Source organism: Ipomoea nil, unplaced genomic scaffold, assembly GCF_001879475.1.
Source record: "Ipomoea nil cultivar Tokyo-kokei standard unplaced genomic scaffold, Asagao_1.1 scaffold1334, whole genome shotgun sequence".
Classification (NCBI taxonomy): domain Eukaryota; kingdom Viridiplantae; phylum Streptophyta; class Magnoliopsida; order Solanales; family Convolvulaceae; genus Ipomoea; species Ipomoea nil.
The window spans coordinates 2042734-2114822 of record NW_017617762.1 but is presented as its reverse complement, the minus strand read 5'-3'; the positions used below and the strand labels follow the sequence as shown (position 1 = coordinate 2114822).

The window sequence follows — 72089 nt, the reverse complement described above, 5'->3', positions numbered from 1 at the left end:
ACGAAGTGTTTTTCCTATTTATTTTTGTTTCGCCAAATGTGCTGTACGAAACACATTAAAACATAAATATTTATTTTGTCTTGTTGTTGTGCTAAGCATTGGACAGTTGGCCATAAAGTAATTAGGAAAATAAAATTAAGAAATTAGGCTCAAAACTTACTATTAACTAAATATTATTATAAAATACTTATTTAACTAATTAATTAATTAAATTCTAAGATGAAATAATTATTAAATATTTATAAATAACTAATGTAAAAATATTATAAAAATATACATAAAATAGGAGTGTAAAATATGCTTATCAGATTGATGAATTAATGAACAACCAATGGATATAAAGAATTTTATTACCACGCAGGAGGTGAATACTAGAAAGTGATAAAATTCATGACGCCAGGTCTCAAACTTATGCACCTTTAAATGTCGAACTTATGCGCCTTAAGGTTCAAACTGATGTACCTTAAGTTTCAAACTTATGCACTTTAAGTGTCAAATTGTGAACCTTAAGTTTCAAACTGATGCACCACATGCATAAGTGTCGAACTTATGCACCTTAAATTCTAAGTTATGCAACTTTAGTTTCGAACTTATGCACCTTATTTGAATTGATGCACCTTAAGTGTCCAACTTATGCAAGAGTGCAAGAGAGCAAAACAAATAAGCAAGAAAATCAAATGAGAGAAAATGGGGTATGGATTGACCTTCCATTGTAAAGTGCTTCTAGTCTCTAAGCTATGAATTGTGTGGTTCTGATTATTGGATTCCAAGTGATGCTTCTACCATTACCATAGCCATTTTAGATCTTTATTGTAACACCCCCATTTTTCAAAACCAAAATATTTCATAAAAAGGAAATTTTTTTGATTAAAAGATGAAATTCGAATGTGAAAGCAAAAAACATCATTTTAGAACACACAGGGTGCTACCGCCACGTTTGGACTACCAACTAGACCCAAAGGCACATGCTAAAAGGGTTCCATCTATCTATAATATTTCTATACAATCCAAAGAGAAAATCTACAATTCTATAACATTAAACAACTTCAGGAATTCTAATCCACTACAAGGTATTAGGTATACAACCCAAATGAGTTATTCTATTACCATCCATGAGGTGTTACGCCTCTACAATGCGCTCTCAAACTAGCCACAATTCCCGTCCTGAAAACAATAGGATTTGGAGAACAAAAAACAATAACAATAGCATAAAAATGCTTAGTAAGATTTATTCCGCCTTGTAAAATATTTATACTTTCAGTACTGAAAATAGATATACTCTGCAAATAGATTCGGTATTCAAATGACCCACATTTAGAAAACATTTAGTCAAAGCTTTCAAAGAACATTAAAAAAAATAAAAATAAAATAAAATAAAATAAAATAAAGCTCATAAAGTATTTTTAGACAACATCTCAACAAGTAAGAAAACTTCCAGAGTAAGGGTTTTCAAAATAAGGGGGGAGATTCAATAAGTTTAATGAAAATTTAGAACGATTCAAATTGATGAAATTTAAAAAAAAAAAAAAAAAAAAAAAAAAAAAAAAAACGTGTCTAGAAGGAAGAAGCACAAGCAAAAAGTGACATACCTTAAGCACAGAACCCACGTACCTAAAGAAGGAACACGACGCATCTTAAGAAGAAAAAACCACGCACCTTAAGTTTCAACAACTACTCACATTAAACACACAACACACGCACCTTAAGCACATCTCTACAACATTCCTTAACAGAATTAAGTTGTGTTGAACTAGTTTTCAGCCTGAATTTAATATGGGTGGCTATCATTTATTATTGAATTTCTGGTCAGCATATTTGAGGGAAATTGGTGACACTCTTCTAAGTATAAAAATGATGGTTTTTTTTATCTTCATATTCACGGATTTTCTAAGCTATATTTCGAAGGACTATCTCCCTATATTAATAAGTTTATATGAGGTTATTAACATGTATTAAAGTGGTGATATCATCGTGACAATCTGCCTGAAGCAGGCTCAGCGTAAGTTGAAGCATGAAGAAGTAGTTCGGCATGCACGTCCTTCTCCAGCAATAGATGTTGTGAAGATTAAATCGGTTTATGTGGCTAAGGCCTTTTTTATTCAAACCCCTTGTAATTTTTGTGAACATCTAGTGGATTGGGCTGACATGAGTTGCCCCGCAGACGTAAGAGTTTAGCTCCGAACTGCGTAAACAATTGTTGTTTCCCTGGTTCTACTTTCTTATCCTTTTAATTTGTTTCTTTTATTTGAAAAATAACTTAATTAATGATAAGTTAATTTGCTAATTAAAACCAAGTAGAACATTAGGTTTCAACTTGCATTCAAGACTCACGGATCAATTTCAATTGATATCAGAGCATGGAGACTTAAATTGTTAGTCTATCGATCTGGCTATCCCGTGTTTCTTGAACTCAAGTTTTCAGCGTGTTTAGTGATTTTTTTGCTTTTATTGCTTTGTTCGATCTCACCGTGTGCTAAGTGTTTCAGGATGAAACGCCATAGGCCCCCTCCCCAATTAACAGGTGATAACTATGCCTACTGGAAGGCACGCACAAGAATACATCTTAAAGCACAAGGAGAACGTGTTTGGCGTGTTTTTCTAACTGGATGGACACATCCTACCAATGCTAGAGCAACTACAGACGATCTCCCAGTAACAAAGCCTGAAGTAAAATGGAGTGAAGCTGAAATAATCGAGGCTGGATATAATGACAAGGCTCTTGACACCATATACTCACTAATGGATGAAAGACAATTTACTTTGGTTACATGTATTGATTCAGCAAAGGCTGCGTGGAAAATTCTTGAAACCACTTACGAAGGCACGAGTTCAGTAAAGTAATCAAAACTGCAACTTGTTCAGTCTGAATTTAAAGAACTTCGTACAAATGAAGATGAAACCATTCTAAGTTTTTATGAACGTTTCCAAGAGCTTGTCAATCGTGCAACCATCCTTGGGGGACCTTTCTCTCAACTGAAGCTGGTCAAGAAAATCCTAAGGTCATTACCACCCCGATTCAAGATGAAGGTAACTGCTATTCAAGAACATGAAGGTTGGGAAAATAAATCAGTCGCTCTATTAATGGAAAACCTACAAACTTATGAAATTGAAATTCTATCTGATCATACCAAAAAGCAAAAGACCGTCGCATTTACTTGTTGTGGCCGCGTGAATTGTTGAAAATATTTTAGAATTAGTTATATTAATTAATTTATTAATTAATTAGGATGATTATCTTTAAGCTATTTTAGATTTAGTTTGTTAGAATTATATTATTATTTAAGTTTATCTTAGTTTGTTGGTTAGGATTAGTTTATTATATTTTTAATAATTATCTCATTTATGATTTGTGTGGTTGTAATATGTTTGTTAATGGCTATTTAAGGCCATTGCATGCCAAATAAAATGTAGAGTTTGAGAATTTTTGAATTAGAAAACTAAGGGTCCGTTTACTAACAGAAAACAGTTCTCGTTTCCTATTTTCTAATTTTTCAGTTTTCATTCTCTTTTTTTCATTCTCTGTTTTCTGTTTAAAAAACTTGTTTACTAACAAAAATTGTTCTCTGTTTTTTGTTTTCTAATTTTTCAGTTTTCACCTAAAATTTAGTTTAGATAATATTAATATTTTTCGAGCTAATATTTAAAGTATTTTTTTTTTTGGATATATTCATTTGAATGGTCTAATATATGTGATATTTCAATATCCAATATCTGGGCCGAATTTGTATTATGATGTAACATAATTAAAAATATTCGAACTAATAATCTATTGAGTTCAATCAAGATCTAAAACATTATATAGACTTTAATTCTTAATTTTGATAATGTAAGTAATGTATAACTTTAAAGTGTAAGCAAATAAATTATGTTTAAATAAGTAAAGTAAGTAGAAAAGATAGAAGATAGTGATAAGTAAAATAAGATGATAATGAATGTAATCATAGTAATGTGGTTATAGTGACATATAACTAAATAGATGATAGATGATTCTGTTTTCCATTTTGAAAATAGTTTTTAAGTGTGTTCCAGTTTTCCAGAAATTATTTTCAGAAAACTGTGTTGGTAAACATGTTTTCTGTTTTCTATTTTCCAGTTTCCGAAAATTTCCAGAAATTTCCAGTTAGTAAACGACCCCTTAAGTGTTTTCTGGAACTCGGAAGAGTTCGACCATGATCAAGTCATGGTGATCCTGACTTATCAAGTGTGAAACCTCACTTGTGGCGTCATCCCAAATCCTACGTATCACCGTATAACCCGGTGTGGCCGAGGACTTATCAAAAACCACAAAAACAAACCCTTATACCCAGCCTAAGTTAAACCTTTTAATCAGATTTCACCTAACCTAATAAACTGTTCTAAAATATTATTTTAGTCAGAGTGTGAAGAGAAGATCGGGTCAACCAGGTTCGCATCATTTGGTATCAGAGCCCACGGTTGTCTCTTCACGAAGACTCATGGAGCTTCAACGGTGCGTGGAACGTCGATTCGAGGATGAATCCCTCTAAAGAGAGAGGGAATGTTGTGGCCACGTGAATTGTTGAAAATATTTTAGAATTAGTTATATTAATTAATTTATTAATTAATTAGGATGATTATCTTTAAACTATTTTGGACTTAGTTTGTTAGAATTATATTATTATTTAAGTTTATCTTAGTTTGTTGGTTAGGATTAGTTTATTATATTTTTAATAATTATCTCATTTATGATTTGTGTGGTTGTAATATGTTTGTTAATGGCTATTTAAGGCCATTGCAGGCCAAATAAAATGTAGAGTTTGAGAATTTTTGAATTAGAAAACTAAGTGTTTTCTGGAACTCGGGAGAGTTCGACCATGACCAAGTCATGGTGATCCTGACTTATCAAGTGTGAAACCTCACTTGTGGCGTCATCCCAAATCCTACGTATCACCGTATAACCCGGTGTGGCCGAGGACTTATCAAAAACCACAAAAACAAACCCTTACACCCAGCCTAAGTTAAACCTTTTAATCAGATTTCACATAACCTAATAAACTGTTCTAAAATATTATTTTAGTCAGAGTGTGAAGAGAAGATCGGGTCAACCAAGTTCGCATCATTACCGCTGAAGAACAGGATGATGCATCTGATCTAGAGGAACCGGGTGATGATCCAGTTGTATTTTTTACTAAACAATTTTCTATGATTTTGAAACAGGTATCTCAAAAGAGCAATTCACGCAACCGCAAGTTTCAAAACCAGAAAGGATCAAGCTCAAAGACATTAAGGAATGGCTCAAACCTGGTTCGTCAAACTACAAGTCTTCTGCCTCACGTCCAGCTCAATCAAAAGACAAATCAAATGGCAAAGGTATTCGTTGTTACGAATGTGAAGGGTATGGCCACGTTCAAATTGAGTATCCCACTTACCTAAGACAGAAAAAGTCCATGACAGCTGTAACCTGGAGTAATGATGAACCTGAGTCAGAAGTCGTTGGATCTGATGCAGAGGAAATATTTGAAAATTTCAATTTGTAGCATTCACTGCAAGAACTGAAGTTCTTCCAGAACCTAAAGATGTCATTGATTCAGAATGAGGTGAATATACCTTAGTTGAAGATTTCGAATTACCAGCACTTTCTTATTATGAAGTAGAATATAAAAATTGTACTCCAAATGGAAGGTTTTACTTAAAGCTAATCGTTCTTTGTCTAGTGAGGTTGGAATATTAGATAATGCTAGAAAAGTGTACAAGGGTCAGGTAGCTGATAGAGATGTATTCTTTAAGGTTGCACTCGATCGAGAATAAAAGCTGAAATAAGAGGTAAAAGATCTCAAGCAGGAGTTGAACACCCTCAAAAAGCAAATTTTGATGATGGACACCACCTCTATACTCGATAAAATTCTTGATTCGCGAAGGCAATCAACTACCAAGTTTGGCTTAAGCTTCATTGGTGGCAACAACAAAGATAAAACCATCTTTGTCAAGGCATTTGGAACAGATGCAAAAGACATCCCTGAATCAAGCTCAGCTCGACAAAGTCATGGTAAAGTATGGCAAAACAAACGTGTTTACAAAACCATATAACCCGATCTTTCATTATTGTAGGATTCACAACCACATCAGACCTGAATGCTTTTACTTCTACAAAGATCAAAGGGCTGAAAAATATAAACATAAGTACATTACACCATTTTCTAAACAGATTTGGGTTAAGAAAACTGACTATATTTGCCATGTCTCTTTTCATGCCAGAAATACAGGTAGAGAAGAGAAGTGGTACTTTGACAGCGGTTGTTCACGCCATAGGACCAGAAATGAAAAATATCTTAATGATATCAGAGAAAGAAAAGGGGAAGTAACCTTTGGTGATGGTGTCAAAGGGAAGGTCACTGGAGCTGACACTTTAAATAATGTTGTTGGCCTACCCAAGCTGAAAAAGGTGTTGCTTGTAAATGGTTTTCACGCCAACCTCATAAGCATTAGCCAACTCTACGATCAAAACTGGAATGTATGTTTCACCAAAGACAGTTGCAGTTGCAGTGTTGTACATATAATAGTTATACATATACAAGAATAAGAGTTGGGCTAAATGATTCAAATCTTAAATAAATAGATATATAGAACAAGGGAAAAGTCCATAATACTAGGAATTAAAATTTCTTAGAATATATATATGGAATAGTACAAAGAATTGGGCTCTTGATTTAGAAATATTCTAGGAAGTGTTCTTAATTCAAAAATTGGGCTTCATATCATATAAAATAAATTTCATTCTAGAAAATAATTTTCGGAGTAAATTTTTACGGGGTGTCACAAAAATATCCTAAAACATAGCATCTTTGGCACTTATCAGTTGCACAAATGAGTAGTAGATATGTCAAGGGAACCTTACAAAGCACATTGCACTTAAATTCTTTTACCCGCTTGAACTTCAAAAGAGTGGTAAAATACTCGTTCAAAAGATTTGTTCCAGTGACAATCTAACATATTTGTTCACTAAGTCCCTACCTGCATCTACTTTTAAGAAATATATATGTTCATAAAATTGGTATGTGTAAGTTAGGAAGATTCTTATCTTTAGCGGGAGCAACAACATCTACGTGCAATTGATTTATTGGTCTAGAAGATCAAATACTCTTGTGATCCTAAATATATATTGAACCTTGAAGGTTTACGGTTGTACTCTTTTTCCCTTAACTGAGTTCTTTTCCCACAGGGTTTTCTTAGGGTAAGGTTTTTAATGAGACAACTGAAAAACAACACATTCATTACCCATATATCGTGTACTATTTTCTCGATAAAGTTTTTTCCACAAGGTTTTTCTAACGAGGTATGATTATGGTAAGATAATGTACAAGGAGGTGTGTTATAAATATTATTAATTGTAGACATTATGAGTTGATTGTGTAACGGTCATATTTATGTCGAGTTAATACCTCCAACGATCCTCCAAGTATTAGGGTATTACCAGGTGTGGTTTCCCAATTTTAAAATGACTAGTACACGTCTTACTAATTTTTTTAGTGATCCTCCGTTAGGTGCGCTGTCAAAGGTGTATTAGAGCATCCACTATAGAGAGGAATGAGGAGTTATTTCACAACTTTTGAGGTACAAATGCCATGTTGGAGGAGAGAGGTGAAGAGAGAGAGTGTTTTTCTATTATTTCTCTTCCCAAGGAAGAGAACGCGTGCGCACCCGGTTCGCTCCGAGATGCACAAAAACTGGCCCAAAGGGAATCGAACCCGGGTTATTCAGCTCATTTGTCACTTGAGCTACCCTGTTGGGTTCACATTCTCTTTCCTAATCACTCTGACATTCTCCCCCAAATCTCCCCAACTGATGTGGATGCTCTTAAGGGGGTGTTTGGCAATCAGCTGATAGCTGATAGCTGATAACTGATTGGGTTAGCTGATAACTAATAGCTGATTCTATTAACTGGTTTGACTAGCTGATTGTATTAACTAGTTACAGAAAAGTGTTTGGTAAATTAGTTGATAGCTGATGGTATGTAAAATGACCTTTAAGGACATTGTGCTAATTTCTTAATTCTTTAGTTAATTTTACAATTTATTTTTTTAATTACTTTTACAATTTTATTATTATTATTATTATTATTATTATTATTATTATTATTATTATTATTATTATTATTATTATTATTATTATTAATTATTATTATTATTATTATTATCAATAAAATGTTAACTATTAAATTATTTGTTTGATTATTAATAATGTTACAATTATAGAGGAATACTCCGTAGTTAATAATAGTTAAACATATAAAACATCAATTCAAATAAGCATAAGTTAGTAATAATAATTCAACATAATAGTTTTTTTTTTTTTAGAATACAAAAAGGGGGGAAGACCCCAGGCTGAGGGACAAAAAAATAAGATCAACCTACACCGTCTCACGAAGTACATACACCAAAAAATTACAGCCATCTTCACTAAGTAATAATACTCTAGGAATGATGCCTAGCTGCAATCAAACTAGATGTAATGTTATCGCGAATAATTGTCATTTTCCGGGTTCTGCAAAAAACGTTAGGCGCCCCCTAGGCGGCAAGGGGGAGGCGCCTAGGCGCCGATTTTTTTATTTTTTATTTTATTTTTCATTTTATTTTTTTAATTAAAAATAAAATTAAAAATTAAAAAATTTCAAAATTTAGTAATAAAACATAAGGTTTGCATAGTTATTTCTTAGAAACTATATACGAAAGTGGTTGTAAAATTGTTCAAAAGATTGTTTAAAACATCTAAATACATTAAAAACAAAAAAAAAAAACAAAAAAAACAAAAAAAAAAAACAAAAAAAAAAAAACTAAAATTAAGAGCAAAAGAAGCATTTTTTGAGAAATTAGTGGACCAGAGTCAAAAGTTATCCAAATCGGACATATCTCGAAAAAAAATGGTTTGCGGTGGTGGATAGATCTCAAAAAAATACGCGATTTGAAAAAAAATTGTCCAAATTGGACAACCGAGTCAAAAGTTATTCCTTCCGAAACTTTTCCCACATTTTCAACAAAAAATAAAAATAAAATAAAATTCGTCGAACCGGCCAGCCGCGGAGGAGGCCGCCGAGGCCTTTCCTCGCGGCGGCCTCCCACCGCCTAGCGCTTAGGCGCGATTTTTGCAACATATTATCATCACCTGGTACAAAGTTAGCTTCAACATCTTGAAAAATATCTGGTAGTATGAACTCTGGATCTTGATCAATGAATCTAAAACCGGGATCACCAATTGTGCTTTTCCTTACGTAGTTGTGCAGTGCAAAACATGAGCAAATAAGTCTATTTTGATCCATTAATGAATATATCGGCATCTTTTGCAATATCTTCCACCGAGCCTTAAGAACACCAAAAGCCCTCTCAATGCAACTTCGTAAAGATGAATGAGCTCGATTAAATATTTCTTGAGATCACCTTGGGTTAGCTCCATGAAACTCTGATTGATGGTATCTAGTCTTAGAGTAAGGTGTCAAATATCCATTTCTTTCCGTGAAGCCTTTATCCACCAAGTAATACTTTCCTAAATGTATATAAAAATAAAAGTTAACAAATTATAAGTATATTTAACCGTAATAGTAATTAATGAAACGAACTTTTTAAACTACCTTGTGGTGGTTTACGGAATTTCATACTTGGATTACTAATCATGTCGAGAAAAATGCGAGCATCATGTGCTGATCCCTCCTATCCTGTTAAAACATATATGAATAACAGATCAAAGTCACATGCTGCTAAGACATTGGTAGTTGGAAAATCCCTTCCCTTCCTCTATATCTCATTTGATCTTCCTCTCTTACGGTTATTGCAATATGTGTGGCATCAATAGCTCCAATGCAGTTCTAATTTTAGGAAAAAAGTGCATATATTAATTAACATATTGATGTAACAAATATATAGATAAAAATGAGATGAACAACATATTAATTCACTTACTTTAAAATGTGGCATATATCTATTATCATTAGCAATTTTTGGCGGGATCTCCTTGAACTCATAATCTTTTGGTACAAGCATATCTCTTCAGAATCCATCCATAGCATTCAACACTTCTTTAATAATTCTACTCACAGTTTCACCGGAATGTTGAAAGCGTTCTTGAGTATATCTATTAGAAGCACCCTTACTAAGCACATATACAAATATACCAAGTTTCTCTAAAGTTGAGATCCTATTTGAAGATCTCAAACCATACTTGTTTTCTAAATCTACACATAAATGACGAAATGTAATTGGATTCATTCTAAATACATTAAAACACCGTTTCTCATGACCATTCATTAATTCATTCATCCATCTTTCTCCCGTTAAACTTAAAGTCATGCATGGCTCCTTGTAAATATGCTTCAAAAAGTATACACACATATACTCGGTCATACAAGCCACCAAGTCCCAAAATTCATCCTCATTGTCCAAGTACTCCTTAATTATGATAAGTTTCCTAATTTGCTCAATATTATCCATCATGTGTTGTTGCCTACACACAAATTAGTATATTCATTATAGAACTCTCATTCATATACTTTTTAAAAACCATAAACAAATTACGTAGAATTTCCTACAATAAGAATTCATAATTGTTCATTAAATAAGAAATTGCATAACAGTTCATAATAGTTCATACAATAAGAAATTGCATAACAGTTCATAAAATAAGAAATTACATAAGAGTTCATAATATTTCATACAATTAGAACTTACATAAGAGTTCATAATAAGACATTACAATAAATTACATAACATTTTCTACAACAAAAGTTCATAACAGTTCATACATAATAGTACCAAAGCCAAAATACATAACACTACCAAAGCCAAAATACATAATAGTGTTAGACTAAATATATCACATGCATCATATAATATGTGATAACAGGACCGACTAACCTCCAGTCATAGTTCTTGAGACGGTTGAACGATCCGGACTGCTGCAGAGATAACGAGTATTTTGTCTCTCACTTTACTCAGCTCTCTCTAGATGGTGTATGAGGTATGTAATGTGAGCAGTGAGAGGACTAGTGACCTTATATAACCACTGGCCATCATTGTGGTTGATTGTCTTTAGGTCTCCTAAATCCTAACTAGAGTCCTAATCATAATGGTAGTCTAGCTATTAGGTTATTAGTGTTGCACCACATATCAAATACTGAATATTATCCTAACTTATCCTAATGTTATAATAATAGTAACGGATAAACGTTACATTCTCCCACTTGGTGCAAGCACTACCACTCAATAACAGAAAAACACCAACCATAATGATATGTCCTCATTAGCACGAGTAGTATCCATTATGATCAAATGCAAACTGCCATTGAGCACTTAATTAGGAAACAAAACCCAACAAAATAAACCCTATGTTTATTCCAAGTCCATGAAGTACATTTTCTCATCAATATGAAGCAAATGAAGGTGTACACACTTAATTGAGAAAATGTCTGAATGCCAAAGAATTTTATTGAAATTGAATGTATATACAAATCACAAAGTGGATGAAAGTCTCATTTCCTGAACCAGATCCTTGAATTTAACTGAAGGCATGCATTTAGTCAAGGGATCTGCTAACACCAACTCTGTATGAATGTGTTTAAAGAATACAACTTTATTTGTGACACGCTCCCTAATTGCTAAGAACTTGATGTCGATGTGCTTAATTCGACTCCCACTTTTGTGGTCTTAGCTAGGAAGACTGCAGCTGAGTTGTCACAGTAGACTTTCAATGGCTTAGATATAGAATCCATAATTCTAAGCCCAGAGATAAAATTCTTTAGCCAAACACCCTGTGAAGTTGCCTCGAAACTGGAAACGAACTCTGCTTCCATGGTAGAAGTAGCTATTACGGACTGTTTAACACTTCTCCATGAGATAGCCCCACTGGCCATAATAAAGACGCACCCTGAAGTTGATTTTCGAGAATCAGCACAGCCAGCAAAGTCCGCGTCTGAATAACCGACAACATCTAAATTGTCCGTCTGCCTAAACCCAAGCTTGTAACCTTTGGTTCCTTTGAGATACCTTAGAACCTTCTTTACAGCTCTCCAATGGTCTAATCCCGGATTGTGCTGGCAACGCCCTAGCATTCCAACAACAAAAGCAATGTCCGGCCTTGTATAGACTTGAATATATCGAAGACATCCAACAAGGGATGTTCTCCATGGATTCTTTCTAGTCATTTTCTGGACATTGGTCCAAACTGAATTTATCCCCCTTAGCTATGGGAGCAACGTTAGATGAACAATTTTACATATGAAATCTCTCTAAAACTTTGTTTATATAAGTTTCTTGAGATAAACCCAGTATACCCCGGGACCTATCTCTACGAATTTTAATGCCAATAACATAAGAGGCATCACCCATATCCTTCATTATTGATGGCCACTGAAGGGGAGAACGCCAATCCAAAAAAAAAAAAACGTTGTCTCCACCATCAATAAAAGCTCCAGCAAGTTCAAAATGGCTATGGGAATTCATGGAAAAAAAAAAAAATTGGCGTAGCAGTAGGGAAGATCATAACAAATTAGGAGTATCTAATTTTAATTTTTTTTTGTTTCTTAATGCGGATAAAAAAACTTAATTTTTCAGCAGCCCAGACATACAATTGTATACTAAAAAAACATTCGCATATGTAATTTCAATTATACAGCAAAGTATATAACATATGCAAATATTTAGCAATTAAAAAAAAAAACTAGGCAGAGATTATTTATGGCCTCTGATACCAACTGTTAGACTAAAAATATCACATGCATCATATAATATGTGATAACAGGACCAACTAACCTCCAGCCATAGTTCTTGAGATGGTTGAATGATCCGGACTGCTGCAGAGATAACGAGTATTTTGTCTCTCACTTTACTCAGCTCTCTCTAGATGGTGTATGAGGTATGTAATGTGAGCAGTGAGAGGACTAGTGACCTTATATAACCTCTGGCAGTCATTGTGGTTGATTGTCTTTAGGTCTCCTAAACCCTAACTAGACTCCTAATCATAATGGTAGTCTAGCTATTAGGTTATTAGTGTTGCACCACATATCAAATACTGAATATTATCATAACTTATGCTAATGTTATGATAATAGTAACGGATAAACGTTACAAATAGTTCATACATAACAGTACCAAAGCCAAAATACACAATACTACCAAATCCAAAATACATTATAGTTCATGCATAACCATTAATGCTTGTTTTCTTTCTCATACAAGAACTTGATGTAGTCAACTCTCACCTTAACATCTGGTAATCCAAAGATAACAGATCTTTTTTTGTGGATCTTCAATTAACATGCAAGCAAAGAAAAATTCAGGGGTGCCGGGCAAAACATACAATTTTGCCAATGCATCCGTAATTTCATTAGGACTTGGGTTTTTTATTGAAGTCAAAATATCCTTAAGTGACATATTCACCTCCTTAGATACATCACTTCTTTCTCCAATAAGTTGCAACATACTTTCAAGTTTGTCACTCAACATTGCACCAGCTCCTCCTTTTTTAGTGGTTTCAGTCTTAGCACTCTTACTACTTGGTAAAGAATTAACCTCTAAAACCCTCTTACCTCTACTTTTTTCACTTCTCTCAAATTGTGTATCATGAGGGCTAGCCATAGACTTTTTCCACACATCATCCCATGTATTATAATCATTATCATCACCATGAGTCTCATCCATCTCACCAAGATCAACATGGGGAGTATCATTGCAAGGTGGGGAAGGAACATACACTTCATCACTTTCATGTTGCAAATGTCCTTGTGGGGAATCAAATATTGGACTAAATTTAAGTGCTCCTTGAGCATAACAACCAAAAATTTGATCCATATTAGTTTCTAGTTCAAATTCAAAGCCTTCTTCCCGAAAAGCCTCAAACTTTGGATTTTCCTTAATTTTCAAATCCCACCACTCATCAGTAGCACTAATAGTTCCCTTCTCAGGATCCCATCCTAATCCGGTCTCTCTTCCTTTGAGTTGTTTCCACAAACCTCATCTAACTGTCATCCAATCTACCTTGTTTTTTAGTTCATTTTATCCCATTCAAGGTTTGTTTGTTTTTGAAATTCTACTTCTATCTTCTTCCACACTAACCTTTGAGATGTTACTCCACCGCTTTTCCCTTTACTTTTTTCAACGTATTGTATACAAAGATCACAAAGAAGGTGAAGCTGTTCTTTTGACCAACTAACCCTGCCCAAATCTTTACCACGTTGGTTTTCATCTTTGTTCTCACTTCGACCTTCATGTACATTTTTTTTCGATTTGGTGCCATCTAGGTAACATAATAATAAATTAGTGTTTACTCATGACATTCCATACTCAAAGTAGACTCAATGATAATATGAATCACAAAGACCTCTAACACAAAGAACTACTTCAAAATTAAAATACATAACTAACAGAAGATTAGCAAGATAATTTATACAATGAAAAGTGATTAGCAATAATAAAAACTAATTAGTAATAATTGGAAGTGATTAGCAATAATTGGAAGTAATTCGAAATAACATAATTACTTTTCTGTCTAAGATGGATGTTCAGTTAATTGAATATATTTCCCTCTGCAATAATATACTAATTCAGTTCACATGAAATCATGAATACAATATAGTTTCAATTTTTTTTTTGTTAATATTCGATTAATGAAATTTTCCTTCATTTATTGGTGCAGTGTTCATTTGATGATGTTGATGTTTCAATGAATCTGCAACTTCCAACATATGACCCCTGGTTCAAGAAAAAGAAGGTTGGAGTTTTTAAAGCATTTTATTACCCTTATATCACACAATCCTTTATTCTTTCGTAATTTGCTTTAACATTTTCTTTTTATGTTTATGATATGATTATTTTTCCTTCTTAGAAACTATGGAGTACATGGGTTCTAATTCACTGGGTAAAGTTTTAATACCGCTGATCAGCTAAAACAGAGGGAGAGCCCTAAAAATTTTCTCTGTGTCTGCTGGGTTAATTACACTGTCATCCTAACCCTCAAATGGAGCTCTACTTCAAGAGCAAACACATGAGAAGTCTGCCAATCGTGTTAATCACAAGTGTAGCAAAGAAATGGCACACGAAAAAGAAAATCTAGACTACAAATTGAAGAGAAATTCTGCGGAAATAAGATATAATGAGGGGATGAATTTACCTTGGAGAGAAGCAACGACCGGTAGTTGATTGGAGAAGGTAGTTGCGAACATGAAGGGGTGGATCGCAAGCAGACGACGTGACACGAAGAACTGAGCGAAGGAGGCGGTGAGAACTAAGCGAAGAGTCGGACGAGCAATGATGAGAACTGCGCGAAAGATTATGGCTTTAGAAGGATAGCATTGCCATTTTACAAATCTATATCTATATCGATATATATATAAAAGTAAAATCCTCCTAACAAATTTTCCCCCCAAAACTTTTGTAGTAAAACTTATTTGGTAAATAAATGTCAAATGGAAATTAAATAAATAAATAATAATAATAATAATAATAATAATAATAATAATAATAATAATAATAATAATAATAATAATAATAATAATAATAATATAATAATAATAATAATAATAATAATAATAATAATGTTATTACCTTAAATAAATAAATTATTATACTTTCCCTTAAATAAATAAATTATTATACTTTCCTTTTGAATTAGTATTTTCTACCTATAAATACAAGAGCTTCTTCAATCAAAGAATCTCATACTCATCTTTCTGCTTTCTTTTTGTGTGAATTTTCTACATTTTTCTAACTATATTCTCACGTACTTCAATATGTTTTGCAGTTTGGACATCATGAATAGCTTCATCAACGATATCTTCTTGAAGCTCGCCCAAGAGGTGACTCGCTTGGCCCACTACAACAAGAAGCCGATAATCACTTCCCGCGAGATCCAGGCCGGCATGAGATTGGTTCTTCCTGGCAAATTGGTAAAGCACGTTGTCTCTCTAAAAACACTAAAGCAGTCACCATATTTACATGCTCTTAGATGAAATCATTTAAATCTATGTTTCCTTTTTATATAATCTCAATTAGGGATTAATAGATGTAAAGTAACTTGGATTTGAGTTTAATTTCATATTATTCTTCCAAAAGGTTTAATTTCATATTATAAGTATTGTTATCTACCTTCAACTATCAGTGAATCGATTAGCATTCTCAAAAAAAAAAAAAAAAAAAAAATTTGAATGTCTATATCTACGTGCATTTAAGATGCAACATGTGTATGATTCATTAGGCTTTGAGGCAGGAGAACACATCTGGGTACATTGCATATTAGTGGATCTGTATCTCATTGCAAAAAGATATCCATACAATTAATTAATTAATATAATTACAATTATCATTATTCTAATTCAAAAAAAAAAAAACTAAAGAATTAATTGTAATAATGAAATTTGTTATTAATATTCTATTACTAAATTGACACAGAAATCAGACTAAAAGAAAAATGAAATTAATATTAAAAATGGACTCGAATTAAAAAAAAATGTGCTTAATAAGTAAATAACTAATTTGCTAGACAGAAAATTAGGGTAAAGGAAAAAGAAAATGATTATTAAACATTGTACCAGATTGTTCTTATGATTGAAAATGAATATTACAAACGTACCAGATTGTTTTTATGACCAGAAATAAGAATGAATTTTACACACGAGAATCTATTATTAATATTCTGTTATACTAATAGGCATGGGAATCATGCCAAATGAAAAAAGGATTTAATATTAAAAATTTATTGGAAATATAACACAGTTTTCCCTACGAAAAAATTAGTAACCACCAAATGAAATATTAGGAAAAAATTATGAAGAAAAAAGAAATGGAAACAAATATTAACTCTTTCTATGAATGAAAAAAGGAAATGAATATATCCATATTTCACTTAAAATATAATCAGTAATTATATTATTATAATTATATTAATTATTTATGAAGAAAAAAGGAAATGAATATGAAAGGAAAAAAATAAAATTTAGACACGAAAATCTATTATTAATATTCTGTTATACTAACAGACACGGGAATTAGGCCAAATGAAAAAAAAAAAGATTTAATATTAAAAAATTATTGAAAATATAACACCGTTTTCCCTACGAAAAAATTAGTAACCACCACGTGAAATATTAGAAAAAATTATGAAGGAAAAAGAAATGGAAATGAATATTAACTCTTTCTATGAGTGAAAAAGGAAATGAATATATTCATATTTCACTTAAAAAATAATCAGTAATTATATGATTATAATTATATTAATTATTTATGAAGGAAAAATGAAATGAATATATTAATAGTTTACTGGAAATAAAATCTGTAATTATATTTTTTATAATTATATTATTTTTTAATTATGTGGAAATGAATATTAATTCTTTTTATGAACGAGAAAGGAAATGAATATTTCACAAAGAAATCTGTTATTAATATCATGTTACTAATCGACATGGAAATCAGGCCAATTAATCGAATCATGCCAAATGAAAAAAGGATTTAATATTAAAAATTTATTGGAAATATAACACAATTTTCCCTACAAAAAAAATTAGTAACCACCAAATGAAATATTAGGAAAAAATTATGAAGAAAAAAGAAATGGAAACAAATATTAACTCTTTCTATGAATGAAAAAGGTAATAAATATATCCATATTTCACTTAAAATATAATCAGTAATTATATTATTATAATTATATTAATTATTTATGAAGGAAAAAGGAAATGAATATGAACAGAAAAAAATGAATTTTACACACGAGAATCTATTATTAATATTTGTTACTAATAGACACAGGAATCAGGCCAAATGAAAAAAAGATTTAATATTAAAAATTTATTGAAAATATAACACCGCTTTCCCTACGAAAAAATTAGTAACCACCACATGAAATATTAGGAAAAAATTATGAAGGAAAAAGAAATGGAAATGAATATTAACTCTTTCTATGAGTGAAAAAGGAAATGAATATACTCATATTTCATTTAAAATATAATCAGTAATTATATGATTATAATTATTATACTTATATTAAATATTAATTATTTATGAAGGAAAAATGAAATGAATATATTAATATTTTATTGGAAATATAATCAGTAATTATATATATTTTTTTTAAAAAAAAAACCCTGTATATCCTCCAGAACACATAACTAAACAAAATTCAAACTAATATTTAAAAAAAAAAAAAAAAAAACCATGTATACGCAGATTCGGGTCCGATTCTTCTATAACGAATGGTCTGGTTTCTTCAACTCCTCTGTCGGTGGAAAGGTCTCCGGCGAAATTGAAGTCGCCTCGGCAATGCCTTATTGACAGCCCGGCGATGCCTCATTCCGTAGTAATATTATACCTTAATTATAAAAATTCTACCTAATAATTTTAGTATTAAATGTCATACAATAATTACCATAAATAATGTTTAATAATTGACAAATTCAATTAGGAAATAAAAATTACTATTATAAAATCTTTGATAATATGTACACATTGTTTTATTTATTTCGGTTTAATAATATTATATCTTATTTATAAAAATTCAAAATAATACATTTAGTACTATTGAATATTGATTGACTAAAAATTATCTTAATTATTAAAGTAATTAATAGGTATTTAGCTTTAAAAATTTTTCAAATATATGAATTATTATACATAGTAGCATGGAATTAATTAGTAGGACAATTATATTAGGTAATCTAATTAAAAATTTACTTTTTAAATTATATTCCCTTTTTAATAATGAATATTTTCTTAAAGTATATACACAGATTATGCTTATCAATATAGAATTAAAAGTGTATAGATGTATAATATTATTAGTACAAAATCAATTATACTTGCCTTAATAATTAATTATTAATATTATTGCCTAATAATTATGTGTTGTCACCTTTTTCGGGATAATTATTATGGTAATTTATATACATATATATTTTTATACTTAATGTATAATATTATTGGGCACAAAATAAATATACTTACCTTAATATATATAGATTATTTTTAATATAATTTCCTAATTTATTAAAGGTAATTATTCTCATAATTTTTCTTTCCTTCTTTTGTGTAATTATTATGGTAATGTATTTAAATATTGGAAGAGAAAAAATGTTATAATTAATATAATTAATGAAATTATTATTGTAATTTCCACAATATTTGGTAATTATAAATAATATAATTAAGAAATTTGAGAAATATAAGATTTCTTCCGTAAAAATATTTGTGATAATTTCATTAAATTATAATTAATAAAATATGAAATATAATTAAAGAAATGAAATTATAAAATTAACAAAACATGAATATTTATATTTTTTTAAAATATACATACATACACTTTTTAAATTTCTAAATATAATTTTTTAAGTATAAATCTATCAATATAAATTAAAATTAATGAAATTATATTATAATTTTCCTATATACATATTAATAAATATTATGTGTATATACAATGTATTATACAATCATATAAGGATATGCGTCCGATTAGAGTTTATATTTATTCATACAAAATTTAGAATTTATATTTTTATTGATTTCTAAGTACAATTCTCTTAGTTATTAGTATTCATATTTTTAGAATTAATAATATATATATATATATATATATATATATATATATATATATATATATATATATATATATATATATAATACAATTTGGAATAAATCAACTTAATTATATAAATTTTTTCTATAAATTTATCTAAATATGTACATGATTAGAGATTATATTAACCATACAAAATTTAAATTTAAATTCTGTATGTTATGAAAATAGATACTTGACCAAATATATAAAAGTCCAACTATATTATTATATTGTACATTTTAACATTTTTTAATTTTTTATTTTAATTTTAATTTCATAAAAACAAAAAAAAAAAACAAAAAAAAAAATCCGTGCAACACACGGGTAAAACACTACATTTTAAAAAAATTCAATTTCATAAATATCATAAATTAATTAGTACAATATCATTTATATTTATAACAATTAAAGAAAAAAATAAATAATTTCAAATATATGAACCAATGATTTCAAAATGAAACTAATATACAGTTACAAATAAATATAGCATGACTAGATTTACTTTAATTAGTTTTAATTCCCTTAATGATATGACTTTTCTTTATCAGTTTTTTGTGGGAGACTAAGGGAGTGTCTGAGTTGCTGGAAATTATTATTATTTTTTGAATAACATGTGTAAATCTTATATTTTTTAAAATTACAATTTGATAAATATTATAAATTAATTAGTAGAATATCATTTCTGTTTATAAATTATAATAATTAAAAAAATTCATATATGTGAACCAATGAGGCAATGATTTCAAAAAGAAATTAATATACAGTTACAAATAAATATAGCCTGATTTGATTTACTTTAATTAATTTTAATTTCCTTAATGAAATGGCTTTTCTTTTATCAGTTTTTTATGGGAGGCTAATGGAGTGTTTGGATTGCTATAAAATATTTCAAAATAAAAATTCATACTAATAAAAAATCATTTTAAAATATTTTTTTAACCTTTCATAACATGTGTAAATCTTATATTTTTAAAAAATACAATTTGATAAATATCATAAATTAATTAGTACAATATCATTTCTGTTTATAATAATTAAAGAAAAAATAAATAATTGAAATATGTGAACCAATTATATCACAATAAATCTTTCAAAATTTAAAACAAAAGAACGGAAATTAAAAATAGAACGAAAATATTTCAATAATAATATTCTACATCATCAAGTAAAAGTAAATTAAAATGAAAAGATAATATTTCAATAATAATATTCTACATCATCAATAGTAAAGGCATATTTTAAACAATAGTAAAGGTAAATTAAAAATGGAACGGAAATATTTCAATAATAATATTCTACATCACCAATTAAAAATAAAACTGAAATTAGGTAAAAATACCATTGCATATGATATTCTGATTGATTAATTGACGGAAAATAAAAAGAATAATTGGTTGAAAATGAATATGATATTACTAATTGACTGATATTTTACGATGATATATTTTCACCCGAGTCACCCATTCTAATGGACTGAAGATGTTAGCTATAGACGAGGACGGACAAGATTATGTTGCTACTACCAATGTCGTCTACAATATGAGGTTTTAATAATGTGTAAATACAATTGGTGATATTATGTTTTTTTTTTAATGACAAAATTGCTATATATCTACACACAAAAAAAAATAAAAAAAATTTAAAGCAATTTAGACAAAAAAAAAATATTTTTCATACAAATGAATTAGGATAGCAATTCATTCCTATAATTGAGTTGCTAAAGAATGAGCACGTTTGCCTAATTTATAAAAATACTAAACAATGATAAATAAAAGCTTCAAAGTTACAACACTGCATGCGTATATCTACACATTAGCTATTAATTTGAGCAATTATTTGTTTAAATTCAAGCAACGATAACATCAAAACATATAAACGATCCAAACTATATCTTCAATTGCACTGTATAATATTTAATGTTCTAATTTAAATAATTATATATCAATCCAGATATTCTTAATATATTACAACAAATTCACGGACGAAACCATATCTTTAATTGCACTATATAATATTTGAGTTATTACTGAAAAAATCAGTCTTTAATCACAGTTAATTGTATGTTACTTTTTTTCGAGTCACCCATCCTGATAGTATGATAGTTTTAACTTTAAACGATGATGGATAAAATTCCGTTACTACTACCAATGTCGTCTAGCTATAAAGAGATTTTCAATAATGTATAATTTAAGCCATTGATATTATGTTTTTTTTATATACAAAAATGACAAAATTGCTATATAGCTGATCTACATAGAAAATATATCTTCCGTATAAATAATTTATATAACTGAGTTACTAGACAATGAGTTAATTAGCCCAATTAATACAAATTATAAACACTGATATATAAAATCTCTAAAGTTGCAACACCGAATGCGTATATCTACATGTTAGCTATTAATTGGGCAATTATTTATTCGAATTCAAGCATTGATAACATCAGAAAACGTAATCGGTGCAACTCAATTCTTCAATTATATTATATAATATTCGATTTTATAATTTATACAATTATATATCGATATAAATATTTTTAAAATTTTATAGCAAATTCATTTCGTGCAACGCACGGGCGCAAATACTAGTAAAATTAAAAAGCCATTCATAAACGCGGGGTATAGCCGGGTTTATTATTTTAGCTGATAGGCCCAATCAACCAAGACCAAAAGCCATTTGCCAAACACTCCAAATTAACTTATTCAAAGAGTCAAACAGCTAAACATAGTCAAATAAGCTAACTTTTAGCTTATAAGCCAATAACCAAACACTCCCTAAGTCTAAGGGCAAAGCTATCCTTTCACCTATATATAAACACATACGCAATCTCCCGAAATCTCATTCTTCTTTCGTTCCCCAATCTACTTCTTCTCTTATTCGTCATTCTCTGCTTTTCTCAGTATGTGTTTTCGTTTGATATGAAGTTAATTAGAAAAGCCTAACATTGCAATTCCTTGATCGGAATCCAAATCTGAAGCGATGGATCAAGGGATCTATCCTTAGGCGATACCAAACTCAAAAACATATATATATTCATTCCTGTATATATGTGTCTACCTTTAGCTCCGAATCTTCCCTCTCTTTCATTAGGGTTTTTCGGTGACAAGGTAGATACACCGATTCGTTTCTGCATCTTTTTTTTTTTCTGGAATTTTTTTGATTTATATAATTTCTGGAAAATTTGAATCGTGATGCGGGGAGTATGATGAAAGAAACAGACGGATTCCCATTGATTTTAATCGTGAGAACAACAACCAGCTACTTCTGACTCCTCGTTACAGTTCATACACTTTTTTGATTTTTTTTTTTTTTTTGGTTATATTTATTTTATTATTTTTAATTTTTAGAATTTTTCTTAGGTGCAGTAGGTGATTTGAGAATAAAATGAAATTTGGCCGGTGATGTTATCAAATATTTGCTACTCTTGATGGGAATACCCATCTGATGATTCCTTTCCACCAAGATCTCTGAGGCCTTCCCATTTTTCTTGTTTTCAAATGTTTGGTTTTGCAATATCTGTTGTTTGATGTGTTTTAATTAGGTTTTTTAGCCGTTCATTAACATTTTATATAAAAACTTGTTTTAAATATTATAGACACCGCCAAAGACCTTGTGGTCAAGCGCATAGCTGTGGTTCAAACTTCAGCGTTTGGTTGAGAAAGTATATATAAATAGATATTACATTATAATAGAGTCAGTAGCATTCAAAGAAATATTATGGATACCAAATATAACAATTGTTATATAATGGACCATAGACCTAAATGTATTTGTAGTTAATATTAATTAATAATTTTGTATTTGAAAATTAAGAGAAAAGGATCAAATAGACCCCTAAACTTTACCTTAAAGGTCAATTAGCTCCCTAAACTTTAAAAAAAGTCAATTAAACACTCAAACATGTTAAATTTGGTCAATGAAGCCCAAAAACTGGTAAATGACATGTTATTACAGGTCATTTTAGTTTCGGCGATGAAATTCGGCCACCGGTGACAGATTTCGGTGACCGGCGAATTTTTTCGGTGACCGGCGAATTTTTTCGGTGACCGGCGAATTTTTTCGGTGACCGGCGAATTTTTCCGATGACCGGCGAATTTTTCCGGTGACCGGCGAATTTTTCCGGTGACCGGCGAATTTTTCCGACCGTCTGGTCGTCTTCCACTGGAGAAGGGAGAAGACGACCAGATCTGGTCGTCTTCTACAATGGAGAAGGCGGCCGTCCGGTCGTCTTCTCCGGTGGAAGACGACTGGACGGTCGGAAAATCTTGCCGGAGCCGTGAAAAATTCGCCGGTGGCCGGAATCTGTCACCGGTGGCCGAATTTTGTCGTCGGAATTAAAATGACCTGTAATAACAGGTCATTTACTGGTTTTTGGGCTTCATTGACCAAATTTAATATGTTTGAGTGTTTAATTGACTTTTTTAAAAGTTTAGGGGGTTAATTGACCTTTAGGGTAAAATTTAGAGGCTTATTTGACCCTTTTTTTGAAAATTAATAATTTTTGTACTTGTAAATAAATTAAAAATATGATAATTAACAGTGTTTGTAATTATATCATTTGATGGGAATAGAATGTGTCCAACTCTATAAGTACTGCTACCAAATAAAACTTGTATTTGCCAGATTTGTACTTTGACAAAGTAATAGAGTTGTACTATTTATACTCTTAAATTTGTACTCCCTTAATTCTTTCTATGTCGTAAACATTACAGAACTTTGTACCCAATAAATTGAAAGGGATTATAATCTTAACTAAGTTGATTGATATGAAAATTGTTAAACAATTGGCATGTGATAGTATGTTATATGACACAAAACGAATCCGGGTTTGGAGTTTAGCCAACTTAAACAATTCAAACAATCATCAAATTCAAATGTATTGCCGCCAATTTGCAAATGTAACAGAGTACGTGTAATGGTGATTTTAAACCACACATGATAATACTAGAAGACCATTGGAAGTATTAACACTATTTATCTCTGTCATTATTACTTTTTGTTTGTAAATGTAATTATATATAGTCATTGTTATGTACTAATCTTTAGGTTGGAATAAAAATTATTGTCATTACACACTCCCTCTTTATTTTTCTGTTTTGCTCTTTACATTATACGTACTGTTCATTCAATCTGTTTTATCGAGAAGCGCTACGGGCTAAAAGAAATCAATAGAATTACAATTCCATCCTACCAAAATACCCCATAAAGAAATCACATTTCTAGTTAACTTGAACATTTCCATGTCAAAGCACACACTATGTATAACAACTTTTTTACTTTTCAAATTTTAAGCAAAAATTTTGAATTTTCCTAACTATCAAACCGCATCTAAATGAAAAATGATTTTTTTCCCTTAATAATTTCACTTACAATATTCACCTGAAATTAAGATCTAGATCGCCTGTAATGTTCACCTATATATATGGCCCCCCTTGAATATTAGGGATGGGTTTGGTTTGCACTTGGAAATTGGAAACGGAATGGAATACATACAAATACTTGGTAATGGTATGAAAGTATTTTGTATTGATTATTGACATTGATGTTTGATTATATATGACCCTATAATGGGAATAAATATTTTAAAAATATAAAAAAAAAATAAAAAATTAAGGCAATTGATCATAGTATAATAACATTCAAAGCACCAATATGAACAAAAAAAAAAATCAAAACAAAAATCTAAAAACACTAATCCAAACTTAAAAATCATATTACCAATAAGATGAAAATGATACATTTTTTTAATTAGGGGATGAGGTTTTTAATTGAAAGAATAATCAAATCTCATAATTGTATTTTAAAAAGTTGTTAACCAAACAATAAGTCAATAACTATGATTTTGATTCTCATTCTTAATGTGTAAATCCATAAACCAAACACACCCTAAGATATTTTAAGAGTTAATTCCCAAAATGGTCATCCGACTATGGTCTTTTCTCAAATTGGTCCTTTGACTTTTAATTTTCTCAAAGTGGTCCCCCGACTTTTGAATTTTAAGTCAAAATGGTCATTAGTTAGCTTTGGTGTTAAGTTGGTGTTAAAATGAAGGGTAAAATTGGAAATTTATATTTTGCATTCCAATTTAAAACATTCTGTAACTCCTTTTAGCAATCTGTATTAGGACTCTATGTATATGAGTCTGTTTAGAACTTCTTATCCTTGTCACACTGTGACTCTCTACTTCTTATCATTGTCACACTGTGACTCTCTATTCTATATATTCACATCATCTGATCTCATTGTAATCAAGTTCAGAAAATATAATACAATCAGTTCTCATTTGGTATCAGTTAGCTAGGGTTTTGTGATTCATAAAATTAAGAAGATGCAGCGCTGCGATGGCAACCTTAATTACCGTGGAGGTCAGCAACCTGGCTTCGATGATCCGTGTCAAATCTGTAAAGGTTTCGGCCACACAGGAGTCAATTGTTTTTGGCGCTATGATGATCCGTGTCAAATTTGTAAACGTTTTGGTCACACGGGAGCCAATTGTTTTTGGCGCTATGATGATCCGTGTCAAATTTGTAAACGTTTTGGTCACACGGGAGCCAATTGTTTTTGGCGCTATAATGATCCGTGTCAAATTTGCAAAAGTTTCGGTCACACGGGAGTCAACTGTTTTCGGCGATATTCAGGGGCTCCGGGTTCTCAGGCTAATTTGGTGTTTCAGAATGGTTTAGTTGCTAAAACCTCGTCAAATTCTCATACTTGGGTTCCGGACACTGGAGCCACAAATCATGCAACTCCGAACATCGCTGCCCTTTCTACATCGGAGAAGTACACTGGTAATGACACTTTACGTGTCGGTGACGGTATGGGTTTATCTATTAGTCATGTTGGCCATGCCTCTTTTAATACCCCTTCTAGATCATTTACATTGTCTGATATACTTCACGTTCCGCGTTTGTCTAATTCTTTATTATCTGTTCAGAAGTTTGCATCCGATAATAAAGTCTTTTTTGAGTTTCACCCCTCCTTTTTTGTTGTAAAAGATATCAATACCAAGGAAATACTTCTTCGGGGCAATAGTTCGGGGGGACTATACACACTTTCATTACCTAGTTCGTCTCCGTCAGCGTTTATTTCCGCTCGTGCCTCGGCTTCCACTTGGCACAATCGTCTAGGTCATCCTCATAACCGTGTTCTTAGCCATATACTTCGTTCTTGTTTGGTTAGTGGGTCTCGTGATAATATTCGTTGTCATAATTCTTTATGCAATGCGTGTCAATTAGGTAAATCTGCCCGTTTTCCCCTCCCCCGTGTTGCTTCCTCTAGTTCTCAAGTCCTAGATCTTATTTACACAGACATTTGGGGTCCTGCGCCCACTTTATCTACTTCTGGCTTCCGTTATTTTGTGATCTTTGTGGATGACTATTCCCGTTATACATGGTTCTTTCCTATGAAATTAAAGTCTGATCTTTATGTCATCTTTGATAAATTTCGTACTCTTGTTGAACGGTCCTTTAATTGAAAAATAAAGGCCATTCAGTCTGATTTAGGTGCTGAGTACAAAAAGTTGCATTCTTTGTTTGTTTAATTAGGAATTCAACATAGACAATCATGTGCCTATACACATGAACAGAATGGTCGTGTTGAACGAAAACATCGTCACATTGTTGAAACTGGTCTGGCTCTTCTAGCTCATGCCTCTGTTCCTTTGAAATTTTGGGATTTTGCCTTTGAGACTGCTGTCTATTTAATTAACAGAATGCCATCTTCTGTATTAAATAACTCAAGTCCTCATCTCCTGTTACATAAATCCCCTCCTTCCTATCTTTTTCTTCGTGTATTTGGGTGTTTATGCTACCCTCATCTTCGACCATATAATCGTCATAAGATGTCATACAGGTCTTCTCCATGTGTCTTCCTAGGTTATCCTGAGTCCTTTAGGGGGTACAGATGCATGAACTTACATACTAATAAGATTTACACATGCAGGCATGTCATATTTGATGAAAAAGTTTCCCCCTTTGCTACTAAAACTTCTTTGCAGGATCTATCTACTCCGTTTTCTGGACCTTGGGCGGAATCTGTTCTCAGTCACAGCACACCTATTCCTGCCGTGTCCAATGATGAGCTGCCAGAACCGCCGCTACCTGCTTCATTCGAACCAGCCGTGGTTCCTGGACAGGCTGCCTCGTCGGGTGATCCTGTGGAACCTGTTGCTCGCCGGCGAGGCCATCCACGTGGGCGGTCCATCAGGCCCAATGTCCGTACTCACTCTATGGTCACTCGCAGCAACGCAGATGCTCCTCTTTTTGCTCTAGCAGCTCAAGTGCATCCCACGGAACCCACATGTTACTCTCAAGCTGTCAAATATCCTGAGTGGCGTGAAGCCATGGACCAAGAATTCAATGCTCTCCTGCATAACCACACATGGTCTCTAGTTCCACCCACTGCAGGTATGAATATTATTGGCTGTAAATGGGTGTTTCGTACGAAGAGAAAGGCTGATGGTGCTATTGAAAGGCATAAAGTCAGGCTGGTTGCGAAAGGTTTTAATCAGGTTCCAGGTCAGGACTTCTTCGACACTTTTAGTCCAGTGGTAAAGCCTACGACTGTAAGACTCCTTCTATCTCTAGCTTTATCATCTGGGTGGTCTATCAAACAGCTAGATGTTCATAATGCTTTTCTGAATGGTAATCTGGCTGAAACAGTTTATATGAAGCAACCCCCTGGTTATATTGATGCTAACTTCCCGAATCATGTTTGTTTGTTAAAAAGATCTCTGTATGGGTTAAAACAAGCTCCCAGAGCTTGTTTTAATCGACTACATACGTTCTTACTATCGGTTGGCTTTCAAGCATCCAAGACAGATGTCTCTCTGTTCTATTACTCTAAAGACTCTGCTTTGGTTTATCTATTGGTGTACGTGGATGACATTCTTGTAATGGGAAGTGATCAAGGTATTATGTCTCAGCTCTTGTCCAAACTGTCTGCTACATTCAAAATCAGAGATCTTGGTGAACCAAATTTTTTTCTGGGTATTGAAACAGTTAAGAGTGACAATGGGATTATTTTATCTCAACAACGGTATATGAATGATATTTTAAAACGGGCTGGAATGTCTGAATGCAAACCCCTTTCTACACCTATCTCTGTCTCGAAAACTGTCCCCTTCAATTCAGATCTATATGATGATCCCACACAGTACATGAGTCTAGCTGGAGCACTGCAATATCTCACTGTCACACGACCTGACCTATCCTTTGCAGTTAATCAGTTATGCCAGCATATGCATGCCCCCACCATATCACACTGGGAGCAGCTCAAACGGGTACTCAGGTATGTTAAGGGAACAATTGATCATGGTTTACGCATACGACGGTGCTCATCTAGAGACATTCATGCTTTCTCTGATTCTGATTGGGCTGGTTGTCCTGATGATCGAAAATCCACGAGTGGTTTTGCTGTTTTCTTGGGGAGTAATCTTATATCATGGGTTTGCAAGAAACAGAGAACTGTTGCCAGGTCATCCACTGAGGCTGAATACAAAGCTCTTGCAGATGTTTGTGCTGAGGTTCTATGGATTATGTCATTATTGCGTGAGATACAGATTCCGGGTATTTCCATTCCAAAATTATGGTGTGATAATCTAGGAGCTACATATATGATGTCAATCCAATCTTTCATGCGCGCACCAAGCATGTGGAGATTGATTATCGTTTTGTTCGTGATCGAGTAGCTTCGGGCGATATCCAAGTCAACTTCATCTCCACAAAGGATCAACTTGCTGATATCTTCACCAAAGCTCTGCCTGGACCTAGATTTTCTTCCTTAAGGGACAAGCTACAGGTTACTAGTATACACTGTGCTTGAGGGGAAGTATTAAGACTCTATGTATATGAGTCTGTTTAGAACTTCTTATCCTTGTCACACTGTGACTCTCTACTTCTTATCATTGTCACATTGTGACTCTCTATTCTATATATTCACATCATCTGATCTCATTGTAATCAAGTTCAGAAAATATAATACAATCAGTTCTCATCATCTGCACACATATTTCTTCAAATTAAGTTTTTGCTCTCTTAAACCTGCAATCAAAATGTGGAATAATCAACTAGAAGGCCAGAAATCTGTCTTGAGAAGTATGTGGAAAAGTTGAAGATGAATTTTTTTGGCCCTCTTGTTAATTATCTCACATTTTGATTGCAAATTTAGGAGAACGAAAACCTAATTTAAAGAAATATGTGCGCAAACGGTAGAATGGAATCACAGATTGCTTTAAATTGGAGTGAAAAACTTATATTTCCAATTTTACCCTTCATTTTAACGCCAACTAACATCGCTAACGGAGGACCATTTTAGCTTTAAATTCAAAAGTTAGAGAACCACTTTAGAGAAATTAAAAGTCAAGAGACCAATTTAAAAAAAGATCATAGTCGGAAGACCATTTTGAGAATTAAGTCGATATTTTAATATACATTCCTTCCTGATCAGGAAACACCAGCCTTTCTGATCCACTAATGTAACTATTCATTCAACAAAAGGTTTTCAATGGCATAATGACAATAAAGTTAACTCCGAACAATGAGTAAACAGTGAAACAAGGAGTATTACATTAGGAAACCTAACAAATACAAGAGAGAGAGAGATAAGAAAGCAGGTCATTTGATTGGTTCTCTTTCATTGACACAACATTTTACATGTTCTTAAGCAAATCTTGAATCTTAGAGTACATCATCACCTGGGAAGGGTCACTACTTCCCCCAGCTCCACTATGCGAACCCCTCGAGCTTTCCTGAAGCTTGATTTTCTCGAACAAATACTGCTTCTCGGCTTCAGCCTCGCTCAATCTTTGCTTCAGATACCTGCTAGCATAGTCCTCTTCGGACTTCTCGGTCTTGGCAAGTGCGATCCTCTGTAACCTCTCAGCTTCTCGTCTCGCCTCGCTGGCCTTCAGGTCGAACATTTCAGCCTCTGCCTGTTTAAGCCTTACGATGCTTTCGAGCTCATCAATCTGTTGCTTCTTCCTCTGCCTATCCATCTTCAGTGCAGCCACTTCCCGGGCTTTATCCTTGAGCTCCTGATCACATGCTTCAAAAGCCAGACGAGCTTTCTTTACCATCCGCATCTTCTCCTCGGCTACCATTTCCATTTTTCTAATGGCTTCCTGTACAACGTCAGCAATCCTCGTGAACGCTTCCTGTGGAGCTATCAAACGCCCTACCTCATCTCCTTCTTGACTCTTAGACGCATCCACCTCAAGCTCTGTAGTAAAAGCTCAGAAGTTAGATATGTACGCAAAACAAATTACAGTATATTAAAATACAACATCCAAGTACATCCATCTGCACTCTTGTCATAATTTGCTAGGTAAAGTGCTTAAGGTGTCTCAACCTTTTTTTTTTTTGGGGTGACGAGAGAAACCCGCAGCCACTACCCGAAGGTCTGCACAGGGTAAACCCCGCCATGTGACCCTAGCCGACAAAGGACCACAAGAAGGTAAAGTGCTCAAGGTGTCTCAACCTTTTTTTTTTTTTGGGTGACGAGAGAAACCCGCAGCCACTACCTAGGGGTCTGCACAAGGTAAACCCCGCCTTGTGACCCTAGCCGACAAAGGACCACAAGGAGGTAAAGTGCTTAAGGTGTCTCAACCTTTTTTTTTTTGGGTGACGAGAGAAACCAGCAGCCACTACCCGAGGGTCTGTACAGGGTAAACCCCGCCTTGTGACCCTAGCCGACAAAAGACCACAAGGAGGTAAAGTGCTTAAGGTGTCTCAACCTTTTTTTTTTTGGGTGACGAGAGAAACCAGCAGCCACTACCCGAGGGTCTGCACAGGGTAAACCCCGCCTTGTGACCCTAGCCGACAAAAGACCACAAGGAGGTAAACCAACCTAGGTTGCCCATAGGCCATAGCTAACCAACTATCTCAACCTTTTGAGATCAAGCTTCTAAATATCAAGCAACATCAATTTAGTACAAAAAGTAAAAGTAACAAGTATTTTAGATCAACTTGAGAAGGCAAACATTAATGATGGTTGCTGTCAGTTCCTATACCTACCATGAACAGGAACCCCATCAACAGTAAAGTTACAGCATAATCTCCATGGAAAGTTATTAAGCATAAAACGAAAGAAAAGTGGAAACATTCAGCAGAGCATTAAGGTCATGTTTTCTAGCACTTGTCTCGGCTTATATTGAAACAATTGAAAATATGAGGAACTTGTGGAACATAATAAATCAGATAAAACTTATAAGATAAAAGGAGTTGCGCAAAAAAGAACATGGCATATCAAAGAAATGCATCACAGGAGGTTTGGGGGTTCAGCGTGTAAATTAATAGTAAGTTAATAAACCCTTTTCCTATGCAATAAACTTGAGTTCGTCCATCACCCCAACCCACCACCAGATGTACCCACAAAAAAAAAAAAAAAAAAAAAAAAAAAAAAAAAAAAAACAGAATTACATCAGATGTACCCCAAAAAAAAAGAAAGAAGTACATCAAATAAGATGTGTTTCAGATGTAAGTAACTACGTATAGTCATCCCTTCAATTAAGAACTTCAACAATCAGATAGGCAAACCTTGTAATGCTAAAAACTAGGTACAATTAGACTGCTGTGCTTATGGTAAATGATAATGACGGTTTGTTAAAGTTTTAATTACCAGTTCTTTTAGTCATTCCAGCTCCTTTGGCAGAAGGGTATTGACAGTTATTAAACATAGTACTCAATCAGGCTAACCTGGGGACTACAGATATTTAGATTTACCGTGTTATAGCTTGAATGCTATGCTGCTATCCAATCAGTAACAAATCAACAAAATAGGACACACAAGCTCAATGAATAGTCACCAGGAATCACAAGGCATATGTTAACATTAGTAGGAAGCCACCAAAGATTTAAAACAAAGAGCTTAAAAAGTAATTGCCTCTTGGTAACATTAGTTGATTTGTAAAAATGGAGGGAGATCTCTTTTCTCACAACCCCAGAATAGTTGAAATTCTGATAACACATAGTTAAAGAGTTAATACCTCCAATGGTCCTCCGAGTATTAGTGATTTACTAGCTGTTGTCATCCGAGTTCTAAATGACCTCCAATGGTCCTCCATGTTTTAAAAAATAACCACCCGTGGTCCTTTTAGGACGTCTCGTGATCATTTTAAACTCGGGGTTTTTTAAGAATTAGGACCACGGGTGGTTATTTTTTAAAACATGGAGGACCATTGGAGGTCATTTAAAACTCTGATGACCACAGCTGATAAATCGCTAATACTCAGAGGACCATTGGAAGTATTAACTCCATAGTTAAATTATATGTACAGTCCATAAAACTAAAATGTAATTTCCTTTAGTAACTTTTGTTCTCAGTATCCCAGTGCATTACCCATCATGTTATTAAAGTATATATAGAACCAAACATGAGTTACAGTATTATTGAGGCATGTGTAGAAGAAAAATTCTAACTTTAGAACAAGCAAAGCAAATATACAAGCTGAGCAGTTCCTGTAGAGCGCTCAAACCAAAGCAAGTGTATCACATCCAATATACTTTTATCTATCAACCAAATTCAACTCAATTATAGTCATTTAAAAAAAAAAAAATCTGGAAAAATATTTCAAGTATGACATAACTAGAGAGAGAAAGATAATGTAATCTTTTGAGTTGTGCTTACCTTGAAAAAATGACAAAATAACTTTACATGCCATAGGTTCAGCAGCACCACTTTTCAGCTTATCTATAAGTTCCTCACACTTCCAAAATAATTTCAGGCCTCTAGGATCCTCACTTCCACGGAATATTCTACTAACATAATCAAATTCCCTTATAAAAGCTTCCCTATCCCAGTTTGGTGCACAGTGCAGGAAAACATCTCTCACCCAACCTAATAATTCAGATGTCCTGTTGCAGGCTCGGCACCTGAAAATCATTTCAGCGGAGCCACTCCCACTTTTCACAGAGGGGCCCATTCCAATCAGCCTATTGTGAATAGCACAATCGGTATGAGTCCAATGGGAACATAGATCACAACCAATCCATCGGCATGTGTTTACCTCAAAATCAAACTTGTTACAGATAACACACATGCAAAGATTGCAGAAACCATTCTTCTTGGAGCAAACTTCACAAGTACAGTCCTCTGCTGGAAGGACACTTCCACAAGCTATGTTTCTACATCTCTTGTACAAGAAAATATCAATTAGAGAAGCTTGCGAGAGGCTGACACTTGGATGTAGAAATGCCTGAATGCCAGTCTTAATAGCTACTAGGATTTCTAGCTGGGCTCTGTGAGCCATAATCAATGTTTTATCTGTCAAATCACCCCTATTCTGAACTAGTTTCTGTAAAAATAGGAATTCATCTCTATGCTGAGAACCACCCAATCCTTCAAGAAGAGCGCGGAGTTCAAATTTGAACTTCTCTAGATACTCATCTGGGAGATGTTGCATTCTATCTGCTATTACATCCACCCGTTCTCGGGCAACATCTTGAAGAGACATCTTATCTGAGCTTGATATATGGCGGACAACAGAATTTTCAGCGAAGCCATTCTCTTTCTCTTTCTCCTTGTCCATTTTCTTCCCAACCAAAGCATCAGGTGTGGGCCACGTTTCACGAGAGCTAGCACTTTCAGAGGGGGATTCACGAACCTGATCAGAATTTGAGCCGCGTTCTTGAAGGTTAGGAGACCCACAAGCATCAGATGAGACTAAGGATAAATTAGTTTGTAACCCACCAGGCCGAGGTTGTTGGCGAGGTGGCAGCATTTTTGGAGAAGCTTGGTGATTAAAATGAGACCCAGAAGACATTCCCATTTAGTTAATGTCCAGTACAACCTTGAAAGCAAAAACAAGAAAAGCACTCTATCAATCTATTATGTTTTCCCCACTTCTCATGCTTATGAAAATATTTGAATAAGCAATCTATAGTCATCAAATTGTAAAGTAATAAACACAAAAAAGAATTGTTAGTACATATTAAGTAGGTAACATCACCCCTGACCCAGAAAGCTTCCCCAAGTATTTCATCTATCTAACATAAAACCTACAAATATTTTCTTATTTTTGAATCTCTACTAGTTGCAAAATAAACAACTGACTTTTAACTCAATAATCTATGGAAATCAGTGTTTCAGTTTAAACTAAGCAAATAGAGAGTCTGGTATCTGAACAGCTTGTATGAACATATTGACAGCACCTGACTACTCTGTTCTTCAATATCTTATAGACAAACATCAAACAAAAGAAAATTAAGCTAAAAAAAGTTATAATTAGCAATCAAGAAAAGATCCAACAAGGCACCTGCAAAGAAGAATCTAAAATGCACTGCCATGACTAAATTATTATCAGATCAAACAAAATTAACAAACCCAGAAATGAAATAAACGAGGCAAATCAAAGCTAACAGGAAAAAAAAAACATATAAAGACTGAAATACATAAGCAAAATAGGAAGATCTAGGGTTTATAAAAATCAGAATTTTACTCACCAGGAAAAAAAACTGTGTAAAACGAAGAAAATGAGCTCCTGAATATTCCAATTTCCTCGAAGCTAAACGGGAAAAAGGGAAAGGGGAAAAAAGAAAACCCTAGGTCGTCAGAAAGTATGAGGGTTTGTCCATTGATAATCTTGAAGTCGAAGTGTGACGATGAAGGATTCAATGTTTGACGGTTTTAACTTTAAAACGTCTAATTTTTAAGTCCATCAGTCACTGCAATTTCTATATTGGATTTTTACATTACATTTTATTACACTACTAATTTTACATGCGAATGGTTAATGTCCAATGTTTATATTTAAATAAATATTTGAAAGTATATCAATGCAAGATTATATAGGAAAAGTTTGTAAAACAGAAAATTGAATGTCGAATTTGTTTATTTAAATATGTAATTCAACAAAGTATATGAATGCAAGATAATATATGAAATTCATTATAATTGTCCCTAAAATAAATGTTTGCAACTTTGTAAAATTGATAGTCCAAATACTTGGTCTAAAATCGATAGTCTAAATAAATATTACTTTTAGTTTGACTTTTTCTAAGTATTCTTAATTTTCTTTGGAGTAACATTGTCATTGTCTTCATCTTTACTATGTGTCCTCTTTCTTTTTGTTAGTAGTGTGTTATTTGTAATTGGGTTATTGTTAATAGCATAGATGACAACGTCATGCAATGAGATTATGGTGTAGGAAGCTGTGAATTTTCCTTGTTGTGTATATGATTTGGATCTTAGTTGTACTATAAACTCTTAATCTTATAAGCGTTGTTGATATTTTGTAGTAGTAGCTTATTTCCCTACATGTTTCATGTGAAAGTATTGAATAAAATATTAATATTTATTATATTTGTATAAGGTTAATGAGTAGTATCTCTTGTTATATTTTCATAACTTATTTACTTGATAGTAACAACAATAACTCTGCAAATAGTTCGATTATTGATGATGCAATGTGTCTAATTTTATCACTAATTTCCACATCCATTTTGCACATGTTCATTTCAAGTTCATATGTTTAGAATTAGTAGGAATGAGTGTAATACTTGATTTTGTGTGTACGTGTGTGTGTTTTTAATTTATTTTTTTTTTTGAATTGATATTAACCTTCGAGTTAAACTGTTTTCAACTTTGTGCATAAGTTTTTTCATATTATTAAATAGTGACTACATCCTATATACCAAGTATTTTTGTTGTGAAGGTTGGTATGATGTTGATTTTGCCTGTAATCTAAGCAGATTGATCTAATATATGAAATGAATTGTAAATTTATATTAGTTCTAATATATTTAATAAATGCACAATAAGTATTTTACATACAGGATAAATGAATAAATCAATGGTGGCCTATTTTGAAATTTCTTCATTTTCTAGGTTTGCCAAATTGATTGTAGCATTGTTGTAGCCTCGACATCTCTTTCAGTGCATCAAGTGTGTTACGATGTTCTATTGCCCTACATTGACAGTTTTAATAATGAGTTTTAAAAGTAGCTATGTAAGATAATGATATAATTAACATTTACATATTATTATCAACATAAAAGCATATCAATCCTTTAGGTGTTCTGCTCGGGGTTCATTTGGTTCAACCATTATTGTTTGAATGAGTTATTGTTGATAAAGAAATTCCTAGTTTAAGGAATGAGATTAGATAAAGTAGTAAAAATTTGAACATTTTAAATATGATGTAGACCAAAGATATTACGAGCTAGTTTCACGCTTCAATTTGTTAGGTTATTTGAATACCCTATTTGTTAACAAATCCCCCAAATAGTTAATATGGTTGGTTTCAAACTTTTTTTTATTAAAATTTTCATGGTATTAATAAAATACTTGGTCAATAAATATATAACATTATTTTGTATTATAACTTTGATATTTAATTAAATTACAAGATAGTGTAAAAAGAAGATAATGAACAATGTAATAAATATCGAGTTAATTTCACCGGAGGTCCCTTGTCTTTGGTGGCAATTCCAAATTTAGTCCCAGGCTTTCGTTTTTGCCATTTTAATCCCATACTATTGTTTTTTGGACACTTTTAGTCCTTCTCATGTTTTTTTTTCTATTTTTAGTAAGGGCATTTTTGTCTCTTCAAATTTTTCTTTTACTATTTTTCCGGTTTCAACCAGTTTAATTAGTTTAGGATCGGATTTTACTAAAAATTGGTTGAAAATTATGGTTACTAAAAATCAGAGGTTACCTAAAGTTCTAAATCATAGGTCCGAAACGGGGGCGGCGAGAGATGGGGCATCACCGTTGCGGTGGTTGGTGAGGCGATCTCTCATGTCTCCCCCGACTTAGGAGGTGGCCGGTTGAAGGCTGAGGACCCCGTTGGGGCCGTTCCCAGTTGCGACGAGCTGGGTGTCGCGGGAACCGTTGGTGTGACGAGAGTTCGATCTCGATCTTGCCATAGTAGCTGGTCGCGGTAGACCTCTGGATATAGAACACACTTGAGCTGGTACAGCAGCTCTCAACAAGAGCACCAATGATGGATTTAATTAACCCGGGGTGGACCTGAATCAATAAATCCGGATAAGAACGTAATGCGAATAACGAATAAATAATATAGAACGATGTTGTAAAGGCCGTGAGACCATATATTATATTAAAAGTCGTAGGAATTAGCTATTACAAAGATTCGGTAAGACAAAGTGTGTAGGATAGGAAGTAGATGTCCTAACAATGTGAGGTGTGGGTTTTTATATGCAACAAACCCCCCAACCGCTCCCCCTAAAGAGGGGGGCGGTTAGATCGCCCTTTGACCGGGGACCCGGTCTCGGGTAGTGCCGAGCTCCCCTACCTGAGCTCGCTATGGCCCGAGCTCGGGTAGGGTCGTGCCACCCGACTCGAGCCCCACGTCACTCGGCTCGGATCGGGACACCTCCAAGGTGCCGTGGGCCGGGTGCTTTCGGGTTCCAACGTGGTGCTCCGGGTCCGCGTTGCTACCCCAGATCGAATCGTAGGTATAATATATCGTCAATCATATTATATATATATTTGTGTGTGTGATTTAATTATTATAATCGTCATCTGGCAATGCACTGCTTTTTCCTCTCACCTCGTGCTCAAATTCTAGGAATTCCGATTGTGAATTATCCTAATTCCTGATTGTCATCCCTTCTTTCTGTTTTTTAATCACTTTCCATGCTCAAGTATTCCCAGCGTGTTTGTGATGAAATTAATTGACCCGGGGTAGACCCGAATCAATGAATCCGGATAAGAATGTGTACGAAATAAATAATATAACGCAGAGATGTCGTAAGGTCGCAGGGACCGTAGGTCGCGGGGACCGTATATTGTATTGATTATCGCTAATAAGCTATTACAAGACTTGATTAGGACAATAATGCTATAAGATAGTAATTCAGGAATATGTTGTGTAAGATAATGAGTAGGCCCTTTGTTAGGACAAGGAGGGAGCTTTTTATACCAGCTCAACCCCCAACCGCACCCCTAGAACCGGGGGTGGTTAGATCGGCCCGCTTTGACCGCGTCCCCTCCGGGACTGGGTCCAAAGTGGGGCGACTCGGCATGGCCGAGCTGGGCATATGCCGATCTCAGGCTAGCCGAGGCCACCATGGACCGGCTCGGCTCGGCAGTAGCCGAGTCCATGGTGACGAGCTCGGTACACCGTGGCCGGGCTCGGCCCATGGCCGAGTTGCTTTGGGCCAACCCGGCCACGGCCCAAGGGGTTGGGCCGAGGCGCCTCGGATCCGTCTCTCCGGGTCGGTTCATTCCGGGTCCAATATATCCATCACGAGTCCCCCACTCTCTTCGTTGTGATAAGTCGACAACGATATAGAGTAGACACATTGCGAGCCGACTCTCACACGATTGCCCCGAGCTGATAATTAGTCGACCTCCTGTGACCGAGCTCACCATGATCGAGGCACCTTGGGCCGAGCACGAGGCCCCGCCACTATGCCCCGGGTCTATTCCATACTTCCTTGTTCCGCTTTCCCGGGTCAGTTTGCTCCAATCGTAATATATCCATCATGAGCGAGACTTCTTCTCTTCCGTCTTCCTCTTTGGCCGACTTTCGCAATCGGGACTTCTTCTCTTCCGCAAGAACACTAACAAGTCTTGGACTCCCTGGCATCGTGTATGAGACTTTGATTTCTGAGTTCACTTTTGGGCGAGCTCATGAGGTAGTCGTCCTCCTCTTGGGTGAGCTCATGAGGTAGCCCCTCTTGGGCCGAGGTGCCTTGTGTCGAGGCGTCTTGGGCCGAGGTTCGTTAATGAAGGAGAGTAAACACGAGTCGCACTCCATGGATCCGAGCCCCACACGGCCGACCCCAACGCGACCGACCCCAACGTGACCGACCCCAACGCGACCGACCCCAACGTGGCCGACCCCAAAGTGACCGACCCCAACGTGACCGACCCCAAAGTGGCCGACCCCAACGTGACCGAACCCAACGTGGCCGACCCCAACGTGCGACCCCAACATGACCGACCCCAACGTGGCCGACCCCAACGTGGCCGACCCCAACGTAGCCGACCCCAACCTCAAGGATTAGGCTTGATAGCGGCTTAATTAGCGTCATCCCTTCTTTATCATATGGGTTCCGTCTTCCGCTCCACCACTTTGTACTTTTCTTAACATGCCTCTCCCCCGGAAGTAGGCACATTTGTGTTTCTCCTCCGGGAGGTGGGCACATTTTATGTCTACCCTCCGGGAGGTGGGCACATTTTATGACTTCCCTCCAGGAGGTGGGCATATTTTATGTCTCCCCTTCGGGAGGTGGGCATATCTTATGGCCCCCTCCGGGAGGTTTGTCCTTTTGTACCTTGCTTCGATAAGCCTGCTTCCCCTCTCGGAGGTGGGCAAATTTCATGTCTCCCCTCCGGGAGGTACTTCCTTTTGTCTTTGCTTTGTTAAACATGTTCCCCTCCCGGAGGTGGGCACCTTTTATGTCTCTCCTCCGGGAGATACTTCCTTTTGTCTTTGCTTTGTTAAACATGTTCCCCCTCCCGGAGGTGGACACCTTTTATGTCTCCCCTCGGGGAGATACTTCCTTTTGTCTTTGCTTCGTTAAACATGCTTCCCCTCCCGGAGGTGGGCACATCTTATGTTTCCCCTATGGGAGGTAGGCACATTGTATTGACTTGGCGTTTTGAATGGACAATCAGCTCTCCCTTATTGATTTTATTTTTTTTTTAGCACAATGCCTTATGTTAACCGCTTGAGCCTAATCCCCCATGGACTAAGCCGCAGGACTCCTCCGCCGGGGTTGGTACGCGAGGTCGGACCTCGTGCTCCCTTAGGGTGCATTAGCCGCTTGAGCCTAGTCCTACCGGACTAAGCCACCGGGCTCTCCCGTCGGGGTTGGTACGCGAGGTCGGACCTCGTGCCCCCTTAGGGTGCGCTACCCGCATGAGCTAAGTCCTGCCGGACTAAGCCATCGGACTCCTCCGCCGGGGTTGGTACGCGAGGTTCGACCTCATGCCCCCTTAGAGTACGTTAGCCGCTTGAGCCTAGTCCTACCAGACTAAGCCATCGGGCTCTTCCGTCGGAGTTGGTACGCGAGGTCGGACCTCGTACCCCCTTAGGGTGCGCTACCCGCATGAGCTAAGTCCTGCCGGACTAAGCCATCGGACTATCCCGTCGGGGTTGGTACGCGAGGTCGGACCTCGTGTCCCCTTGGGGTGCGCAAGCCGCTTGGGCCGAGTCCTGCCGGACTAAGCCACCGAGCTCTTCCGTCGGGGTTGGTACGCGAGGTCGGACCTCGTGCCCCCTTAGGGTACGCTACTCGCATGAGCCAAGTCCTGACGGACTAAGCCATCGGACTCTCCTGTCGGGGTTGGTACGCGAGGTCGGACCTCGTGCCCCCTTAGGGTGCGGTAGCCGCTTGGGCCGAGTCCTGCTGGACTAAGCCACTGAGCTCTTCCGTCGGGGTTGGTACATGAGGTCGGACCTCGTGCCCCCTTAGGGTATGTTACCCGCATGAGCCAAGTCCTGCCGGACTTAGCCATCGGGCTCTCCCGTCGGGGTCGGTACGCGAGGTCGGACCTCGTCCCCCTTAGGGTACGCTTGGGGAGGTCGGGTGAGTACTCGATTCTTACAACATCGTTGGAGGGACTTGAAACATCGTTGGAGGGGACGCTCCACCTCTTAAAACGTTGTAGGATGAGACGTCCCACCTCTTGGAACATCATTGGAGAGGATGGACCACCTCTTGCCACATTTTTGGAGGGGACGTTCCACCTCTTAAAACATCGTTGGAGGAGACGTTCTACCTCTTGAAACATCATTAGAGAGGACGGACGACCTCTTGAAACATCATTGGAGAGGACGGATCACCTCTTGCAACATCTTTGGAGGGGATGCTCCACCTCTTAAAACATCATTAGAGGGGACGGACCCCCCGATGGACCGGGCGGGTCCCTTTGTGGACCTCCTCTATGAATGACACCTAAAGTAGCAAGGTGTCATTAGAGGACTTCTTGTAGTGTATATCACGGGGGGCTATGTAGGTTCTCCCCACCGGCTTGGCTTCGACCTTGTCAAGGGGCAAGCAACCCATAACATGTTCTTCCGTTAAGTAGTGAGTGGGGCGTCCCCTATGTACTACCGTTAGGTAAATGCCAAGGTCGGGGGCGGCACGCACGACTGCAACCATGGGTTGATAAGAACATATGTCAATATTTGAGCTCCTGGGGTTCGGGGGAGCCGGGTGCTCGACCTATCACGCCCCCTTGGGAGGGGCGGGGTAAATATAGGCACCCCTCGAGAGACGTCGGGGCCAAACAAGAGGGCTCGGACACCTCTTTGGAGCCCCTCAACGGGGTGGGTCAACAATGTGGTAGCTTGTTGGGGCGCGACCATCCCCTCTAGGAGCTCGTTCATTCGCTTACGGAGCTGCTCAACCTCGTCACGATTGGTGCTTGGAGCTCGACCATTTGTTTCCCGACCTCTCATCTAGGGAGGCCTACTCGCGTAGCGGCGGAGCTCGGGGCCCGCGGCTTGGCGACCTTCGGGGACATGATTCCTCTGCTTGTAGTGCGTTAGGTGTTGGCCTTGGGCCCAACCTATCACGGGTAGACACGCGTTTTCCCAGCCTCGCCAAGGCGGGCCTAACATGGGTCGACCTCCCTCTATCGCCCTCTCGATGGCAATCTTGGCGGATGTCACCCCCTCCCCGCGTGTCCGATGGTCGGGGTGAGTTAACATCCTCTTCGATTTGAGTGTTGAGTGCCCGGGGTAGCCGGGTGCTTGGACCAGTGTGCCCCCTTGAGGGAGGTGGAGGCGGGGTCGGCGTCTTTCGTGTGGCTTCTAGACCGTCGTGCGCACCTCCTCGGGGACCCTCTGTGAGGGGAGCCAAAGTCGTGGAGGATTGCCAAAGGGTAACCGCCCCCTCCTGTAGCGAGGCGAGATTTGGAGGAGGGGCGATGGAAGCTGGCACCCCACCGCTGCGATGGTTGGTGAGGTGATCTCTCAAGTCCCCGACCTGGTGGAGGCGGCCGACTGGAGGCTGGGGGCCCCGTTGGGGCCGTTCTCGGTTGCGGCGAGCTGGGTGCCACGGGAACCGTTGGTGTGGTCGAGAGTTGGATCTCGACCTTGTCATGTTAACTGGTCGCGGTGGACCACTGAATACAGAACACGCTTGAGCTGGTACAGCAGCTCTCAACAAGAGCACCAATGATGGAATTAATTGACCCGGGGTAGACCCGAATCAATGAATCCGGATAAGAATGTGTATGAAATAAATAATATAACGCAGAGATGTCGTAAGGTCGCAGGGACCGTATATTGTATTGATTATCGCTAATAAGCTATTACAAGACTTGATTAGGACAATAATGTTATAAGATAGTAATTCAGGAATATGTTGTGTAAGATAATGAGCAGGCCCTTTGTTAGGACAAGGAGGGAGCTTTTTATACCAGCTCAACCCCCAACCGCACCCCTAGAACCGGGGGTGGTTAGATCGGCCCACTTTGACCGCGTCCCCTCCGGGACCGGGTCCAAAGCGGGGCGACTCGGCATGGCCGAGCTGGCCATGTGCCGAGCTCGGGCTAGCCGAGTCTACCATGGACCGGCTCGGCTCGACAGTAGCCGGGTCCATGGTGACGAGCTCGGGTGTCCCGAGCTCGTCCGTGGCCGGGCTCGGCCCATGGCCGAGTTGCTTTGGGCCGACCCGGCCACGGCCCAAGGGGTTGGGCCGAGGCGCCTCGGGTACGTCTCCCCGGGTCCTTCGTTCCGGATCCAATATATTTGCATGCAGCTAGCCCAAAGAATTTCCATATACATGCGTACCTCACTACCTCCAATTCAAAATGGTAATTTAAATTTGCCTCCTTTGTATGTCCAAATTTTCGTGTAATGCATGGTGAGGAATTGAGGATTGTGTCTACTCCATCATTAATATCCTTGGCTATATATATATATATATATATATATATATATATATATATATATATATATATATATATATATATATATATATATATATATATAGGGTTGAGTTCAAATGAGGACAACAATATATAGAGGACTGTGAGGACAAATAATGGGCACACAACAAATCAATATCAGGCACACAATTTAATACATAATGGCACACAGGAATACATGTAAACATCAGGATTCGAACCCAGGCTCTATTAATTAACAAATCTATGCGTGCGATATACAAACTGTGGCACACGACTTCATTCGGTCATGCACACGATATACATGCTAATGGCACACAATACATTTGTCCTCACAGTCCTCTATAATATACTTGTCCTCATTTGAACTCAAGTCTATATATATATATATATATATATATATATATATATATATATATATATATATATATATATATATATATATATATATATATATATATTAACCATTTTGAGATAATTGTTGGGTCTTCCTAATCATTCATTGACATTAACGGTCGATACAGCTAGTATGTTATTGTGGAACATAGAGCACTCTCTTGGTCTTTGCAACGGGACGCGGCTCATTATCACAAGATTGACATATCAAATTGTCGAGTCAAGAATAATTACTAGGACACATGAAGGAACCAAAGTTCTTATCCCCAAAATGTCTCTTACTCCTTCTGATACGAGATTGCCCTTCAAGTTTCAGCGTAAACAATTCCAGTTACGTTGATACTTGCATATGCCATGACTATCAACAAAAGCCAAGGCCAAATATTAACTCACGTTGGGTTATTGCTAAAAAAATTGGTCTTTATTCACGAACAATTGTTCGTAGCTTTCTCCCGAGTCACTCATCCTGATGACCTGAAGGTGTTAGCTCTAGACGAGGATGGACAAGATTGTGTTGCGACTACCAATGTCGTCTACAAAGAGATTTTCAATAATGCGTAAATACAATCGATGATATTATGTTTTTTTTTTTTTCTCAAAATGACAAAATTGATATATATTTAGACAAAAATATATCCTCTATACAAATGAATTAGGATAGCAATTGATTATTATAACTAAGTTGCTAGAGAACGAGCACATTTGCTCAATTTATAAAAATCCTAAACAATGATATATAAAATCTCTAAAGTTATAACACCACATGCGTACATGTACACATTAGCTATTAATTTGAGCAATTATTTGCTCAAATTCAATCAATGATAACATCAACAAAAATAAACCATTCAAACCATATTTTCAATTGCACTATATAATATTTGATGTTATAATTTAAATATAAGACTTTTTTTTTTAATATTATTATCTTGTAATAATTTATTTAATTCACAAACAGATAAATAAATATAGAAATTATTATTATTCCATGTGTTATGAAGTGTCATATTTATAATATAATTAATATTAATATATTTTAATAAGAAATCATAGATTAAATATGTAATACTCGTTTTGTCTCTATCATTGGATTGACGAAATTTGAACATCCCCGAATGATTTTAAATTTTTAATGGAAACAAAGAAGACGAGGTTGACCGGCTTTTTGGGTAAAGTAGTAGATGGCAATCTGGTCACGTCAGCTCAACGTTTTTAAATTCTTCTTTAGCATGTGAGTTTGACTTTGTGACTTCGCTAGATTTCAAATTTTATACCCTCCAACTTTCCGCAAATTATGCTCCGTTTCTTGATAATTTTTAATTACTAAATTTTATAATATCTTTGAAGATGATAAAGAAAAGGCACAAGTGTTAAATAGACCCATCTACTATATGTAAGTGTTCAATTTACTCCTTCATCTAAAATAAAATGTAATTAGACACATAACTTCTTAAAATTGTTTAATTAGCATTTTTCTCAGGTTTCTCTCAGGTTGCCTGTCAACATAGATGACATGGAATTATTTTTTTTTCAAAATAGTTACATGGAAATTATTATGGTTGACTTTTAAAACAAAGCAAAACAAATCTGTTCATCTGTTCATTCTTCAGACTTCTCAAAATACATAGTTCCGTTTGTCTTCTCCGGCGAACTGGGTCTTTTCCGGTGAGTTTGTTCCACTTTTTCTCTTCCCTTGCTTGGCTCTTCTTTCCCTTAAATGAAATCAATAGGTGCTGTAGACATGCTTCCCACCATTCATGGCAGTGATGAGTGTGGAAGGTTGGAGCTCTCCGTTTGCACTCATCACATTGCAGATGTCGGCTTCCTTAAGGCAGTGGCCGAGCTTCTCGCCCACTCTGGACGCGATCTTGGAGTCCCACAAGTTATGGGACCTGGGGAAGCGGTTCAGCTTGGCTCTGTACTCAGCTGCAAATTCTTGCTCAGACGATGAAGCCATCGCAATAATGGACGTCGTCTGCGGGTGAGTCACTTGGGTTGTGATTTTCCGACAGGATACGACTAGTTGGAGGAGGTGGTGGCTCGCGGTGGCCATCTTCATCACTCTTGCAAATGTGATTGATTGAGAGAGAGTGAGTGAGTTTGGGGTTTGGGGAAATTTTGGGTTTTTTTTTTTATTTTTTTTTTAAAGCAAAATGTTAGTTTTTTTTTTCCACATATTATGAAATAATAACATATTTAATTAATTTTTCATGCCACATCATCTTAACCTGTTGCCAAGTCATCACATTAAGCAGAAAACCTGAGAAAAATGTTAATTGAACAATTTTAAGAAGTTAATGTGTTTAATTACATTTTATTTTAGATGAAGGGGTAAATTAAACACTTGCAAATAGTAGATGGGCATATTTGACAGTTGTGCCTAAAGAAAACTTACCGTTACTGAAACAAGGATATTTCTGTAATACCTCAGTTATTTGAGTATATTTTATTAAAAATATTATTATTTTAAAGTAAACTATTTTGCTTTATAAAAATTATTTTAAATAAATTATTTTTATTATATGATCCATAATTATTTTATTTTATATTATATTATCTAAACATATTTTGATAATTATTATTAAATCTTGTATGTACACAATTATTTGTTACGAAAAAAAATAAGAATAAGAATACCAAGACCCCATTATTGTAGACTAATTAAATATTATGGATACCCGCATGGGCAGCTCAACTGGTCATAGAGGTGAAACTTTAGAAGAATGACTAGGGATTGAGTCTCACCAGTGGCAGTGTGGGAGCAACCTCTCAAAGTGAGGGGGGTTCCTGCGGGGTTCCTTATGTGCAGTGAGCACCAGTCAGTTGCGTTACCATGATTTACATCCTCTCCAATGCTCTATCGGGTCTGTGGTTCATGTTCAGTTGCGCTACCATGATTTACATCCTCTCAAATGCTCTATCGGGTCTGTGGTTCATGTTCAGTTGCAATCCTCTCAAATGCTCTATCGGGTCTGTGGTTCATGTTCAGTTGCGTTACCATGATTTACATCCTCTCAAATGCTCTATCGGGTCGGGGTGAGCCTCCACTCCATTAATTATCAGCACATCTTTTCTCAATTATTTGGCTGACAGCTACTCCATTAATCCTTATCCCTCACCCAAATTTTGTTTACAATCTTCCATTATTTGAAACCCATTTCCTTTTGTCTGATCTCCCAATATCTCATTATTTCTCTCTCTATTTTTTTTTTAAACAAAATAACTAATTCATTAATCATACAATGAAAAGTTTACAATAAAATCAATGGAATGATAAAATATTCTTACAATCAGACATTGAAACAAATTTTCAATGCTACACGAAACTTGAATCTCTTGATTTCAACTGCGTGTATATACAAAGCCTCTTCTTGGGCATTTTTCAGCTCACACCATTATTCTTCCTTTATCACATCTTTTCTTCTTCCTACCTCTCCCGTCTCCCACTCACGCCAACCCCAACAACTATCATCTTCCATTTACAATCTCCACGATCGTACATCATATCAGGTGGTTGACGAACTGGCATCAGCGGTGAAGCTCGTCGACAGCAATGGTGAGGTTGACGATTATTTCCGATGGAGCAGCAACCATTGATGGCAGCAACAGACGACGAAGCTTGGATGAGGAGGATAATGATGGTTTTTCCCGGCGATCATCGACAGTAGATCGACAGATATGGTTGTGGGTGGTGGTTAGTGGTGTGGTTCGAAGTGGTGATGGCGGAACTTTCCGGCAGCGTCCGCGAAGTTGTGGATGGTGGTGGTGACCGGCGGTGTAGTTAAGGAGTGGACGACGTTGGCGGTGGACGGCTTTTGGCCTCTCTAGCGAACAGTAGGTGAAGATCCACTACGGCAGGTAATGGAAGAAGATGATGATGTTTCAGCCATAATCTTTGTCAATAACAATAATAACAACAATAATATATATATATATATATATATATATATATATATATATATATATATATATATATATATATATATATATATATATATATACTTGAGTTCAAATGAGGACAAGTATATTATAGAGGACTGTGAGGACAGATGTAGTGTGTGCCATTAGCCTGTATGTCGTGTGCATGGCCGAATGAAGTTGTGTGCCACAGTTTGTATGTCGCGCATAGATTTGTTAATTATAGAGCCTGGGTTCGAAACCTGATGTTTACATGTATTCCTGTGTGCCATTATGTGTTAAATTTTGTGCCTGATATTGATTTGTTGTGTGCCCATTATTTGTCCTCACAGTCCTCTATATATTGTTGTCCTAATTTGAACTCAACCCAATAAATATATATATATATATATATATATATATATATATATATATATATATATATATATATATATATATATATATATGGTAGCATTCACATGCAAACACCATTAAAATACAAACCTGTGGACAAATATGAGCCATTAGATTAGATTTGATTAATGGTTCGGATAGAATATGGAAAAAGTGACGCCAGGGTAAGATTGCATATGAAAAGGGCAATTCAGACAAAATAGATTGAATCCTAATAAAAATAAAAACACGATTTTGATAAATTAAAGAAGTTTAATTCGACTATAACTAGATATCCTACAACAAATACGGCACTCCCAGTCCGACGCCAACCACCACCCCAACGCAAATCACCGTGCTGAGAAGAGAGACCGGCGCCGCCGCGACAACAACTGAAGGAGGCGACCATGGAGAACACGCACACAACATTCCCAGGTAAGCATCGAAATACGATTATGGGTGCCGTAGAACACAACGTGCTTAGTTATTGAAAAGTATGTGCATAACTGTATTTATGAATCAAAAGCTATTATTGTGTGAAATATATAAAAATCTATTGAGGAAACTAAGTGCAAATAACAGTAATGGGAAACCCTACACAAGCACAGGAGATGAAAGCTGTGATCTGGCCAGGGGGGAAGAGATTAGAGAACCAAGCATAAAGTCAGATAGTCACATGCACACATAGCAGACCACATTAGTTGCACACAGAAACATAAGCTTGGGTAGATAAATAGGTGTAGAGACATGCATGAGGAAATTTTGACACCAACATATGGTTGTAGGAAAGACAGTGAAATAATTAAACATTCATTAGACAATTAGAAAATACACTGCTTACGTTTTTATACGCGTGCACACGAAAATGGTGAGTCGGGCACACAACAGAACCCACAAAAAAAGTAATGGGAAAAACACACACACACAGTACCGCAGTATTAGAGCCATGGACACAGAGAGAGTCTAACATGCACGTATTTTATACCCCAAATTCAGACACAATTACGCACTGCAGCACATCATTCATTATTGGACGAAACTGAAATACGTATTCGTTGTATTGAATAGGTGAAGACCAATGTGCACACAATGTAATGGAATGTGAAATGGAAATACACAAAGATGGTTTGAAATACTGGACACCGCCCACAGCAAAAGAGAAAACACCGTTCGAAGGACAGCGATTCGAAACAGTTGAAAACGGAATTGATTTCTACGAGGAATATGCTAAGGAAGCCGGATTTGATGTTAGGCATGGAACAAAGCGTAGAAATTGATTCGGGCAAGTGTCAATAAAATACATGATGTGCTCACGGGAGGGTTACAAGGCCGAACGGAAGGAACCCAATAATAGCTCAAAAGAAAAACAGAAACGGGGGAGAGTGTCCAACAGGATAGGCTGTAAGGCACGTATGGTAATAACAAAGTGTGACAAAGGGGGATATAAAGTACATGCAATCCAGCTGCGACATACCCACTATTTATGCTCAGATGCGGCCAAATCTTTTTTAAAGATAAATATGCAACTTGACATCAACCACAAAACCTTCTTGGCGCATTGTGCAAAGACAAACATCGGCCCCACAAAAGCTTTCAGACTGTTCAAAGAGATGGTGGGCAGTTTTACAGATGTAGGAGCAACATGCATTGACTTCTGCAATTTCAGACGTGACCTATTGGCCTACATAGCTGAGGTCGACGCCCAAATGGTGATAGAAGACATGTTCAAAAGAAAAGATGACAACCCGGACTTCTATTTCGATTTCGACATAGACGAAGAAGCTCAATTAACAAGATTATTCTGGGCAGACGCAGAATGCCGGAGGAATTATGCATATTATGGCGATGTCATGTCATTTAACGCCACTTACAGTACAAACAGGTATAACTCGTATGAGGTTTAAAATATTCTGACCGGCCACTGTGCATGGGCTGTACAAACGGTGTGCGCGCTGGATAAAAAAATAAACGTGCGGGACGTGGAAAATCAGCGTCGTAGCAGCGTGCTATATACTAGTCTTCAGATTACAAGAAGTGTGCTTAATACTAATTACAATCGTGCTTACATTGCAGGTACAAGTTAGTGTTCGTCCCTTTCACAGGGCTGGATAACCACAAAGATGCATAACATTTGGGGCAGGGTTGATTGCGAAAGAAGATGTAGAGTCATATGAGTGGCTAGTCATGAAGTTCAATACTGCAGTGGAATACACCCCAAGATGTACTACAACTGACCAAGATCCATCACTAGAAATAGTAGTACCACAAATTATGCCAACAAGGCACAGATTCTGTACGTGGCACATCATGGCAAAAGTTGGGGAAAAGGTAGGGGTTGCATTGTGGCACAACGCAGACTTCAAAAAGGAACTGAATAACACTGTATGGGATGACACATTAACAGTAGATGAATTTGAGAGGAGATGAACAACACTAATGAAGGACTACAATCTTGAAGAACACCGGTGGTTTGCCCAACTCTACGAGGCGCGTGCATCGTGGATACCTGCATACTTCAGCGACATACTAATGGGAGGTCTGCTAAGGACCACATCACTGTCAGAATCAGAAAACAACTACTTTGGTAAATTTACAAACCACCACTGCAGCTTGGTAGAATTCATGGCACAATACAATAGTGCCATTAGAGAACAGAGGCATAGACAATCAAAACTCAACGCAGAAAATGAAGGTTCGTACCCTGAAACTAAAACCCCTTTGAGTATTGAGAAGCACGCTGCTAGAGTTTACACCGTAAACATATTCTATGAATTCCAACAAGAGGTATGGGATGCCAGTTTCAAATGTCACATCATCGACAAAAATACCCTAGGTGATATATGGACTTATCAAGTTGAAGAAACAAGTGGAAAATTTTTTGAAGTAATAGAAATCCCAAGAACGGAGCAAATAGAGTGTGCATGCAAGAACTTCAACCGTGTCGGCATACTATGCAAGCATGTGCTGCAAGTGATGAAGACAAGATGGTATGAAACAATCCCCCAAATGTATATTGTCTCACGATGGACACGAGACGCATGTGCACAGCCATTATACGATGTCCCATGGGCAAAAAGAACAAAAATTCCCAAAGCAACTAAAACAACAAAAGTTGCAAATCAACTATGGAATGAATTCTACAACTGCATGGGATTAGTGAATGGTTGGCCAGACAAGATGGACAAAATGTTGGCAACATTGCAACAACTCAAGAAAGACCTAGAAAACGAGAGGCAACAAACACAAGAGGGTGCCAACAACGAATCTGTGTTTGAAAGACTAGTAGGATCAAGCAGACCGAGCGACATACAAATAAAACCACCCAAAGTTGCAAAGAACAAAGGGAGTGGGAAGAAGCTCAAAAGGAACAGAGAGAAAGCCACCACGAACAACCAAAAGAAAAAAGAGAGAACATGCAATATATGCGATCTCCCCAAGCACAACAGTCGCACCTGTCTGGTTAAACTTGCATAAGCCGAAGTTTGCAAGAGTTCAATTCAACAACCCATGAAATAATGTCATTATGTTTACATTTACGAACCGAATTTACTTACTTATATGAAGCAAACATTTTTATTAGTACCACCACTGCATTACAGCAAAATTGAAATAACTACGGCACACACTGTGCAACATTTGGATGCGCGCACAGAGGTAAATACATATGCGCACAAAGATCCATAAGCCAACACAGACCGCATGGACGCACACGAGTGTTTAAAAAAAAAAAACCATCGCCGACAAAAAGAAGTAGGACGCGCACACAAACAAAATTGAAAAAACTAACGACACACACAATGCAAGATTTGTATGCGCGCACAGAGCAAAATATATATGCGCACAAAGAACCATCAGCCAACAGACACCGCATGGACTCACAATAGAGTTTTTTTTTTTTTTAAACAAAAAAAAAAAAAACCACCGCGCACACAAATAAGGACAACGCGCACACATGCATTTGGGATGGCGTACAGAACCAATTACGCACACATGTAGGTACACCGCGCACACATGCCACCTTTGACCCGTGACCAATTGAGGCGAACACAAGAGCACCGGACCCAGCCCACCAAACCGGTGAGTAAAAAATATGCGCACACATAACCAAACGTACTAGCACTCGTGGGAAGGCAAACCCAGCGCAAATACACCGAGCCAACAAGGAGAAACGGGACCGTGCACACACCATTGTACAACTGCGCACACCAGGGGGAACATTAAACTGATAAATATACTCACCACGGCAGAAATGCAAAGACAGCGATAGAAAACCAAGAAATATGTGCAACACAACAATAACTAAACATACCAAAAAAAACATAGGAATAGAAAAACGCTGAAAGCATAATACGACTAAGCCATTCACGAATTAAAACTAACAACAAAAAGCGTGCGCCCAACTCAAGTTGCAACAAAAACCAGCATGAGCACAGTATGCAGTCAAAGTGTGCGCACTACATGCACCACCAAAAAACACAACATAAGAAAAGAAAAATATGCCACTAAGTGGAAGGGGGTGGAACTGATATCGATTGGTAAGCGCGAGAGAGGTTGTCTTCCCTCATCACATTACACTTCGAAGTGACCAGCTCATTCATGTACTGTAAACGTAACTTGCGCAGCACCGTACAGTCACCCTTAACCAAGCCACAATCCCAATCACGAACCCGTTGGCCAACAAAAGTCACCATGTGCCGCATTAAAAAAAATCCCACAATCGATCTTATTCTTCGAATCACGCCATCCCATTTGAAAATGCTTGGATTCAACACCGGCACAAACTGTTGCCCTCGAAGGAGAAATAACTTCAAAAAACTCAAATAGGATCGCCTTCTACAATTAGAAAACACAAAGCAGAAATAAGAAAATATGGAAACTAGAGCCATGGATAAAAGACCAAAAAGATACAAAATCTTTAAAAAAAAAAAAAAAGGAATTGGAAGCAATGGACAGAACACTAACCAACACAACCACCATACTTGTCGGCCTTCGCAACGGGATTAGAGTCATTATCAATAATCTCATACCGACACCGGACAAAATCAAAGCACAATAAGAAATAGTGACCACGGCGTAGAATCTGGAAAAAAATCTGCACACAACAAAAGGGTGAAATATAAATGGGACTAGCTGTGCACCCAAACAGAAGCCAAAGATATTTTCAGCACCATGCACCCAGAAATAGGCAACCATGAACACAAAACCTGAAGTAAGACTGAACAAAAAATGACAAACATACCATGTCAATCGCCGTAACATTTTCATACGGAGATGCCCGCATGTCCATCATTAACCTCTCACGGAACCACACAACCCTTTGATCCCATCCCCGAGAAGTATCAACCACAGTCGTGAGCTAACACAAGCCACCACCAACGCACAAAACAATCCAATTAAAGATTAAACAAAATAACTCACGGAAAAAGAAAGGAAAATGAAATTTGTGCAACTAAAACTAACTGTGGTGAACGTCGAAGCAAAAAGGTGTGACGGGGCCGACCGAGACTTAGAATGCTCCAAAAAATTCAGCACAGCAGCCCAGGCATCTATAATCGCAATATCAACCTGTGAACCTGGAGTCAGTGACAAAAAATTTCCCCACGTCGCAGACCTAACACCAGCTGAAAATATAGTACGTCCCCTAATACAAACAAAACAACACACTGTCACCAAACAAAAAAAAAAAAAACAATGGAAACACAACAAAGAAACCAAAGCACTAGACTAACATGTCAGCGGCCGAGCCCCCAAGCAACCAATTCACGATTAAAGCATCTTCCGGGGCATCGGGAGCAGGAAATGTAACACGCTCACTGACGCTGAAAGGCTGATATTGAAGGCGAGTGGCAACCACTGGAATATCAGTCGCGAGATACTTAATAGGATGCCCAGCTTTAACCGGGGCCGCACACACAGCGCCCCCCGACAACGTAGGACCACGGGAAACAATACCATCACCACACTCCTGCAAAATAAAGAAACGAGCCATGCAAAACTTAGCAAACTGGTAACACACACCCAGCACACTACACCAGAAATATCAAATACAGGCACGCACATGTATCGCAGTTCGCTAGCACACCCTCTAAAATATAAGAAACAATATTTCTACAAAACATAAACAAAACAAACCTCCGTCGGCGTAGTAAACTCCGGAACGTCTGGCGTACGAACACCACCCGAACCAGGACCCACAGCATGAACACCAGACGCAACATCATTATCACCACGCCCAGCACGAGCACACTGCCAAGCACGAGAACATATATATACTAGCACACAATATCGACAACCAATATTAATCACTGCAAAAAAAAAAAAAAAAAAAGTTAAAGAACCAACCTCATCTACAGTAGTAGTCTCTGGAGACTCCGGCATAGGGCAACCACCCACTCCTACCCCAACACCAACATCACCTCTAGCAACAGACCCAGCCAAACCAACCTCCTTCGCCGCGGCCCCCAACCCAGCACACAACACCAACAAGCTTACCGAATCCATAAGATTAACAGACTCAGGCCCGTGACCCTCATCAGCACCCCGCCGCCGCAAAATCCTGAGTTAACCCAAGGCTAAAAGACGGCATATCATTCACGCCAAACCCATCAGAAATTTCTAGGAAATCAGCATCCAAATCCCGCAACCGGCGCTACATAGGAGCATACAAGCGACGACAAACCTCCCCCTCCGCCCCCCTAGCACGTACCGTCTTGAAAAACTGAGCCAAGCTATCAACCGAACTCGCAAAAACAGCAGCAGCCTCACCAACCACACATTCAAACGTCTAGCACGAACAAAAAAGATACCACATAAATTAGCATGAAAACATTGTTCACACTCTAGTCAAACCCTGTAAACAAACCACACACAAGTCCAATAGGGTGCACGCGAAGTAATGCACTACCAAAAAACATATGGTGTGCAACTAAGACAGAACGGTGTGCACTACTACCTTAGGCCCATACTCAAGACCATCAGCATCAGCATGCAAGCACACACCAGCAGGCTCGATCTCTCCACGACCAAAACCACCAGCACTCATCCCCGCAGCCTCCCTAGCAAAAAGCAGATAAGATGTCCACCCACGCAAAGAAGGCACAAGCCGTGGAACAGACCGCTCAAACGCCAACACGCAGTCCACATAGAATAACTGAAACAAAAAACAACACAATAAGGGAATACCACAATGAAACAGTAAAAAGTCAGTAAATAACAAATTCTATCATACCACAACAAACTCCGCAGGGCCCACGAAGCATTTATGACGACCAGAAATCTAAGCATCCTGAGTCTCCACCAAAGAATCTAGCAGAAGCTTGCACCAATTTAACTCATGGATCTGAGAAACATCATCGAAACAATGAAAATACATCTGATTTGCATAGCCATTGCTCATACAACACACCAGCGTAGATAGCACCAACATACAAAAATGCCTCTTAAACCAGTCACCACCATCAACCTTTTCAATAACCTTGTCTGCAACCATGGACAAAGACACTGTATACCGCACCTTACCAAACAAACCCCTCCAATGTTTCAACAGGTTGCAAATCTGCAGCCTCTCACGCTTCACCATCTCGGACTCGCCACGTGGAAACCCCAACACTAATTCAACGTCACGCTCGTAGACAGGAAGGACTCTACCACCGCCCAAGTCAAACGTCCTCGACTGCCCATCAAAATTAGATAGGAGCCAATGCACAAGGCTAGGAGGACACTCTGACACCTTGAAATCCAACAAATACCCAAATCCTAAACCCCTAATATCATCTTTCTGTCGCACGGACAAATCCTGAAACGCATCAACGAGCACACCAGATTGCCCTCGAAACTTAACAGTAGGAAATTAAGCACCCTCTTCTACAGACCCCTCACCACCATCAGAAGAATCTTCAGTCGCATTCCACAGCGGGTCTTGCTCCAACCTAGCCAAGAAAGCCAAAGGTGGGGAAACGAAGTCATCATCGCTCACACCCCCTTCGACCACCCGTCGAACAGCTCGCACCCCCTTAACCTTCTTACCTGCAGAAAAGAAGACCTGTAATATTCACTACACAGACGCACCAGTTTAAGACAACAGAGATCAGTTTAAGAGAACAAACACAGTTTAAGTACACATTTCCAACACTAACATAGCACAATTTAAGATGAGCGAGATGCGAATTTAACACAGTAGGCAGTGTATAATAATCAATATCGAACCTGGCAATGAACTACAATTATTATTATTATATATATATAAAAAAAACCCCAAAACAACATGTTTCATACTTGAGATTGAAATTCTAACACAGGATATTGTAATTTGTTACAATTTGTTAAAAACACACAATTTTTAGCCGAGAAAATTTAACACGAAATTCACTGAATAATTGTTTACAAATTTTTGAATGTTTATAATTGTTTCTAATGCCAACAAAAACAAAAATACAAAACAAAAATACCGGCATGTCATGAACAAATACATATATTTAACAAAAAAAAAAAAAAAAAAAAAAAAAAAGACAAACGAAAAACACCGCCAACCACCGAAGTGCCTGGCAACTCACCACTCCCACAAGCAGTCCCCCAGAACCCAGATGAACAGACCAACCAAACCCCCTAATTCTTGACTGGCGAACGCCGAAAAACCAATACAAAAAAAAAAGACCCAAAAAACAAACGCCGTGCACTGCCGAGGTGCCTACCACCTCACCGGAGCTGACATCCACGAACCCAGACCGCCCAAACCCACATACGAGCAAAAACCCAAAACCCTAGCTACAAAATTGGCAAACTTGACATCCCCCCCCCCCCCGATCACACCCCCACGCCTACCGGCCACCAAGCAACAAAAACCCCCAAAAATTGAGCCCAAAAGAGGCCAGAAAGCGAAGAAAAAAAATAACAACAAACTAACCTCGGCCGACATCCGGTGGTCCCCCCCTCTTCAGCCTGCCGCGGTCCCCCCCCCCCCCTGCCGACAACCATAGCGACGTAGGATCGAAGAACAACTGAGCACCAGATGGAAGCCGACGCGATTAGCAGACACCCGTCACACACACTCCCTACGCACGCCAAGCGAAGAACGGAAGAATAGAAAGTAAGAAAGAGTCCAACCGTGCGTTTGAGTTTGAACCTAACTCTGACTAGGATTCAATACACCCAAAATACCACATGTACCCCTCTTAACATAAAAACTCAATAAACAATAGGATAGCGCACGCCCAAATCACAGCCGTCCAAACGCATCATCCAACGCCCCAAATTAGTCCTCATGTTTATATTTTAATGTGTGTTTTTACCTGAATAGATTTTTATATATATATATATATATATATATATATATATATATATATATATATATATATATATATATATATATATATACTACTGCTACTGCTACTACTACTACTACTGCTACTACTACTGCTACTGCTACTGCTTCTGCTACTACTACTGCTTCTGCTACTACTACTGCTACCACTACTGCCACTGCTACCACTACTACCACTACCACCACCACTACCACTACCACCACCACTACCACTACCACCACTACTACCACTACTACCACTACCACCACTACTACCACTACCACTACTACCACTACTACTACCACTACCACCACTACCACTACTACTACCACTACGACTACCACTACCACTACCACTACTTTGAATGTAAATAATTTTTACATTGGAGAAATATAAAAACAATATAACTATTAAAATTATTTCTCTTAATTAATTTATTGATAATGAATAATTTTTTTAATAAAGACATTGTAGGGACAATGTAGCGAATATAATCAATTGGTGAACTTGAATGTAAAGAATTTTTATGTTGGAGAAAAATAAATATAATATAACTAATGAAATTATTTCTCTTATTAAATTTATTGATAATGAATAAATTTTTTTTTTTGAATAAAGACATTGTAGACACATAATTCTAAAGTAAAAAAATGCATATGTATTATTTTTTGTTGTAGCTACTAAATTATTATTTATTAATTTAATAAGAGTAAAATAGAATACTAATTATGTCAACTTTGATTGGGATGAGATTCGAACCTAAAACCTTTCTTATAGAAATCAATGAGTAAGTTAACGGTGGACTAACAGAAATTAACGGAAAAGATAATATTTAACGGAAATGTTAACGGATAATCATATTAATTAAGGATAAATTAGGAAATCTTAAGGTAAAATTAAAATCTGATCAATCTGAGTCATTCATTTGATTAAAAAATTTGACCGCCTTTTTTTCTACCCATTATAGGCCTAACTCTCTTGGGCGCTTATTAGTATAGTAGATTTGACCGCCATTTTTTCTACCCATTATAGGCCTAACTCTCTTGGGCTCTTATTAGTATATATATATATATATAGTAGATAGTATATAGTAGATAGATAGTAGATAAAAAGCGAATTAATAAGCAAAAATAATAATTTCAATACCTTGAGTTAGGCAACTCATTGGTGTATGTAGTGAATTTGTTTCGGTTCATGATATTAAACGCTTTGACTTGATTTTATGGACATAATTATTTTCGTCTGTTTATAATTGTGCATCACAAATAATGAGTTTAAATATTAATAACCCAGTAAAAAGAGTAGAGCAACTCCAAAAATCTAACGTATTAAATTTTTCCAACAATGAATGCAAAAGTGTATACGTATGTTTCTAAACATTTAAATAGTATAATAAATTTTTTTAAAAAAAGTATAACACATATTCCTGATCATACATAAATAAAAACAATTGATATCACAAAATAAAATTAACTTAAAAAAATATTTTCTTGAACATTTAATAATTAAAACTATAATACTAACAATGTATATAAATGTAATCTAATTATATGGTAGTTAATTTCGTCAATCGTTATGCTATGGACCCGTGTCCAGCATGCATGCTGGACGTGGGTAACAGTGCCGTTAGTGGCACTGTTATCTTTGACTTTTTTTTTTTTTTTAATTTAATTTCAGACCGCTTCGTTATAGGAGTATATGTTCATAATTTTATTATTATATGTTCATAATTGTAAGTTCATAATGCCAGAGCTCTATGTTCATAATTCAATAACTGTACATTCATATTTCCATAATTGTATATTCATAATTCCGTAACTATACATTCATAATTCAATAACTGTAACTTCATAATTTTCGAAGCTCTATGTTCACAATTTTAGAGCTCTATGTTCATAATTTTATCACTATAATGTTCATATTGTAAGTTCATAATGTCAGAGCTCTGTGTTCATAATTCCATAATTGTACATTCATAATTGCATAACTGTACATTCATAATTCCGTAACTGTACATTCATAATTCAATAACTGTAAAATCATAATTTTCGAAGTTCCATGTTCACAATTTTAGAGCTCTATGTTCATAATTTTATCACTATATGTTCATAATCGTAAGTTCATAATGTCAGAGCTCTGTGTTCATAATTTTATAACTTACATTCATAATTCCATAACTGTACATTCATAATGGTACAAATGAATAACGCCGTTAACGGCGAGATAAAATCAATTTTTTTTTAACTGAAATGACGAGTTTTTTCTGAAAACAACGTCGTTTTGGACTCGTGTCCACAATGCATTGTGGACACAGGTCTAGGGCATAATTTGCCTAATTTCGTGAAACAAAATAAAAATTCTAGAATGCTAAGCCCAGAACAACACTAAATATATAACAATATAACCCACTAACGTTTCAGCCCAAAACCTAAGCCCATAAATCCGTGTGGTGCACCTGAAACTCTGAAAGTCTGAAACCAATCGTTATACTCTGCACCACGGCGCACAGTGCATTGTGCGCTCCGCGCCTCCCAAAACGACGTTGTTTTGGAGGCCCGGTAGGAAGTTGACATGATTATATATATTTGTTTATATAAGTATGTATATTTTTTATTATATACATTTTTTATACAATTATGTATATTTTGTTTATACAATTATGTACATGCGAATCAGGAAATTTTTATGTATTATGTTAAGAGTTGATGTGTATTATGTTTATTATGTATTATGTTAGATTATGTGTATTATCTTTTAAAAAAGAGTATGTGTATTTTGTTATATAATTATGTACATTCATATATACAATTATGTGTATTCTAGTATAACATTATGTACATTTTTGAACATGAGATTTTTTTTAAGGAAAATTAACTACCAAACACTGGGTAGCGAAATTTCAAAGAAAAAAAAAAATGAAAACGACGTCGTTTTGCATCTGGACGCACAATGCAACGCGCGCCGTGGTGCATGATATAAATTACCGTCTGAAACATAAAAACCTAACCTATTCCTAACTTGACGTAGGGGCTTCCTTCTTCTCTCTAAAGCCATCTCCAACCCATTACACCAAATTATGTTTCAAATTTTACACCAAAAGGAATATTTTCAGAATATTCTTACACCAAATTTTATTCATCTCCAATCCATTACACCAAATTTATTTCCACACAAAATAATTTGTTTTCTCATAAATTAAAACTTTAATTTTTTAATATTTAATTGTAATGCAAATAATATTTTTATTCCACAATAATATAACATATAACAACTATTACATTTAAGTTTCAAAATTACCATATCGTTCTCATAAATGCTCAATTAATGCATTGCGAAGTGCATAATGCGCTTCTCTATCTTTTATTTGTTTATGTCGAGCAAGAAATTCTTGAAATAGAGTAGCTTCATCTCTACGTATGTCAACTTCAATAGCCGACGCTTCTCTCCAACTTTGTATAGCCGCTTGCTCACCACGTTCATCTTCAATTATCATATTGTGCATTATGATGCAAGATGTCATTATATCATGTAATACATGTTTATCCCAAAAACGTGCCGGTCCCTTGACTATTGCAAATCGTGACTATTGGACCCCAAATGCGCGTTCGACATCTTTTCTACATGCTTCTTTCATTGTTGCAAATAACTTTTTCTTTAGCCCTCGAGGTTCATGAATAGTTTGTACCAAGGTTGACAATTTTGGGTATATACTATCAGCTAAATAATATCCTGTATGGTACTGTTCTCCTTGAATAACATAATGAGCTGGAGGTGCTATACCATTTGCAAGGTTTGCAAACAAATGAGATGCCTCCAACACATTAATGTCATTATTTGACCCTGGTAAACCCAAATGCGCATGCCATATCCAGAAATCATAATCAGTTACAGCCTCAAGAATAATAGTTGGTTCTCGACTACGCTCAGAATATTGTCTTACCCAAGCTGTTGGACAATTTTTCCAAGTCCAGTGCATACAATCTAAACTCCCAAGCATCCCTGGAAAACCACGACTCTCGCCAATTTAAAGCATCCTTGCAACGTCATTAGCATCAGGTTCTCTTAGATAGCGCCCCCCGAAAACCTCTACAATTGCTTGGCAGAATCTCTTCACACTTTCAATTGCAGCTGATTCTCCAATTTGAATGTATTCATCTGTTGCATTCGCTGGTACTCCATAAGCAATAATTTGAAAGGCTGCTGTTACTTTTTGTAAAGTAGACAAGCCTAGCCTTCCAATTGTATCTCTTCGTTGCACAAAGTAGTTGTCATGATCTTCAACGGCGTTGGCAATTCGTAAAAACAAATTTCGACTCAATCGAAATCGTCTACGAAACATTGTTTCATTATATTTTGGATTTTCTGAAAAATAATCAGCCCATAATCTTCGATCACCATCTACACGATCACGATGAATCACTCTATGGCCAGGAACCAAACCACCGTACCTTGAGTTGCTAGCTTGATTTGCCATAGTTTCCATATAGTAAGCCATGACATCGTTGTCGTTAGCATATACATTTAGTAATGCTTGCTCTTGTAATTGTATTAGAGTATTGAGATCAAGATCATCCCCTGATTGTTGGGATAAGGGTGAGGGTGAAGGTGAGGATGAAGAAGAAAATGGTATAGGGCGTTTACCATTGTTGGAATTCATAATTGAATATTGATATGATGAAGAGATGAATGATAACTTTGTATGTGATGTACTAGTATTTATAATAAGATATGAAATCTTATCACAAACTTTATTAGAATTATTTTCAACTGTTGGATTAAATCTCAACAATCTTAATCATTCATTTGTATGCAAATCTTTCCAACACGGAATCCAACAAAAGATATGAAATCTTATCACAAACTTTATCAGAAGTGTTTTCAACCGTTGGATTAAATCTCAACAATCTTAACCGTTCATTGGTATGCAAATTTTTCCAACACGGAGTCCAACAAAAGATATGCAATCTTATCACAAACTTTATCAAAAGTGTTTTCAATCGTTGAATTAAATCTCAACAATCTTAACCATTCATTGGTAAGCAAATCTTTCCAACACGGAATCCAACAAAAAATATGAAATCTTATCACAAACTTTATCAGAAGTGTTTTCAACCGTTGGATTGAATCTCAACAATCTTAACCATTCATTGGTATGCAAATCTTTCCAACACGGAATCCAGCAAAAGCTATAAAATCTTATCACAACCTTTATCAGAAGTGTTTTCAACTATAAATACTACACTTGGATTGCCAAAGTAAAACAACCACTCTCTGGATTCTCAAACCCCTCTCAAACACTCCTCCATTCTTTTTGCAAAATGTCGAGCTCACGCACAACCCGAACTACATCATATTCAATCGAGGAAGATCAACTACTATGTCGTGTGTATTGTGATATTGGCCAAGATCCTCAAGTTGGTAAGAATCAGGTACAACAAGCTTTTTGGACTCGTATTGGGATTGAATACCAGCAAATGCTACTAGCGAATAATGGTAATATTCGATCTTGGCAATCTCTTCAAACTCGAATGCAAAATATATTGACAGCTGTTTCAAAATTAAGAGGATGCATCCGCCAAATTGAAAACACGAACCCGAGCGGACCATCTGAACAAGATATTGTGAGTACTTTATAAATGTTTTATTAGTAATTTGCTGAAATTGTGAGTACTTTACACATATTTGTTATTTACTTGCTTATATTTATGATTTATAACAGCTAGATAAAGCAAAAGATTCAATGTCACAAGATGCCAAATATCCAAAGGGGTTTAGATTTGATCACATATGGCCTATCCTTAAGGATCTCGACAAATTTAGCTCTACTCCTAGTAGAGACGCAAGTTTTGGTAGTAGAAAGCAAAATACCTACTTTCAAGGATCACAATCACTGCATGATATAGCAGATAAGTCAATAAGCTCATCATCTTTTTGTGTTGATTTGAATGACAATTTTGAAACTGCAAACCAGGTTAACGAAAACAACAATGCAAGCGAGCGTCCTACGGGAAGGAACAAGGAAAAAAAGAAGAAACAACTGAATGAAGAAAGTAAAAAATTTTTAAAATCTATCCAGACTAAATGAACAAATCAAAAAAAAAAATGTTCCAACATCATCAAGATATACTTGAAAAAAATTATGAGGTTTAGTTGTTAAAAGCTCAGACTGAAGCAAAGAAAGTAGTGTTGGCAGAACGACAGGAAGCAAACAGAGAGCATCGAGAAGAGAAGAGAGAGCGTCGAGAAGAGAACAAAATCTTACGCATAAATTTAGATTCAATCACAGATTCGATGGTGCGTGAGTCTATAAGGATTAAGGAATGAGCAACTACAAATTGTTGCAAAGAGAGTTAATGAGCAAACACATGGAGGAGGGGTTGAATCAAGTAGTCAATTTAATCAATATTTTGATAATCTGGGAGGGAATGAAGGTGGTCTTGGGGACTATTAATTCTAAGTATGTTTTGTTTAATTTCGGATGTATTCCGTTTAATATTATGAAAATTATGTTTCATGTAGTTTAGTTTTTAATTAATCTATATATAATATTAGGCTTGTTTTAATCGTCTTGATGCGATATTTCAAATGATATAATTTATTTTTAATTATTCAAATTTTATGTTTATGTATTTAACAAAATATGTAAATCTATAAAAACAAAATATAGGGATACAAAAGGAATTAATAAAAAAGACAGGGGGCAAAATTAGAATAAAATAATTTACACCATTTTGGGGTAAAAGCTAATCGCCAAAATGGCGCCCAATTTGGCGCTTCATTGGAGAAGGTTCAGTGCCAAATTGGGCGCTAAAATGGCGTTGGTGTAGATTATGGCGCTCCTTTGGAGACGGCCTAACATCTTCACCGCTATAGACAAAACTTCTCTGTTTCCGGCTACTTGTCGTTACGACAAAATTGACACAGTTAATCCTTCTCATGTCCAAGAAATACACGGCTAAAAAAAGCTGCCTATATGTTCCTTCGATTTTAATCCTTCACACAGTCGCTTTCTTTTGCTTTTGGCCATTTTGGATTTCATTTGCTGTCTAGAAGTCGAACTAAAAGATCGGTTGACCGAGGGCAGATAAGTACTTTAATGGACAGATTATGCAAAGTACCGTGTCCAGAACGGAGCTACACCATCTTCTTCAATGAGAGTATCAACAAATGTGACATATCAGAAAAAGATAAGTATATTTTTTTTTCTATTCGTTTATTACTTCTCAATAAACGTGATTTGCATAAAAAGAATATATCTTTGTGTGGCTAAATATATATAAGGTTGTGCATGTACAATACTATCAATTACTAATATTTTATTATGTATGATATTGTGGCAGATGATGAGAACTAAATTCTGATGCCAACATTGATTTAATTTAGTTATTGGTTATATAATGATTTGTCTGTTTAAATATGCATATCACATAAAATTAGCACTTGGTTTTATTATATCTTTTCCATGTGTATTTATTATTACATAATTTTTTTAAACTAAATTCTAAAGCAAGTCAATATTTTTAGCCTCGGATTTGTGATCCAACAAAATTATAGGATTGTTAATTGATTTGCAAATGATAAGGATTATTTGTGTTTTTTTTTGTTTTTTTTGTTTGTTTGTTTGTTTTTGTTTTTGTTTTTTTTTTTTTGGCAAATGATGAGCATTAAGAATATCTCGTTCACCTTCAAATTTGAAAAAAAAAAATCTGTTTCTGTTGCCTTGTATTTTTTTTTTTTGTCAGTTTTTTTTTTTTTTAAACTTTTATTTTTATTTTTATTGGTGTGTAGATTAAGAATGCCTATTTATGTTGCCTTATTTTTTTTGACATTTTTTTATCTTTTGGTTTTGTGGGGAAGTTTCAGAATATCTAATTTTGTTGTATTGTTTTTTTTTTTTTTTTTTTTTTTTGGGCAGATTAAGAATATCTATTTCTGTTGCCGTGCGTTTTTTTTTTTTTTCTGTCTTATTTAGTGTTAAGTTATAATGAAAAATGTGTTGGTGTAATTATTTGCGATATACAGTTTTACCATATACATTGTACAATCTTAAAAAATTGACTAATATTAAATTTATTTATATAAAAAAGTTTATAAAAGCATAACTACATTTTAAATATGCATAGAAAAGGTACATGAATAATGTTTGTTAGTTCTTCAGCAGACTAAGTGATCCATGCATGCCGCTGATTTATAATGTCTTCGATATATTTAATTGCTGAAACTGCCCCTGCCTTTTGATTGTGTTAAAGTTGTACTGTATGCAATGTTTCCCTTGTAATATCTGAAATTTTGAGTAGGACAACAGGAAAAAATACAACTATAGAAAAATCATAAAAATTTAAGTATAGTATTAAGGTAGATGCAAATAGAGAAAACCAAGATCTTAATAAAAGTTCAATTAGATGGGATGAAATTTGCAAAGTGCTTCAATTCAATTTGAGATATAAATAGCAAGGGATGAAGTTGCAAGTCCAAATCAAGTAAGAGATAAGATTTCAATTGCCAAGGAAATCAATTAAGTTTGAGATATAAATAGCAAGGGATGAAGTTGCAAGTCCAAATCAAGTAAGGGATGAGATTTCAATTGCCAGGGAAATCAAAATCAATTAAGAAGATGAAGTCTGGAAGCAGTAAACAAACCCAGATGTGAAGTACAGAGGAAATACAAGAAGAAGTTGCAGAAGCAAAAATACTAGTCCAAACTACCAGATGAAGTTTTTGGGACGCCATTTTTGCGAGAACTTGAAGCTCAACTTGCAGAGAATCTCTGACATATCTGTAACGGTATCTTATCCTTTGAAAAGGCTATACAGCTAGAAGAAATTCAAAAATGAGAACGTTTCTTTCCAACGGACAGCTTCTCATTACCAACTATAAAAGGATGAAGATTGAAGCAGTGGGAAGCAGAAGAAAATATAAAAAGAAGAAAGAAGCAAATATACAAAGAAGCAAGAAGCAAGAGGCAAGAAACAAAAAGAACAGAGCTAAACAGAGCATACGAAATCAAAATAGCTTTCCATCTCAAGAGCTTAAATTGATATATTCTTAGTGAGATAAACACTTAGAGTGATACAGAGCTTACAAAAGAAATATCCAAGAGTTTTAGAATCTTCATCAACTACAAGAGACTAAGCGCATCATTGAAGATAAACTACAGAGTCTCGAAGTTGGAAGCAAGACAAACTTGTTTTGGAGCAAAACAAGAGAAAGTGGGAAAGTAACACGGAGTTGTGAAATCCTGAATTGTCACATGGGGTTGTGAGATCCGAAGCAGCAGTGTCGGAGGCATTGGGCGTGATTAGTGCAGGCTTTGTGATCAAAGCACTAGATCACGGAAGGAGCGTTTCTACCGGAGCGTAGAAGGCGGGGGGAAAGTAATGCGGAGTCGTGAAATCCTGGGAAAGTAGCGCGGCGACGTGAAACCCGAGGCAGCAGTGTTGTTGACACTGGGGGTGATTAGTGCGGGCTTGGTGATCAAAGCACTAGATCACATAATTCATTGTATCTTGGAACCAAGAAGTGGTGGATATAGTGAATTGCTCTTGGAGATAAGAGCAAGTGGAGTAGGAGGATTACCCCACCTCCGAACCACTATAAATTGCCTTGTGTTCTTTACCACTTTCTTTACTTACTGCTCTTGCTTGCTTCTCACGAGAATAATCTTCACACACACACCGTACTGTTTATTATTTCCGCTGTGCACCAGGCTCTAACAATCTAGTTAAGAGTCTTGGTTTCTCTGTTGACTTAGCAATTGTTGTGCTGTGCTAAAAAGTTTAAAAGTCTATTACCCCCCCCCCCCCCTCTCCCCTAGACTTTTACCTTATCTCTTTTGGGACCAACACATGGTATTAATAAAATACTTGTAAATAAATATATAGCATTATTTTGTATTATAATTTTAATATTTAATTAAAAAATAGTGCACAAAAAATATAATAGACAATGTAGTGAATATAATCAATTGATGAATTTGAATGTAACGAATTTTTACATTGTAAAAAAATAAAGACAATATAACTAATAAAATTATTTCTCTTAATTAATTTATTGATAATTAATATTTTTTTTTAAATAAAGACATTGTAGGGACAATGCAGCGAATATAATCAATTGATGAATTTTAATGTAAAAAATTTTTATATTGGAGAAAAATAAAGACAATATAACTAATGAAATTATTTCTCCTATTTAATTTATTGATAATGAATAATTTTTTTTTGAATAAAGACATTGTAGACACATAATTCTAAATTAAAGAAATGCATATGTATTTTCTTTTGTAGCACTAAATTATTATTTTTAATTTAATTTAATAAGAGTAAAATAGAGTACTAATAATGCCAACTTTGATTAGGATGGGGTTTGAACCTAAGACTTTTCTTATTAAAATCAATGAGTAAGTTAACGGTGAACTAACAGAAATTAATGGAAAAGATAATATTTAACAGAAAAGTTAACGAATAATCATTTTCATTAAGGATAAATTAGGAAATCTTAAGGAAAAATTAAAATTTGATCAATCTGAGCCATTCATTTGATTAAAAAATTTGACAGCCACTTTTTCTACCCATTATAGGACTAACTCTCTTGGGTTTTTATTAGTATAGTAGATATGTTCCAAAACTATTTCTACAAGTTATGTGTGATATTATGTGAATTATAATATTGGTCATTATACGTACGCGTGCATTTATCGATAAATTTCATTATTGTGTGTGGTGATTCTCGAAATATCAACAATGGGCTTCGATGTGTCGAATCCTATGTGTACATACTTGTCTTGGAAAATTTTAGTGTACATATTATCATGATGTAAAATTATTTTTGAGAAATTATATGTGGAGAAAAATATATTTTGAGAAATCATATATTTGGAGAAATTATATATTTTGGAGGAAATTTTATTTTTGAAGAAGAGTATCTATTTGTGGAGAAATGATGTAATTTTAGAGAAACCATTAAGTTGTGAGTGTTTAGTAAGAGTGACTACTGCTCACTTGGGCTATTTACTACTCATTGGACTTGGAATCCCATGAGGGTATATCACATTGGTTATGATCTAGTTTCAAAATTGTTTGAGTGCTAGTCAGTAGGAAACCTGACTACTAGGATCATATACTACCCAATAGCTTGGAATCTACCAGGGGTGTGCACATAGCTTTTAGTCTAGTTTCTAAGTAAATTTCAAAAAGATTGGTTACTTCTCCATAAATAAATATTAGTTCTCCATGCAAGAAAAAGTATATCTTCACATATATTTAGGAAAAGTATATTATTATGTAAAATTGCGAAGTAACCTCACTTGAGAAAACTACTATATTATTATAAGTATATTTATATATATACAATTTTTGGAAAGAATATATGAGGTTTCAAATTATATAAAAATCCAAGCTTATATTTTACGGGGTGAAGTGGAACTTACTAAACTTATGCTAATTTTGGATACACCCTGTTTTTGTGTGAAATGAATTTTTAAAAGTGAACACAGATAGAAATTCGAGATGAATTCAAGTGAACACGGATTAAATCTGCGGAAGTCTCGCTAGAAATGATCAAGGAGACTAGCTGACCGGTTTCACTCATGGGATTGGCACGTGCTCAGCGGAGATGGCAAAAGCTGACGGGCATATTTTACACTCATATTTTAGGTACATCTTTATAATAATTTTGCATTAATTATTTAATATTATTTAATAATTTGTTCTTTTTGGAGTTTAACAATTAATGAACTAAATATTGTACTAAATATATATATATATATATATATATATATATATATATATATATATATATATATATATATATATATATTTTTAGTATACAGTACGTAACATATATATTAGTATGTATTCTTATATATATATATATATATATATATATATATATATATATATTATAAATGTAAGTTATGTTGTGGTCCAATCCATTGCAATTGAATTTATTAATCCTAACATTTTATCTCTTTCTTTCCTTTTGAATAGGTAAGCAGCACAACTAACAGAAGAAATCAGACATGCCACAAAAATAGGAGAATAAGTGGTAGAGGTTCATTAGGTTTAATTTAGAAAGTGTATAAATAGTATAAGTGTTTTATTGTAAAATGTCCATTCTTCCCCTCTCGAATATTCTTTAAGGTTGTTATTAATGTCCATTCGCGGTTAATTTCTAGTTGGTTTAGTGAATTGAAGCCCGGAGTTCATAACGCTGTAAGGTTATTTATTTATTTTTATTATATAATTTTTATGCATTTGGGTATTAAATATTCTTCTAAGTTATTTGAATAGTTGTATCATTTAATTGCTGGGGAGGCCTACTAGTTATTTACTTGATATAATTATTTGCTATATTAGATAATGTTGTGCTACAAATTATTCTAATATTCAGTAGCAACTGAGGTTCATTATTGACGGCTTAGTGATAATTGGTCTCGGGTAGAATATTTTCCTAAATTAAATGCAACCGCTTGTGCTTGTGTTATTTAGTTTGTCGGTTTTCCTAGTTCCTATTGCTGCTACTAAATTAAATCTATAACGCTTGTCTTAGATTATTTAGTAGTTAGGGGTAATTAAACCGCTTGTGCTTTATTTACCTACAACTAAGGGAAAACAGAAATGAAATAATTTCACGACAAATATTCAATTACATATTAATTACTTTATGAATCAATGATCAGCGTTAAATTCCGGTGGTGGATCTTTACTAACCAAGGTTTCTTATTATAAGTGTTTCGATATATTATTTTCATTGCTTTATTCGTTCAGTTAAATTACTTATTTATTTAAATTCTCTTTTAATTTATCTTTATTCTCGATATATTCCAAACCCCCTACCTTTAATTTGAGAACAAAAGTTAAACTAGTTACTCCTCGTGGGATCGACCCTTACTCCCGCTACTACGTTTGTAAGGTTCTAATTTGGGAGCCTACGACAGCTCACCAAATTTTGGCGCCGTTGCCGGGGAGATTTTCTAGCTTATTTTGTGTTTGTTTATTTATTTAATTATTTATTTTGTTATTTGTTTATTTGTTTTTCATTTGTCCCAAAAAAAAAATATTTTCTTTCGTTACTTTTGCATAATTGCTGCACTATCTTTAACGGTTTATGCCTATAACTCGATCTGCTAACAAAGAAGTCTCGTCGTACGATCCAGAAATTGAAAGAACTGTATGCAGGTGGAAGAAGCAAGCTTTGAGGAAATTGGAGTTTAGTGATCTGGTTACCGATTCTACCAATTCTAATTTAGAAGAGGAACCCATGGCTCAAAATCGGACTTTAAAAGAGCTTGGAGCACCAAATTTAGATCACCAACCTTTATGCATCACTTTCCCTGCTCTGGATGCTAATGTCCAATTTGAATTAAAATCTGGATTAATTCATCTTTTGCCTTCTTTTCATGGACTTGCAGGTGAAGACCCTCACAAGCACTTGAAGGAATTCCATGTGGTGTGTTCAAGTATGAAACCTACAGGGGTTACTGAAGAACAAATCAAGTTGAGAGCCTTCCCATTTTCTTTGAGAGATTCAGCGAAGGATTGGCTATACTATCTACCTTCTGGGAGCATCACCACATGGAATAACTTAAAGACATCATTCCTTGAAAAATATTTCCCAGCTTCAAGGGCGGCCAACATTAGAAAGGAAATATGTGGTATAAGGCAAAACAATGGAGAGTCATTGTATGAATATTGGGAGCGTTTCAAGAAACTATGTGCAAGCTGCCCACACAATCAAATTAGTGATCAATTACTCATTCAGTACTTTTATGAAGGACTTTTTCCAATGGATAGAAGCATGATTGATGCCGCAAGTGGTGGTGCTTTAGTTGACAAGACACCAGACGCTGCAAGAACTCTAATTGCAAACATGGCTGCAAATTCTCAACAGTTCGGCAATAGACTTGCCCAACCGTCTAAGCAAGTGAATGAGGTAAATATTTCTGCTCTTGAACAACAAATTTCTGGTTTAACTACTCTTGTCCGTCAATTAGCAGTAGGCAATATGCAAACTGTAAAAGCATGTGGAATTTGCTCGGTAGTTGGGCATCAAACTGATGCCTGCCCAACTCTTCAAGAAGAACCTATTGAACAAGTTAACATGGCTGGAGGTTTTCCTGGACAACCTCAAGGTAAGTATGATCCGTTTTCCAATACATATAATCCTGGATGGAGGGATCACCGAAACCTTAGCTATGGGAACTCACAAGGGAACCAGTTTGTTCAGAATCGCTCCAATTTTCAGCAGTATAGACAACCATTTCCTGCAAGACAACAGCCGGTCCAAAGCTCTAGCTCAGGTATGAATCTAGAAGATATTGTTAAATCTCTTGCTACTAACACTTTGCAGTTTCAACAAGAAACACAACTATTCCAACAAGAGACAAGAGCTAGTATTCAAGACACAAAGGCTAGTATTCAAAACTTGGAAAGACAAATGGGCCGACTTGCAACTACGGTTAGTCGGTTGGAAGCATAGAGTTCTGGCAAGCTACCCTCTCAAACAGTTGTTAATCCTAAAGAGAATGTAAGTGCAATTAATGTTGAAAGTATGTCGCTGGAAAAGAATGTTGATTTGAATAAGGAAATAAGTGCAGGAATCATTGCCAACAATAAAGAGAAGTCCCAAGGTAAGCTTTCTTCTTTTTCTGATTATGAACCAGTACCCCCATTTCCTCAAGCTCTTTTAGAACCAATAAGAGGAAACTCAAATAATGATCTGTATGAG

The 72089-nt window shown here is 35.8% G+C and overlaps 3 protein-coding genes, 2 long non-coding RNA genes and 1 pseudogene across 5 annotated transcripts; 3 read left to right on the top strand and 3 right to left on the bottom strand.

The window, feature by feature from the left end:
• Positions 1 to 14017: 14017 nt before the first annotated feature.
• LOC109185550 lies at positions 14018 to 15214 on the bottom strand. The gene is made up of 2 exons (XR_002054983.1): positions 15109 to 15214; positions 14018 to 14235 (listed from the first exon to the last, which is right to left on the bottom strand). It is a non-coding gene; the product is annotated as an uncharacterized LOC109185550 (long non-coding RNA).
• Positions 15215 to 30038: 14824 nt separating this feature from the next.
• Positions 30039 to 35169, bottom strand: LOC109185625 (OBERON-like protein). The gene is made up of 3 exons (XM_019335583.1): positions 34987 to 35169; positions 33175 to 34334; positions 30039 to 30768 (listed from the first exon to the last, which is right to left on the bottom strand). The coding sequence occupies exons 2-3, from the start codon at positions 34313 to 34315 to the stop codon at positions 30200 to 30202; spliced, it is 1710 nt and encodes a 569-aa protein (XP_019191128.1). The 5' UTR covers positions 34316 to 34334; positions 34987 to 35169; the 3' UTR covers positions 30039 to 30199.
• LOC109185626 lies at positions 31155 to 31919 on the top strand. Its single transcript, XR_002055001.1, has 2 exons — positions 31155 to 31258; positions 31386 to 31919. It is a non-coding gene; the product is annotated as an uncharacterized LOC109185626 (long non-coding RNA).
• Positions 35170 to 50499: 15330 nt separating the features above from the next.
• LOC109185578 (protein FAR1-RELATED SEQUENCE 5-like) lies at positions 50500 to 51537 on the top strand. Its single transcript, XM_019335518.1, has one exon. The coding sequence runs from the start codon at positions 50500 to 50502 to the stop codon at positions 51535 to 51537; it is 1038 nt and encodes a 345-aa protein (XP_019191063.1).
• A 9132-nt stretch (positions 51538 to 60669) lies between these two features.
• On the bottom strand, positions 60670 to 62019 carry LOC109185577 (annotated as a pseudogene).
• Positions 62020 to 62680: 661 nt separating this feature from the next.
• LOC109185576 lies at positions 62681 to 63686 on the top strand. Its single transcript, XM_019335516.1, has 3 exons — positions 62681 to 62983; positions 63082 to 63333; positions 63528 to 63686. Exons 1-3 carry the CDS (start codon positions 62681 to 62683, stop codon positions 63684 to 63686), a joined length of 714 nt encoding a protein of 237 aa, XP_019191061.1.
• Positions 63687 to 72089: the final 8403 nt, after the last annotated feature.

Excerpts from the sequence above, each read along its gene's own strand:
- LOC109185625 (XM_019335583.1), bottom strand. The coding sequence starts at position 34,315 with ATGGGAATGTCTTCTGGGTCTCATTTTAATCACCAAGCTTCTCCAAAA. Across the intron at positions 30,769-33,174 it reads TATTTTGTCATTTTTTCAAG|AGCTTGAGGTGGATGCGTCT; the intron begins GTAAGCACAACT and ends CTTTTACTACAG.
- LOC109185578 (XM_019335518.1), top strand. The coding sequence starts at position 50,500 with ATGAAGGACTACAATCTTGAAGAACACCGGTGGTTTGCCCAACTCTAC.
- LOC109185576 (XM_019335516.1), top strand. The coding sequence starts at position 62,681 with ATGTCGAGCTCACGCACAACCCGAACTACATCATATTCAATCGAGGAA. Across the intron at positions 62,984-63,081 it reads GACCATCTGAACAAGATATT|CTAGATAAAGCAAAAGATTC; the intron begins GTGAGTACTTTA and ends GATTTATAACAG. Across the intron at positions 63,334-63,527 it reads ATTTTGAAACTGCAAACCAG|ACTGAAGCAAAGAAAGTAGT; the intron begins GTTAACGAAAAC and ends TTAAAAGCTCAG.